The following is a 54,812-nucleotide window of genomic DNA, read 5'->3' as shown; positions in this document are numbered from 1 at the left end:
AGAATATTACCAATGCGATTATGCGAGGTTGATTAAGTGGTAACACCATTACCTCTCACCCAAGAGGTATTGGGTTTGATTCCAATACATATCAAATTATCCATTTTGTTTCCTAAAATTTAGAGTCAGGTGAGGGTAAAATCGGGCCAACCCTAATCCTACCTCTATCAGGGTTAATGAGGGCTAGCTAGGTTGGGTCGGGTTCCTGATAGGTTTGAGTTAGACTTGGATTTTAATTTCAGTCTCTAGGGTTGGATTAGGATTCAAGACTGGCCCGGCCCAACTCGGCCAGTTGACACACCTACTTAGTGAGATGGAATTGGCTCCACAATTGGGTTGGCTTCACTAGGCCCAATATAAAGCATATGGGGATGTACCCAGATGACACCTCATGAGAGCATAACCACTAATGAAAGACCCTGTTATCATAGTTGAATTTATAAAACTTCAAGGAATGCTATTTCATTTCGGTCACAGATAAGGCCCTCGAATCAACTAAGGTGGATTTGTGTCCCTTTCTCTCTTGACCCGCTTGAGCTGTTCATTAGTTGGAAAAGGACTAAGCCCTAATATGCTACCCCTAAAGCGGGGGCATCTGCTGCACTGTACGTGCTTGTGACCATTTAGAGTCCAAACTAATTATGGGAAATCATCAATCTGTCATTTTTGTCATTTTAGACCTTGTAAAGGTGTTTGAAAAAGGCAAAAGCAACACCAAAAGTGTCACCTTTCCCATCAATGTTGAAAAATCCATCAAAACCTATTAACCTTTATACATCCACGTGGCAAATTATACTTATTAGCTTTTTTATAAATTTGGATTCTCTCCACTCAGCTTACCCTACATTCATGCACTTACATTTATTAGTGGGGGATTTATACTGTCTTGAGTTAGGTTTTTTTTTAATCAATTATCATTCTCAATTATGAGATTTTTTTCATCACTTTAAATAGTTTGGCATCTATTATCAGTTTTATTTTTATTTAAAATAATAAAAAAAAAACTTTCAAAATCCACAATAGACTTTTTGTCTATTATAGATTATGGTGAGAATTTCATTCTTTTCATTTATGAGCAAGTTTACTTAAAACTTTATAGTTAAGATGAGGGTAAAATAGTCAATACACATTCTTTTATAAAATCTTTACTTTTTCCTTCTTTTTTCTCACTTGCTCATTATCATTTTCTAATAATTTTTTATTTTGACACCAAACTTATTTTTCATTTCATAATTTATTTTCGACAAAATTCACCAAATCATTATTTCATTCTTGACCAATAATGAATTGTTCTAGGGATTTCTATTTAAATAGGCATAATAGTGAATGAGAATTGATACATAAAAGAGCCTAAGATGGGACAGCTGAAATGTGAGTTCTATATTCCATATCAATTTCAGTTTATGATTGTATCAACCATAATCATGGGTCAAATACCGTGAACTTGAAATCTTGGTCCAAATTTCGATACCAAACTGGGAAACTTAAATTATTCAAATTCCATTTCACTGGATCTCAGATGAAAGTCAAAATCTCGCTTGACAACATGACGTGCTCAAATCAAATTTATCTTCACATGTTGGGTAAAGAATTAGATTGAACTCCTTGATTTTCATTTATCCCAAAGTACAACTAGGCATTGGTATATTCTTTTTAAAATTGTTTTGTTAGTTCTGAGCTCGCCCCTCGACTAATCCTTTAAGGGTTCTTCATAAGGCTCAACTCTGGCCTGATTTTGAACTCTGACCTTCTATGTGAAACCATGGCTTCGAAGACCCTCTCTTCGAGATTACAGGTGATTTTAAAGAATAATGAAGGCAATTCATCAAGAAGTAGGTGACAGCTAGTGATACCAAATTCGATATCATATCAGTTTCGTCATGTCAACCATAATCATTCAAATACCGTGAACTAAAACCATGCACCAAAGAAACCAAACTGGGAACCTTCAAATCATCCATTTCACTGTCTCAATGAAATAAAACCCCACAGACGCCAAATGTCAAATTTTCTTCACATGTGGTTACGAGAATTAGATTGAACTACTTGATTTTCATAAATCCAAAGCTATCGACTCACACTCGAAAATCCTAAAATTGTTTTGTTAGTTCAGAGTTCTAATTTTAAAGGGTTCTTGCATAAGGATCAACTCTGGCTGATTTTGATCTGATCTATTGAAACCATCTTCGAAGATCTCTTCATTACAGGTGGAAATAGTTCTCCTATTTAGTAACCTCGCTTTTTTTCTATTCCCTTCTCCTGTCCAGAACTCCCAATAGTTTTTTTTTTTTTTGTGAACAGAACTCCCAATAGTTAGGGGACATGTCATGTGAGAGGGGCATACCTTGCAAATCAAAGTCAACTTCAGAAAGAGAGTCAGAGAGAGAGAGAGGTCCAAGTTCTAAAGCCATCTACAAAAGTGTCTTTTCTTCACCTTCTTTTCTCTTCCCTTCCCATTCCTTCTCATCCCATCTTGGTTAGAAATGTTTATTCTTGAGAAGCATGAGAGAGAGGGAATCCACCTTCTAAAGCCATCTTCCAAAGTCTCTTTTCTTAACCTTCTTTTCCCTTCCCCCCTTCCCTTCCCATTCCTTCCATCCCATCTTAGAAATGTTTATTCTTGAGAACCATGTGAGAGAGAGAGAGAGAGAGAGAGGGCAGCTTGGAAGTCAAATTTCAACTTTTAGAGAGAGATAGAGAGATTTGAACTACTAGTGAAAATGACAAGTCTGATAATTGAGAAGAAACTAAAACATGTAACTTGAAAAATACACAAATAGGTAAGCTGGATTTGGGATCACAAAGTGGTCTAACTTTTAGCACTTTTAGCAGTGCAACTGCTCCACTTCCCAGCTTTGTCTGGGTGCAACCTTCTCATGCAGTGGTGTATACTCCTGAAAATAGCAATCAAAAGCACCAACAAATCATTCCCTGCCACTTTCCTGTTACTTTCTTTTGTTCCCAAATCCAGTAACATACAAACCTAGATTAAATCAATACATTATGTGTACCTGTAAGAGACTTAAATGGAAAGAGCTGTATTTACTTGAAAGAGAAACAAGAAGAAACTTGAATGCCTTCAACTTACTTCCATTTTCTTGATCAGTTCTTCTGCTGTATCTGCTGAGACTACAATTTGTCTGGCTGAATCCTCTATGAAACCTTCTTCTACTGCTTTATCAAAATGTTCGAGCAAGCTGTTATAATATCCACCAACATTCAACAAACCCACCTGTTTCAGATTTCAAATTAAAGAGGAGAAGCAGAAAGTGAAAACCCAGTAAACAGAAGAGGAAATTTATATGTTCTGAAGGTAAATCTTCTTACTGGTTTCTCATGAATGCCCAGTTGAGACCATGTTATCATCTCCAACAGTTCTTCCATGGTACCATAACCACCTAAACAGGTTTAAAGCTTTGTATATTCAGATAACAGGAAATATAAGCTTGCAACACTCTCCTTAAATGATTTTGGAAGTAGATAAATTATTGGGTTTGAGCAAACCAGGAAGAGCAATGAAAGCATCAGCTTGCTTTTCCATTTCTGATTTCCTTTCATGCATATCAGCAACTGGTTTCACTTCTCCAATGGTAACTCCTGATATCTGGAGATGTGTTTTGAGTTTCATTACTCCAAACACAAAAGAACCACAATTACTAAAACTAAGGAGAACAAACAAAAACCCAGAGAAAACATTACCTCTTGAGCCATAAGAGCTTTAGGAATGATTCTGAAACAAGAAAACAAAAAAGAAGAAGTTAAGCCTGCATTCTTTACTGAAATCTATACATTTGGAACCAAGATAAGAAAACCAAACCAGTAATGTGAAAGTAATACCCGAGAACATGACAACCACCATTAAAAACAGTTTGAGAAATTAAACCCATAAGACCTATACTTCCACCACCATAAATCAAATCAATTTTCCTTTGAACCTGAAGAGAGAAACAAGATCTATTAAAGGATGCATTAGAAATATTAGGAAAAAAAAAAAAAAAAAAAGATCACTGGTCATGTTCAAATTCCATATAGGTAATCTCTTTTTTGTTTACCAGCTCTTTTCCAAGTTCAAGAGTTGCATTACTGAAGGTAGAACTATTTCCAGCTCTACTCCCACAGAAGACACAAATCCTCTTGAATCTGCCTCTTCTCTCACTTCTTACAGGTATCTCTGCAGCTCCTTCCATCCTGGAATCCGAGATAGTACAAAAGAGAAGTGGAATGATATAAAAAAGGAATTGGGAAAGCAAAAGAGAAATAAGATGTGGTAAGATACATGCATGGAGAGGCATAGTCCGACATATATACTTGCCTTCAGTGGCTGGTCTTTAAACTAAATAGCTCCTTTTGTCTTCTTAAACAGAAAATACTTAATGTTGGAAAAGAGCCAAACAAAACACATCCCCGTCTCCCCTTTTAAGATCTTAACCAACCCACCAATTAGGTTTCTTTTTCTGTCTCAAATAATTTTAAAGGTGTACTATCTTGATTTTCATAGGAAACCCATACCTAATTAGCTATTGTTCACCATTGTGTCACATTCAATCAATGCTTTGCTTTTATCACTTTCTTCTATTAGTCCTTTCTTTTTTTCCCCTTTACTGCTAAGCTCCCCCTGGTTGCCTAAGTGCCTAACATAAACATAACACAAGCTTAAGTATTGTTATGCTTCTAGCTTAGAGGGGGGTGTAAGCTATGTGGAGACATATACTATCATATTAACCAAAGAATGGGTTATCCTCATTAACAAGTCAGTCATGGGATCATAGCCCTTCGATTTGAAAGTCTTTCTTGGATTCAATATCAAGATTGTTAAGGTTTTCATAGCCCTCAAAAGGATCCAGCTAACCCAACAAGTCACAATTTTTTTAATTGAGATGGAGGTGTTAGGAGGACTAACAAAACATGCAGTACAATGATGCCAAAGAACAGAAGAAAACATATATGTGCAACACAAGAACTTACATGGTTCACTTGAAGGTTATGTTCATGGTCAAGCTATGAGATGGTTTCACCATGAAAAAGACAGTATGATTGAGAGATATAATCTTCATTTAGGAATACAAGTAGATCACGGGTTAATGGATCAGTGGAGGGTTTCTAAGTTGACCTGGTCTTAAACATCCTTGTTTGAACTGTTAGTCTTGTGCTTTTTGCTGCCTCACAGCAGGATGAGCGTTCCTAGTCCTCTTGTTCTTCGGGTTTGGTACCCTAGTTGTTTCTATATGTTTCCACTTTTTTCTTGACAAATTATTATAAATTTCCAAAAAGGAAAGGAAGAAAGACAGAAGAGAGTTCACGGGTTCTTAGCTTACTTCTCTCCCATTTAAATGACTTATTTATTATGGGAACATGTCTTATATAAACTTGGAGCTCTAGCTAGTACTGTTTGACAATGAGTGCATGGTTGTAGATGGAAACTTGAAGAGTGGGGCTGATAGTTGACATAGGTAACCTTTTTCAATCAATAGGACCCATATCTAATACTTAAAGCACTTCCTTTATAGGACCAGTTCTTAGATTCTTGTGTTTATTAGATCTCTTTTCATGATGAGTCTTTCAATCTTTTCAAATCCCTCAAACACAATAGATATGTAACTCTCCTTGCCCGAAAAGAGGGGTTTAAAGAAAGAAAAAGAAAATTTGTCTTTGACAAGAACACACATAAAGACTATAAGGGACCAACTCTAATTGCATCTGATTCTAGTGTTGTGACAAGTTCTCTTCTCCAAAGTCAATCCTTTGACAACTGGCCAAGGGTTGTATTAATGTTGCTATTACAAATTTTCAAGTCATTAGATTGGTTAAATGAATGTAAGCTATATCATGCAAGTAGGGTTCCAGTAAAACCAGCACATAGTTTGGCGAAATAGTGAAATATCCTTTGGGAGTGGATATTGGTTACTTTGACTATAACAAATTTTTTGATTTGACAAAACAGAATAAATCTCAATACCTATATTTATGGGTAGCTATCATTTAAAATTTCTAACCTTGGGTGGGATTTGTTTCGTCCCCATACTGATTATTCAAGATTAATTTGTCGAATCTTAATTCTCCATTCACTAAGAATTCAAGGTGTAAGTTTGACCTCAATGGCCCAAACCGTCTTGAATCCTAATAAGACTTGTACTCAAGATTTTGGCATTAACGCAGATTACCATTGGGTCAAAGATGATTGTTTGGCCTAACCCAGCCAAGCAATACTTAACTTGAATTCAACAGTCAATTTAGCTCCATTCCAAACCCTGATTTTGTTTTATCCAATCTATGTTACTGAGATAATTTATTGTTATTTTAGATTGACTTGCAAAGATTTATTTTGATAGGTGGCCCAGATGATCTATTTTTTAAAATCCTCCATAAAAGTAGAGGGCTTGGGCAGCTGGGTCGATCTGTTACCTAATTGAAATTATATATTGTGTTCTCTTATGGAGTCATTGCAAAATTTGAGATTTTAATTTACCTTATGGTTTTGAATGAGAGCTTTTATATTGTTGTTTTGGCCGTCGGCTAAGAGATCTTCATTGTAATCTTATTCCAATGTGGTAAAATTTCTTCTTATGGACATAGAAAATTGTATTAATGTGTGAGCCACATTAGATATCTTCTTCTTCGAAGCATTGTATGGGTAATAACAATGCTTAATCCATATCACGTAGCCAACAACATATCCATTTTTCTGAGATCAAGGTCAGAACTTGGCTCATCAGGATTAATCATGGTTGGTTTCAAAGTTTTTAGTCTCGCTAGGCAAGACTTAGGATTTGGGTTTTGACTTCGCTAGGAACATTCAAGGTAGAATTAGGGTTTTGAAAAATCCATCCTTGTTGCATCCTAGTAAGGTTATGTTGTCAATTATCACCAAACAGTTCATGGCTTTGAAACTAACCAGAAGAGTGTTTTCAAGAAGATTGTGTCGGTGGGATAGCCACAGAAAGGTAAAGCTTTCACATTAGTTCTTCGATTCAGAGATTTGTCACAGATTAATCTTTGACTAACAACACAGAAGAATCATGGGATGCACAATGAAGCCTTGCTAATTGAGATTAGTAGATTGATTTTGAAGTTTAGTTAGAGGTATTCTGACTGTCGGTGATAATTAACCTAATATATCCAGCAACCTCCTTTTAGATATCTCAGATTGGGAAACCAAGCATTGGATTATCTTTGTCAAGAGAAGAACTGCTCAAGTCAATGACATTACAGGGTGGATCAAACAACTAGCTACCTAACCTGTTTCATAGGAGTCTCAAAGACCCACTAATCTCTCAAATTAGCTTCAAACAAACTGATTAAGGGAAGAATAAAAGTGCATGAATCTGGAGTAGTCTGGACTTCATGTTCAAATCCCAGCTAAGGTTTAACAGATTTGAATCACCTACTCCAATGGGAGAGAGGTCTTAGAGGTGAGACGACGACCACTACCTTGTATGTGGTGTAGAACTGTTGAAAGTTGGTTTAATGGTCAGATCTATGAAAAGATCTGAGATAAAAGATGCAACTACGTACGCTGCCAAAGGAAAAAATTTAAATGGTCAAAGGGAGAAAAGAAACAAAATGGATTTTTATATATACTTTTGGATAAAATGAGATATAAAAGACAAAGAAAATGGATTAAGTATATAGGCAATATTGTTTTAACGAACATCAAGAAATAAATAATAGAAGCCAAAATCGATGAAGGTGACTAAGACGGAGCCAAGATTTTTTTTGGAATAAGGAGCTTGTATTAAGAGAGTAACTAAATAAGAGGATTTCAATCTATAGTATGGTTTTCCAGCAATATCATTACAGACAATAATATCCAAACTAGGAGGTAACCCTCCGGGTCAAATTGTATCTCGCTAGAAGCTTTGAGAAACCTTGCCAATAAGTCTACTCATTGGTTCAACTCACGAACATGGTGTAAACTGAGGTAATCCCTACAACTCCGTTGAAGTGTGCGAATGTTATCAACCAAATAATCAACATACCAGGGAACTCTATGAGAACCCATGATCATAAGAGTGGCCTCGCGAGAATCAAAGCGGATTTGAAATCTTCGACCACCACTCGGTAAAGCACGTTCTAAACCTGCCTTTATGGCAATCAACTCCATAACTAATATTCGGTCCGCATGGATAGCACCGGCAATAGCAAAGATGACAAAACCATTGTAGTTCCGCCCCAAACAACCATAACCACCCAATCCTTCTCGCGCAGAGCCAAGATTAAAGGTCAGGGGCGTGGAATAATAAGTTTGGATTACTTTCTGGTCGGGTGAGCACTAACACATTTTCACTACATATATTTTGGGTCCATGTGGGACCTACTACTGAATTATTTTATTATATTCAGATGTGGGGCCCACAATAAAAATATAGGATTAATAGGAGTACTAAAATATAGATAATACAATTATAAGTAAATTATTAAAAAATTATTGAAATAAAGGACCAAGGGCTAAAATTGTATGATTAGATTTGTTACCAATTAAAAACTTTAAAAAAAAATGAAAAAGAAAATGATATGAGAAAAATTATGGGAGAAATTGTAAAAGAAGATATGTTTGAAGTCTATTATCTAAAAATGGGAAAACAATCAGTTTTTGTAAATTAAGTGGAAAAGATAGGTTTTCTAAAAAGAATAAGAGTCAGATTCTTTCAATTACTTTAACGCATAAATATAGGTGAAGTGTAAATACATCCTACCATTAAATATATTGAATTAAATCTGAACTGTTTTATGATTTTAATTCTATCAAATTTAATGGTAAGATTTTTAGGACTGTTCAGCCAAACAATTTACACAGTCGTTCAGCTAACACCTTCCCTTAATTTAATTACTTATTTGTTTTTTTTAGTAACAGTTTCTTTCATAATTAGTTCAATACAACTATCCAGATACACTATCTTAGAAAAAAAAATTTAATTCAATTAATTAATAATTAAATTGTAAAAACTTTCAATTAAGTCATTGTTTTCTAAAAAGAATAACAAGAAAAGAAATAGAGAGAGAAAGAAATATAAATTGAAAAATAAAGAGAGAATACCTATTACTTAAATAATTAGTTCAATACAATGTTAGAAAAAATAATTAGTTTAGCAATTAAATTAAGGGTAATTTTCATCTGGACCCCCTGAGGTTTGGTCCATGTCATTTTTAGTCCAAAAAAATGGACACTTTGCATATACCTCCCCTGAGGTATTCAATAAGATCAATTAAGGACAATTTGTGATTTTTATGACCAAAATACCCTCACATCTATTTTACCGTGAGATTTGTATATTTTTTTCACAATTAAATCAAACAGTGAAAATCAAAAGAGTGGGTACTGACACTTCCCATTCCCTCCAGTTGGCGGTTAGATTTTAGACACGTGGATCATTCCAATCGAATGAACATAAATCCATCTGAAAAAATAAACATTTATGAGTCCCCAATTCTCTCACATCTCCGTCATCTCTCCATTTCGGTCCGGCGTCCATCTTTGGCTTTTTTTCCTCTTCAACTCCGGCAGTCATCTCCAAGATTTTAAGTTGTTCATGTTCTTCCGTTGGGTTTCAGCCCTGCAAACAAAGATAACTTCTACGTTTCCAAAATTTTTGTTTGGTTTTTATTGGTAGAGATCTTCCAAAACTTATATGTTCCGATTTTAGTTATTCATTGTTCCTCTGTTTTGTTTCAACGCATCTTAAAGATCATCACTTCCAAATTTCTCTAAATTTTTTTTGTTTGGGTTACTCGTGTTATCTCGCAAAATTTATAGATTGTTTTGACATCATGATAGATTATTTAAAAATTTATGCAGTCGTTGGGTGTTCCTCTTAATAATTTCCTATTTGCTGAGTTGATTCTCTCACAACCCAGAAAATAAAAATGAAGGAAATCTTAGTTCTCTATCCAGCTGCTGGCCTTAGCACCTTGTTTCCCTGGTTGAACTGGGGAAGCTAATCACGCACCACCATGGCCAACGCTTCTCCGTCACAGTCCTCCTCCCCTCAGCCGAATCGTTCAATTTCGCCGCTGTTGATTCCTACATCGACTCTGTTTCTCAAACAGACCCTTCAATCATATTCCACAGCTTCCCTGCTCTTCCCCAACTTGAATCTTCCGTCTCCACGACTATGTTCCAAATCATTCGTCGCAACAATCCAAGCCTCCTCGAAAGCCTTCAAACCATCTCCAAGACTTCCTCCATTGCAGCAGTTGTGGTCGATTTCTTCTGCAACGTTGCCACTCCAATTATCGTTGACCTTAACATCCCTCTTTACAACTACATGCCAAGCGGTGCCTCTGGTCTCTCTGTGTTCCTTTACCTTCCAAAAATCCATAACCAGACAGAAAAGAGCCTCAAGGAACTTGGTAACACCGTTCTCAACATCCCGAGTTTGCCTCCAATTTGTGCTACTCAGATGCCGCAGGTCTTTCATGAACGGAACAATGAGTTTTACCCAGATATGTTGGAGGTAGCAATCAATCTCACCAATTCAAGAGGAATTATATCGAACACCTTCCAGGCACTGGAGCCAATAGTAATCGAGGCGGGCAAGAACAATCACCGGGGTTTTTCTGTATTGGACCATTAATTGCTGAAACCCAGTCCGGTATAATTTATTACTGGTTTTCCCCCTAACCTCTTGTATTTTTTATATCAGATTCTTGAGAGGCTTCACGAAAAAAAGCTAGGGATGACGCTGCTCAAGAAGAGGGAAAAAGCCAAAGATGACGCTGGACCGAAATGGAGACGATGACGGAGATGAGAGAGAATTGGGGACTCGGAAATGTTTATTTTTTCAGATGGATTTACGTTCATTCGATTGGAATGATCCACGTGTCTAAAATTTAACGGCCAACTAGAGGTAATGGGAAGTGTCAGTACCCACTCTTTTGATTTTCACCGTTGGATTTAATTGTGAAAAAAATATGCAAATCTCACGGTAAAATAGATGTGAGGGTATTTTGGTCATAAAAAACATAAATTGTCCTTAATTGATATTATTGAATACCTCAGGGGAGGTAGATGCAAAGTGTCCATTTTTTTGGACTAAAAATGACATGGACCAAACCTCAGGGGGGTCCAGATGAAAATTACCTTTGAATTAAAATAAAAAGAAGAAAAATCAATTGGTTTATGCCTTCTTGGTTTTCTAAGGTTTTCTAAAAAGAATATCAGAAAAGTAGAGAGAGAGAATACTTGATAATTGTGGAGATGATTTAGGAAAACTCCAACATCTGTTAGCTTTTCTAAATTTTTTTCAACTACCTAAGGTCCTGTTTGGTTACATGAGTCTGGAAATTTCAAATATCTAAAGATTCACGTTTTTATAGTAGGGATGAAATCTCTGGATTTCACCCCATACCCATAAATCTCGTTCATATTTTGTGTAAAAAGATGAATCTCTATATTTCATGAATCTAGAGATTTTCACAATCAAACGGGTATAAATCTCGCATTCATGAATTTAGAGGTTTCAATCTCAAATCTGTCCCAGCCCTCCTTTGTGAGGGTGTGGGAAGGAGAGAGAATAGGGAATAAGGAGACTGCGAATATATATGTAATATGAGAGATATAGGAAAATTTATGGATCTGGTCGGTTTCATTGGTTTAATTTTTGTTCCTTAAAGTAGGGGTTTTAATGTACCTTGATAATGTTTAGAGACATTTATCCCTCGTCTTTCCTTATTTTTTTTTTTTTTAATATTGGAAAGGGCACGAATAGTAGTATTTCACATGTGGAGTGAGAAAAATAAAGAAACAATAAAGGAAGTAATCAAATTTTGAAAAAGTGGGGGCCGGGCCAGCCTCTATGTGGCTCTACCTCTGAAAGTGACAAAGAAATTTAATGTGGTTCGCACCCATACATATGCTACGACCACATACAAGCTACCGACATCTTTCATCCCCCACATTTACTCACAATCAAGCTTTCATACACAGATCAACTTCAAATCAAATGGGAGTTTGGTTTGATAGCCCTATCACTATCTTCTGTCACTATATATTTAGGAAAAGTCCATCTTATTAGTATTCAGAGGTGATCTCACCTTCTAAATGTGTGATAGAAGAACCGTCAAGATAAGGTTATCCTCTAACCTCAATGGCAGAGGATCCTAATTCATCATAGATTGCCACTAATGCTGTATGGTTTTTCAAACTTATAGAAAGATCTCTATACAAAACCAATGTGTGATGTGACATCATTCACGAGATTCTTTATCATAAAGATAAGGACACACTTGTACTACCATGCCCAAAATAGTTTGCCTTTTTCAAAATCATTTCCATGGTAAAAGTCTCACTTACCATAAATTGGAAAGTACCAAATGACACTGAGAAAATTAACTTATTGAATTGTATAAAAATCCTTGATGGATATGTGTAAAGAAAAAAAATCCTCTGCTGTGCACAATCGTGTATTTTTATACCAAATAAAGCTGAGATTAAAAGTTTAATTTAAAATTTTAAAAATTCTCAATAGTGTACTTACTTTGTTTTCTCAGCCAATAATTTGGTATATATGTACACTACTATGCACAGCAGAGGATGTTTTTCCCATGTGTAAATATGAAAATTTTATATAATTATTGAAAGAGAACATTTAGAAATTTTGTATGATAGAAAGGCTGCTCAACAAAATATGAGCAGTATTTTCATTTAAATAAAACAACCAACGTCTAGAATTAGTTAGGAGTTACAATGTACAAATAGGAGAATTAGCTACAACGTTTATGAGAAATGAAGAAAATTTAAAAGTTCTCAAATTTAAATTTAAACTTAACGGATAGATCCTTAAATTGTTGAGTTTTAACTTAATTATCCTATCAATTACTTGAAGGGAAACTGATTTCAAGGATAACAAAAATAATTTCATGATTTTTTTTTGCAGCATTTCATCATATTTTACTTTTAATTGGCATTAGTCGTTCCCACCTCAAAGTTTCCTTCTTCACTCTAATGCCTGCATGGAAGACAAACCAGTGTGCATTGTAGGTGTAATACATTAACAAATCTTTTAATAGGTAACCTAGTTATAATAAGAAACCAAACTTCTCCTTCTCAATGGCAAACTGGATGCACTCTTCCTCTTTTAGTCAATTTCACATTCTCACATAAAGCACTAACTGTTCCTCCTCCTTCTCTCACTAGACTAATATCTTGCAGCAAAATCCTAAGACATGGAAAGGTCTTGCTGCAATTAAAATTCACTGCCACTTCTGAAGCACTTGTCCCTCTTATGTTCTTGTACATCACCTGCTCTACTTGCACTGCTGATTTCTGCAAAGATAGAAGTATCATGAAGGCAACTGATCAAAGTAAAAGGGAATCAATAAGTGCTGTGATAAACTTTGAGGAGGGGAGAAGAGGTAAATAAGAGGTAGTCATTACTTGTTCTTTGCATGGCTCAACCTGATCACAGTAGTACTGGTCTATGATTATGGGATTTGAGACATTTTGCATATAGATATTGTAAAATTTGATTTTGTTTGCACTTCCAGATCCTCCCTGCACAAAGTTTGCACAATCACATCATTGCATATACATATATACGAGGTCATTCTGTGTGTTTCCATGCCTTAATGAAGAATAATGCTCTATTTTGAATGCAGAGGGAGAAGAAAATTTTCAACCCAAATGATTAGATTTTGATACATGTTCAATTAAAGACAAAATTTTCCTTTCAGTGAGGGAGAAGTGAGGGAGAGAGAAGGTTTGGATGTTCAAAAGATAAAAAGGATTTGGATTCTTGTATTTTTAAATTTTTTTAAAAAAAATAGAACTTTGTCATTACATTAGACGTGTCATGAAGAATTTAATCATATGAGTTGGAAAATTTTCTCTCGATAGTGGTGGAGGATCCGGACCAATTAATTTTGTCACTTGACAAAAATAAAATACAAAATGGCATCTTTTGTGATAATAGTTACTTCTTCTGTTCTAAGCAAATCCAGAGTTTAAAATCTTTGCTAACTATTACCTGCCAAGTCTTGATCCTGACTCCATTCGTGGTTCCATAAAGTCTTGCTCTATCTACTATCACATCTGAAACATGGTCTTCCTGATTTCCTTCTCCCAAGCTTCCAATGCTAAGCTCACCAAAGACAGTTTTGGAAAATTAGGAATGTTTTGGTTAGAACTTGTTGACAGTTAGGGTTTAAGTCTGATATACCTGATCCCATGACCTGGTCCACAGGTTATGTCATTAGCTTTAACCTTTGAAGACCCACTTACAATTGAGATGCAGTCATCACCTTAAAAGAAACACGAAAACAGAAAGAAAAGAAGTTCCTCAACTATGTCTTTCCCATCTCAAACCCAATAAAAAAAATTCACTATACCTGTTTTGATGAGACAGCTTTTGATCAGAATGTTTTGGGTCTGGGTTATATGAATTCCATCTGTGTTAGGGCTGTTTCCTGGTGCAGTTATCATGAGATTGGCAACTTGGACATTGATGCAACTCTGAAACGCAACATGGATTTGTTGGGAGTCTTTGATGTATAGGTTTCTCACTTTCAAGTTCTTGCATTCATAAAAGGTTAAGGCCTGTTGGAAGACAATATAGAAATGATGAAGAACTTCAATAGCTATTTTTTATAATCAAGGCTTAAAAGCACAGTGTCAAGGCTGGTTTTAGGTTTGGTTGAGATCTTGTATTTTATGGGCAGCTCAAAATTTTTGAAAATTTGAATTATCATCAAATCTGTCAAAACCTATCAATAGAATATTACATATAGGTCTCTTCTTGAAAAACTTGGATCCATGCTTATAACATAGAAAATTTAGAACCCAAAGAAAATACTTTCCAAAAGGTATAAACAGAAATAAATTGTGGAAAATGAATACATGAAGATGACTTGCCTACTAGAAATTAAAAAGAGAAAAAATAATTCACAAGGCTTATGCATCAAAGTAGCTATACCAGAAATATCTTTGAATAATTTTATTTCACCGAATTATATACTTTCTTTAAGTTTACTTCAAGTAAAAATGTAACCTTAAACAACAGGTAAAGAAAAGCTTCTACGTAAGGAACTTAAACGTACCGTAGGTGCAGGCCTGCAAGGCTGCAAGAAGCCATTGAAACAGAAAAGAATAGTAAGTCCATTACATATAGGAAGGTTTTGTTAGTGTATAGCAATCCAATATTCACATGATCAGAAGCACTTACAAGCGTTCTGTTGATTTTGCAGGAATTTTGCCACCATATATTTCCGTTACCATTGATTGTTCCAACACCCTCAACCAAGAAATTTGTTATGTTTTTGAATAACAACCAGTGTCGACGATCACGATCATAGTCTTCTCGATTATCTGAAGCTTCAAGTGCTCCATAGATCTGTCATTTATATAGACAAGAAACAACCATTCAAATAGAGAAAACTCCTTTTCTTTTGGTTGGGGTTTTATGGAGAGACTAGTTGGTTAGATTTATCTCACCAGCATTTTGAGACCAGATTTGCAAGGACCTGAGAATGTAATCTGCTTAAGAAGATAATTCTTATTTCGAGGCACAAGAAGAACAGCATGTGAAGATGAACAAGCTGCCTTCCAAGCATTCTTGAAAGCCTGAGTGAGCCCAATAAAATAAACCTTAAAACAAGATATCTTCAAAAAGAAAACCAGCTATCTAATAATTGATTATATTGCAGACCTCTGTGTCATCTCCTCCATCACCTTTAGCTCCATAATCATCTACACTGACAACTGTAGCTGAAGTTGCAAGAATATCCACTTGATCAAGTTGCTCAAATGCAGAAATTTCAGTTTTATAGTTAATGAGATTCCCCAAACTGGGCTCGAATTCGTCATCTCTATCATCAATAGATTCAAGGTAATGAGAATAGGAACTGATGTTGTAAACAGAAGCTCCATCAAGATAAGTTAAGAGTTCTTCCTCTTGGAAAATGCTATGACAAGAGTAAGAACAGAAAAACAGCAAAAGAAATGGAAGTATTTGCTTTAGTAGACCCATTGTAATCTTCACTTGTAAGAGATACAAAAACAACAATCCAATAGATATGGAAGATGGAGGATGGTGAAGAAACTATGCCTTGATGATTAGGTTATGTACTTATAGAAAGGGAAGATTGCTTAAATTCATGTCTATTCAAGAGAGAGAGAGAGAGAGAGGGAGATTTTCACTCAATCCATATCTCCTTGTCTTATTTCACCATGTCAAGTTTCTAAGGTATGGATTGAGACACAAGAGATTGAGACGAAAGCATAACCTATTGGCCGATTGCCCACCTTTTGTGTTATTCCATTTTTATGCTGTTTTTATGTTCTTATCATAGCATTTTGCAAGAAGAACAATTCTATACTTACAAAAGGTCATTGCTTCTGTTTACAGCACCAGATCCTATCTTAATAATTGAGAAAATAGTTACAAGCTCTCTTGCTCATACATCTAAAATGGTTAGAGAAAGTGATTATGGGTTTCTAATCACAAGATATCAACCCTAAACAACAAGCCATGCATGGAAGACCACATGATCATGGGTATGATGTCAAAGAGGATGTGTTTGGTGGGAAAGTTAGGAGAATTAAGAAGCATTTTTTTGGATGATGTGTAGCCTTGAGGTAGGAAAGTGGAAGGTGAGTTTGTAGTAATGGTATAGTATTTGCGTGTGCTTTTGGAATGGGAAAATATTAGCATCACCAAACTTGCCGTGGTGTCTATGGAAAACAAGGTGTAGGGATGGGTTTGGAGAAGTGTGGTTCTTACTTTTATGGCTTCTTGTTTGTGACATAACGAGATTCAAGACTTTAAATTATCTTCCACATTTGTTCATCTTTCATCAGTTCCTCTCTATGTATATTACCTTCCACATTTGTTCATTTTTGTCAATTCCTCTCTATGTATCTCTTTCTCTCAAGTAAACTTTCTTAGGTCACAAGTTGACTAAGGCATCTCAAATGGATAAGCAGTTAGAGAAGAATTTAAGTTTCTGATGTATACATTTCGGCTGACACAGCCATGTGGCTTTTCTGATGCTGAATACGATTTTTTTTTTAATATGTGCAGGGGTTTCTCACTAGCAGCTAGGAGAAACAGGTTGGAGCATTGGGGTATGCAGAGACGGACATCTACAGTCTGTCAATTTTGGAAAGCAGAAAGTTAATGGGATGCTGGACACTATGCTTTTTGGCCTACAGTTAGGCATGGATATAGCGAAAGAAAGGGGGATAAGGATAGACGAGATCTGGACCAATCATCATCAAATTACGAAACTCTTACCATGGCCCTCAAGAGAGAAATGGTCTCTAGAGGAATTACCAAGGTTAATGGAGTTGGCTAATACAACAAAATATGTAAAATATGTTGACTTCCCCAACCCAGTGCTCCAATTGTCTTTTGAAAAGTATGTATATTTTGCAGCCACACAGTTGGATAGTTGTAGTAGTACATCACGTACAATATGTAAGTGCTCTTAGCACTAATTTCTCCTTTAATTGAAGTTTTTATTTCACCAAAAAAAGAAAAAAAAGAATATACCAAAGAACAAAAATAAGAAAAACACAAAAGAGGGAGATAACAACCTACTAGCGGGCAAAAAAGAAGAAATAAATCTCAAGAGACACTAATAATCACATTCCTTGGGGTGTCATGAACTGGGGTAGGACTGAAGTCTAACTGAAACATCAAAATAGATAACTCTCCAAATCGAATCTATAGATCTGGAGTTGGAGGTTCATCTCTTAAGATTCCGCTCCCACCACAAGTGAGATATCAAAGCATTGAACACCAATTTGCCAACCATATCACAAATAGAAGTGCCAAAAAACTGCCTCCAAAACCAAACCCAATTCTTAGAAAACCCAGATGAGCTTCTTGAGCTTGGCCAAATGGTGCCAGTGGCTTTCTCCCCTCTTTGACAAGTCCTAATAAGTCTCATTGTGTGTTGTAGCTTTCAAGTTCAAATAATGATCAGCCATTGGAAGATCATCTTTTCTTGTGAGAAGCAATATATTGGGTTCACATCACTTGATCATTATTTTTTGTGGCCTATGTTTTTTTTAACCCATTCAAGTCTGTGCTAAGGCTTTACTCAACTCCCTAAGATGGATTTTCTTCATCACAGCGCTTCATTCCATTACTGTTAAGCATGCAAAGTACACATCATTGATTAAATGCAAATGGTTGGGATACCTTAAAATGTGTTTGAAGATTGGCCACCTTGGCCGGCCAGATTTCAGCCATTTTTCTAGGGATGCTGTGACCAAAAGGAAATGTTTAAGAGACCACCAGAATCGTCCACCTGCCAAATTCCACTGGTTCTTTTTCCGGGCTAAGGCGTAAGGGCAGTTTCTGTAGATGAAAATGGCAATACTCATTTGTGGACACTGATACATCATATTAAGACCAACAGGCAACTACTTTCCTCTTTAGCAAAACATGTATGTATTAATGCTTCCCTCTGTGGCTTAAAAGCTTATTCATAGCTAATAGTTTTGAATCCAGATATGTAAGATAGAGAATTGGGTTTCTAGAAAATTAGTCTCAAGAAATTTCAACAGTTTAAGAGCTGGGATTTTTGTTTCCTGCAGCAGTTGCAGCCAGTAGCCAACAGTTACAATTGCGTTACATGTACTAATTCGCATCCAACCGTTTAAATTGAAAGTACAGGGGGTGTTGGTAAATATGGTTTTAGTTTTTTTATTTTTAAAAGTTTTAAATTTTCAAATTTACAAAAAGAAGCCCCCGGTCATACCTCATTTTTGAACGTAGTCTATCCATCTTAGATCCGATCTTTAAACCTTCTTCTACTTCTTCGCATTTGTCCCACTCAATCTGTAAGTAATGAAACTCTGCCTCCATTCTTCACAGATCTATTCCATTCTTCACCAACAAGAACACTAGCAAAAGTTTAAATGAGCAATCATCAGATTCATTCTATCAAAGATACTGAGACATAAGACCTTATTTTTATTTAAATTGAAATTGCCACACATACCCAAGAATGGCATAGAGATTAGCTCCTGTCAATCAATCTTGACTCCCAACACACTATATATCATGTACTGATGACAAACTTGAAAATGAGAATTGTGTTTTAATTCTAAACCCTCACCTTCCACACATCAGATATGCAAAATCTTCATAATTTTCTCCTGGCAGATTATTAATGACACATGTCCAATACTTTACCATCTTAATGTCTCATCCATTCTACATGGTTGTTTCTACCCAACTGTCTATTCATTACATTATAAATTTCCATTTTCTTTTTCTCAGAAATCCTAAAGATCAAATGATTTTTACTTATTATTCTTTTTTGGGTGATCTTCTTTTTATCCCAAGGGGAATCAAATGTATTATCAGCACAGAGAAAAATAGATTGTCAAGACTCTCAATCAAATGTTAATAGGACTAAGAGAAGAAAACTTTGATGCATTAAGTCCATGAAGATAAGACAATTGATTGCACCAATAATTGACACTCAAGGACATGGACAGTTTCTTTACAGAGGAACTACGTATATAAGACACCTTTGAGACCATTTTTTCATGTGAAAATGGTATTGGGTATATGAGGCCACACTCATTTCTTTGAAGTTTTTCGTTTACAAATCCGCCCAATCCATGGATAAGCTATTGCATTCTGAGAAAATTATATACAATGATATGAAGACTGTTTGGTCTTTGCCACAATAAAAGCAGCATTGAGAAAACCTGCTACCCAATCCTCAAATGTGCCAAAATGCAAGTAATTTTATTGGGGAAAAGATCAACTCAGGACTTTCATTTATACAAATTGTAAATCAAGGGTATAGGACATAGCTGTTTCATGAAATTCCAAAATTTCTGCAAGACAAGCAATCCACTAGGTGTGATTCTCACTCATGTTGGACTCAAACAGCAAGCCAAACTTGAAGTGATAAATTTATGAGCAAGTACACAAAAACCTCTGAGCAAGCAAAAACTAATGGTTAGGACTAAAGCATTACAGTTCATACAGAGGTTTTTAACTTGATGTTATGACATCATAAGCACAGAATCACATTCTCAAGAAAAACATGTGAAGTGACATATGTTGGCAATGAGTATAAAGAGAGGGCAGGCATATTTATGATTGGCATACAATAACTTGTCAACTATGATGGGAATGGCTTCGCTGCTCCAATGGCAAATGCAAGGGGAAACAAACCATTCTTCCCATTAATCCAGATGCAATCAGCAGCATTCCTGCATACTTCCCAGACAATTGTGTGCTGTCAATGCCTGAACCCCTCGATTGAGGGGCCAACTGCCCAAAATACACGCTTGAATACACTGGGCTGATCACTTATGTGCTCTGATTGTAACAAGACAACAGTGCCAGGGTTTGTCATTTTCAAGGCATTGAGATATCTTGGCAACAAGGTATATGATTCTTCCCAATTGCCAAATATCTTCTCAAATGCCTTTTGCTTTGCCTTCCATGCCTTCATATATGAAACATTATAGTCATGGGTAGTTGCCATATGAGCCTGAATTGCTGCCAGTGTAATTGAAAGTTGTGCTTTGACCATCCACAATATTTTTCTACAAATGAACTGAGCACTAACTGTGCATGGTCCTGGTTAATGCTAGGCTTGACACAAGTGTGTGGCCCTGCATATTTTGTAATGGCAAAACATGAAGAAGAGGAGTTCTTCTTCAAGGATGCACAGAGTCTCCATAGACAACTTTTATTTTTACATTTCAGAGCCAGCAACGATGGAGTTAGACTCTAGAACAATATACTGCTGATGTGCCCTGATAGCATACTCTGACACAGGATATCTACAAGTAATCTTCATACCAAACTGCCTCCTGTCATAGCCTGTTATCTCATACATTGTATCCAACAACTTTGAATGGCTAATATTATGATTTACCCTGATTCCCTTCAACTTACCACCTTCATAATCCAAACCCAGTGATGCAGTTGTAATCCTTCCATTCCAATGAAGCATAAGTGTTACCATCTGACCTGCCATATTCTGCCATTGCCAATACAGAAAATTACACGCTTAACTACTCAAGTAAAGATAAGCCAAAGCCATAAGTTTACAGAACACATAACACATGTTTCACTTGGAGATGTCAAATTTGGGCACAACAGGAGACATTCTACTGTAAAAATTAAAGAAAAAAAAATAGTTCCACTCAGTTGATTTACATAAATAATATCAAACTCTAATGGACTATATAAATAGAACTTTAGGTTCTATATTTTTCTTTCTTCCTAATAGAGCTTCTTCTTTTTTTTTTTTTGTGGGCTAAATGCTTTTCTGTTTTTGGTAAAACACACTTATTGCACAAGAAATTAAGAGGAAAGACATGAAAGACAATGTTAGGAAAATCACCATATCAGTCATGAGTGGTCGAAGTTCCTTACCAAACCAATCTTATCAACTATTTAATATTTTTTTTCATTATATTACCCACCCAATTGTTTTATATAAATAACCTATATAAATTGGTTGTTTAATTAAACTCCAAAAATCTATATGGCCTAATTTATCTATTTATCTATTATCAATAAAATAAGTAATGTTTTTTCATTAAAAGATAAAAATAAGTTGTATCTGGCTGTAAGAGAAATAAAGAGAATTCAATTGAGGGTGTTTTTTCCCCTTTTCTCCATGGCATTGTTTTTATGTTATAACTTATTTATGAATAATTAATTATAATAAGAAGTTATGAGTAATAAATAACATCCGTTTGGTTAAATAACAATAAATAGATTTGATATTATTGTGTGAATAATATATTTTGTCATTAATTTGGTTTTCGATTTACCTTGTGAAACTTTTTTGTAACTTCCCGCATAAATAAAAACTAACAAGTAAGTTTTGATTTATTTATGAATTTATGTTTAAACTGATTTATTTAAATAAAAAAATCATAAATCATATCAAATGCATCTATTTATATTTATAGATGAGATAATCATAAATCATACCAATTGCCTATTGGATTTGTAATATGTGGGCGAATTCTCTCCTTTTATAGATGAGATAATCATAAATCAAACCAATTGCTTTTTGGATTTGCAATTTGTGGTCCAATTCTCTCTTTTTGTTTTTTTTTGTTCCTGAAAAGTCTAATTATCCAGTCAACGTGTCACGCGCTAAGCTACTCAAAGCCAAATAATTTTTCAAACATTTAAGTTTCTATTTTTCAAAAACTAAACTGAACAAGGACAAAAGGCTCCTAAATTATTCCAAATTTACAAAAACTGACACAGCAACATGAATTTTTTTTTTTCTTTCTTCTTTTACTAATGGTTTCACCGATTCCTAGTGGTTCCAATGCCGGTAAAGTGTCACACTTGTTAGTGAAGAGTTAGTGAAATGGTTAAAAATCTCGTTTTTCAGTAGAAAGGTCGTGGTTTCAACCCTTGCTGACAGCAAATATAATATCTCTATCCCCAATTTTCTTATATATAAAAAAAATGCATTTATACTAAAAAATAAATAATGTAGCGCAATACGAAAAATAAATATCCAAAATTAAACTGCATTTTATTATTTTTATATTTAAAAAAAAAAAAAACTTGTTAAGGTGAATTTGGACCATCATTGGTAAACTTGCACTCCTAACTAGTAGTGGTCTGATACCATGTCTGCAAATTCTCTCTTTTTCAAGCTCTTTCAAGAATTTATGAGATCATTCATGGTGAACTCTCTATATTTTACCTTTCAACCACTAAAACAGTTTTGCATTAGTTATATTTTACCTTTTTATTTATATATATTCATGAAAAATATAAATAACTGAGGAAAATGGCATGATCGTAGTTTCATGGAACTGTAATGGCAAATGGCAATTTCATTACCTTTTTATTATCCTAAGAAATTTCCACCACGTGGTCCATTAGAAATTGTCGAGAGAAATTATGATTTTTTTGTGGGAACTGGGAAGGAGATAATATTAAATATTAAATCAAATAAAAAGACAACTGAATCTCTCCACATACACACAGAACAGTGCTCTGAAGCAGAGTTGCAATGGTGGTTGAGGAGAAGGAGAAGAAGCAAAGCCAAGATGGCGGAAAGATTGTGGTTGTGGATCCAAAGCCGAGCAAAGGAATCGCTTCGCGGTTCGTCGATCTTCTGGAGAAACTGATTGTAAAGTTTATGTACGATTCTTCACAGCCTCAACACTACTTATCTGGAAATTTTGCTCCGGTGATCGAAGAGACTCCACCTTGCGAAAACCTTCCTGTTAAAGGATTTCTTCCGGTGAGAGAACGTTAAATTTCTTGTGCTTTGTTGAAGTTTCTTAAAGCCGATTGAATCTTTTGTGCAACAATGGAATTGTTTTGGTTGTATCGTTTTCTGGTGAATTTGGTGTGCTTATTCTTGTTTTTGCGCCGGATTTATCCATTATGTTCTTATTTTACTTAGTCTGTTGCTCTGTTTGTGGTTGCTCGTGCTTCTGCTGCTGCTACTGTTGTTGTCCTGATGATGAGAAATGATAATTGGTTTCAAAAGTTTTGTGTTGGAAGTTTTCTTTCCTTCTCTCAGATCGATCGAAAATGAGCAATTGAAGTTTTAATCTGAAGTTTTGATTAGTATAATTGTTAATGTTTTCCTGGAGTTCTCTGTTAGTTTTTATTTAGAAATTTTATCTAGAAGTATTAGATTCGAGAGTCCTTCAAGAGCTTTCCTTGCTTCCTTATAGTGAATCCGGATCTTCTCCCTTATAGTTGCGTTTCCCATCATGCGCTGATATTCAACTTCTATGAAGAATATGCATGACTTCACTAGTCTTATTATTATCCGTTGTTTAGTATGGGATTTAACTTTTTAGTAGTGTCAGTGATCTGAATGAGATTCTGACATTCACCTGAACTTTCATTGATTGTTTGAGATTTATTTGTCCTAAGAAACGTCGATTAGATCTGTGTGCTGTCAATTTTGGAATTACCAACTGGTTGGTCTTTGGTTGATTTTGGGACTCTGTCGGTTTAGTATTATCATTTTATTAGTGCGAGGCACATACTGCAAAGGTTGATCGAATTCTGAGGCTTGTTTTAATTTTAATTTTTGTAATGACGCTGCGTGGGGTATTTTGTATCACAGGAGTGCCTGAATGGGGAGTTTGTTCGGGTTGGTCCTAATCCAAAGTTCCGTCCAGTTGCTGGCTATCACTGGTATATCTATTTTCCTTATCATTTTAAGTAAATCGTGTTACTATCCTGTCTTTGGATAAAAATTTTAAAATGAAGAATTAGAAATGATGTCCATTCATTTAAAATTGACTCACTTTCTGGAGGTGACTTTCTTAGTTATTTTCTCTTTTTGGGGAAAAGAGAGGGGGGGGGGGGGATTCCTGTCTTGATCCCCAGGACAGATATTTGACCAAATTGTTCTACTAATTAAGCAGTCCTGGTTTTAGGTTATCAACTTATAGCCTTTAATTTGGAGTAATTTGGAAACAGCTATATGTATGCACATGCACTTACACGCTTGTACACTGATGGATTATATTTTATTTTGCATCTTAGTATTTCTGTGGTAATGATTGTGCCTATTTTCTTGTCTGTCCATGTGCAGGTTTGATGGAGATGGGTATGTGTTTTTCTCTTCATTGCTTCACAACAAAACGAAATGTCTATGAAGTTCATTTCAACTTTCCTCTAGAAGGGTCCTTTTGCTGCATGAGACTGTTCCAAAGTAAAACCCATTGGAATCATCCACTTGACCCATCAAGCCTTTATGGGTTATGGGGCTCCCGTATTTTTTTTTCACACCTTCCTTTGTTACTTGAGTTGGTGTTAGACTGTTAGCCTTGTACGATTCAAATTATATTTAAATTTTGTGTTTTAGTTTACTGCAATTTTAAAAATGTTATTGAGTCTTATTGACTATTTAATGCTTGTATCTCAGACCCAGTTTTCTCCTTATTCTGTGCCTGATTGACTACCAAGTTTCATCTGTCACATTGATGATGATCTAGATTCAGTGTCTTTGGTGTATGATGATTCATTCCATCTTGCTGGCTCTGCTTATGTTCTTATATATTACCTCTGGTCTGCTTCTAGAATGTTAGATTAATTTAGTACCAAAATACTGTGAAGTCTCATCTACAAGGAAATGTAAATGAAATTTTATACTGGTGAAAACAAAATACAGAAACAAGTACAGTACTGCACTTCAATACATCTGTGAGAATTGCGTGGTCTACCCCGTGCCTGCCAGTAGTGTCTCTTATTCTTATTTATTTTGAAGAATTCTTCCAAATGTCATACATACTTATTATTCTCGTTATATAGGATTCAACAAGTAGTTCTTGTTATTGTCTGATTTTAAGTTGATTGTATGCTCTTCAGTCTTAAGTCGTTTTCAATTAGCTAACAGAGACAAATAAAGTGCATCTGTTTTCTTGTACTTTCTCAATCTTATCTAACCTTTCTAGTTGGTCCGAGCTTCAGAGTTTTGAATTTATTGGTACAAAAGTAAATATTTTTGGTGTATTTATTATTACTACTTTGTTGTATAGTTTCTGAATTATTGATCAATTCCTTATTATGCAGCATGATTCATGGTTTGCGTATCAAAGATGGAAAGGCTACTTATGTTTCACGTTATGTAAGGACATCACGCTTGAAACAAGAAGAGTTTTTTGGAGGGTCAAAGTTTATGAAGGTATCTTGGCAAACTGTCCTAGGAAGGTCAATTTACAGCATGTTTGTTACTGTTAATTTCTATTTAGCTTAGCAAGTTTATTTTCTTTAGTTCATACTCTAGAATGACAATCACAAACAAATAAACCAATTGAAAACAAAATTATAGGCTACTTTTTCTGTTTTAATAAACTAAGCCACTGGTTGTAAACCTTAGTTGCTGGATTTGGTTGGTTCAAATGGTACCTGTGGCAATAGCACCTGAATCCTGGGCAAAAGTGAGAGAGAAGAGAAGACAAAATGTTATGGCTGTCCCGAGTTCTTGTACCCTACTTCAAAGATGGACCCACACCGACATATTTTGGTGGGCAATCTAAATGACCCGGATTCATGAGATCCATGATGGAAGCAAAGCCCACCATTGATCTCGGTTTATGAGTACAATACGACCCGACTTGATGGGTCGACCCATTTACCTTAACAAAATCTATAAATATGCACCCTATCCCTGTGTTCTCTTATTAGGTCATTGTGAGATTTGGGATTTTCGACTTAGGGTTTTGGGTGTGAGTTTTGTAATGCAGTTCTTACAATTAGTTGAGAGATCTCCATTGTAATCTTTTACTACATATTGTAAGTTCTTCTTCACTTGTGGACGTAGCATACCGCGTTGGTGAGTGAACCATGTTAAATGTCAATGTTCCTCCTATTTGTTTTTGTTTCTGTTTTTGTTCGCTCTAACATGTCAGAATAATCCCCATGGTTTGAGTGAGGAGCAGAATACTGAACTTGTGGCTTGGGGGGTTTTATGTATTGATATAAAAGCAAGACTTATCAATTAGGTCCTGGGTCCAATACTTAAGACAATGACTAAGTGTATTTTACATGTAGGTACAAACAAGAAAGACCATTTCAAAGCAGCTGACTGTACTAACCAATATCTTTGGGTAGTCAACTATATCAGGTTATAATCTACGTCCACTCTGGTCAGATGCTGATCTTCCTGGCCTTTCTTTCCTTCGTCCAGTAAGTCTTGAAGCCCTGGCTCAACCAGAGCTGCGGCTTCTTTTTGAGTAGCTAATAGCCTAAACAGTTGATACCATCATTACAACCCCCTCAAGCTGGATCATTGATATCATATCACCTATACCTAGCTTGGGATGACCTTGGAAAAATACATTCCTGAAAAAGCTTTTTGTAAACAAGTCTTTTAATTTAGTTACAAGCTGCAAATGGATTACCATCATTACAACCCCCTCAAGCTGGATCATTGATATCATATCACCTATTCCTAGCTTGGGACGACCTTGGAAAAATACATTCCTAAAAAAGCCTTTTGTAAACAAGTCTTTAATTTAGTTACAAGCTGACAAATGGAGTAGAAATCATTTTTTTCATCATTGCATTCCGGACAAAATGACAGTTCACAACAATATGCTTAGTCCTCCATAGGATTAAGTGTAGCCCTTGGCAATTCCGTAGGTCTGAGTGTAGCCCTCAGAACCAAACCATCAGGGTTTCATTCAATGATGTAAACCCAACAACACTGCACAAAATCCTTTCCCAGAGATCTACCAAAGTCCAAGTCTTGCAAGGGAGCAAGAAATGCATTCCCACATCTATGGCTGATTCCTACCTATGCTGAGACAAAACATCTTGGCAAAAAAGGGTCATACCCAGAGTCAACAGGGTCTGGGTCAAATATATGCAGCCCTACCCTCTTTTCCAGAGAGGCAGTTTCTAGGACTTGAATGTCTGACCAAGCATTCAGCAAGTGAGCACTTGACAAGGGGCAAAGCATGACAAGAAATTTAGTGTTTGGTAGAAGTAAAGTGGTAGGTCAATGAGAGCGAAAATGTACAGAGAAAAACATGAAGATGGGGAACAGAAACATAATAAGCAATCACATAGGTTTCCATAGAGTTCTGAGTGCTGGAATGAGTATGTTTCTGAAGAGCAATATGCAAACAGTAAAAGAAGAACCTGTTAGCTTTTATTAGCGTCATGATCTATTTCAAACTTGCATAAGTTGAAGTCTTTTAGTTACTGCGCATTGATTATGTATTCTTTAGATTCTATAGTTAGCATCTCTTTGTTGTGTCATGTGTAGATTGGTGACCTCAAGGGTCTTTTAGGTCTACTAATGGTTAATATGCAACTTCTTCGAGCAAAACTGAAAGTGCTGGATGTTTCCTATGGAACTGGGACAGGTAAGACTGATGACCTGACTACAAAAAAAAAATTCCTTTATTTAGGTTCACAGAAGAAAAGGATTTTAAATGTCAGTTCTCTGTATATTTTCAAGAACATAAATTATCTATTTGACTATAAGTGAATCATCTATAATCTATTACAGGCCCGGGAAGCATATCTGATCCTTAATATTCATATGAATCTAAGAATGTTTAGTACTGGAAATGACTTAATCATTTGTGACACTTGTTCAGGCAATACAGCTCTCATTTATCACCATGGTAAACTTTTGGCCCTTTCAGAAGCAGATAAACCTTGTAAGTCCCATCCTTTCTTCCCTCTATTTTTTTCCCTTGGTCTGTTATTTTTCTCGTCATAAAAGTAAACCTTTTAAGGCTTCTTTTCTTTGATGAAGACTGCAGTGTCAGTTTTTATGATTACCAGATTGAGTGGAGATTCACTCTCCCTCTTTTGACATACATGCTGAGTTCTATGAGGAGAAAATAAACCTTTGCCCTACCATTCTGGTTTGTTTATTGGATGATGGGATTTTCTGCTTCATCTAGTCTCCAGAAATCGTTCCATGGTCAAAGTTAACAAGAGAAACCATAGTTGTCAAGGTGTTGTTAAGGCAACGTTCCAGGCACCCACGCACCTTAGATGCCTTGGTAGTCTTGCGTCTCAAACCCACTCCAATGCCTTGTGTTGCCTAGATGCTATTACAACTACCAGAGAAACTTTCTGGTTTCTGTTGTCTTCATGAATGTCACCGAGTCTAGGTGACCCAAGGTGTTGGAGGGAATTTGGACAGCGCTGCAAAGCAACACCAGCAAGGCTCATGGATGCCTAGACGATGCCTTGATGAGTTGACAACTACAATCGCCCTCTTTATATCTGCCTGGAACTGGTCAAACTGAGACACTATATGCAACTCTTGAAAACTTTACTCCTTGGATCATACTATGAAAGCTTTTGGTGCTTTTCCAAGTTTCAGCTAAGATTTTGACTCTGGTTGAAACAGAAACATAGTTGAAATCTGTGAAATGAGCCTGAAATTTGGTCCATTTCACATGTGTTCCTGTAATGGCCATTGTGTAGCTGAATGTCGGTATTTTTCCATGAAGCATCTGGAGTGCCTATCTAAATGTGTTTATACATGTTTGATTCATTAGATTAGAGGGGGAAGAGATGGGGTGGGGGGTGAAGACCCAACATGGTAATTTGGCTTTTTTGGACCCTAGTCTGCCAGTGTATGTCATATAGCCTATTGTCTCCTCTCCCTTATATATAGTCTATTCAGCACTTAATATAGTCATATTAATGCAGATAGGAGAAAAGATCTGCTGGTGATGGGCATAGGAAAGAGAAGCAAGATGTAGCAGAGTGCGAGAGAAAAGAAAACTATGTCGTAAGAGAGGGGGTAGGGGGAGAGGAGAGAGGGAGGGCAGTCTCGTTTAAAATTACTAATTCTTGTCATCATAAAATCATGAGGGGAGGATTTCCCTTTTGCAAGCTTTCATAACCAACTACGAAACTTAATCCAAACAAGACAAATAAATGAATAAAGCCAAGACCAGAACTAAAATTATAACTCGTCCAGCCATAAACCAAAAATGTGATGGCCTTATATATTAATAACACTAAATAAGGATAGAAATGCTAGACAATTCAAAGGTAAAATACTATGAGAAATATCCTCCTAAACATAACTTGATTGGACCAAAGATAAACTTCTGAAATTTTTATACTTTAGATCCAGTAAGGCATGAAAGTGACCTCCAACTGGCCCCATCAACTCTATGTTGATAACGTTCTGATTTTCAGGAATCCCAAATCAAAAGTTTTAGAACCTTCTCTAAATGGGCCCTTCAATGGAAGATCTGCTGCTGGTTCATTGAATCTGGTCACCCAATAAATTGAGTCATTTTTTGAATCGGAATAGTTGGAAGTATAGACCAAACCAATCCTGCTCTACGTATAACTTACAAATCCAATTACAATAATTGAATATACGATAGGAACAAAGAACTATAAAATTGGTGAGCATTAGTCAGTTTCAACCATTTTGAGTAAAATATGGTATTCTGTACATCATGTTGCACTGTTATGGAGAAATGACCAAATCTCTTTTGGTTATTTTGCCATTTCAAGCAAAATCTTGCAACTTGTCAAGAGTTTCTAGAAGTTGCATATTTTCCAGGGTCTATTTCAAGGTATACATCTAATTTTGTTATTTCATCTGAAGTATTGAACTACGCTCCAGAATAGTTCCATCTCTTGACATTTTTGTTTCCATGGAACACTGTGACATGAATGTTGGTACAGGTACAGGGTATGCGTTTGCCCTCCCTGACCCACCTGTCTGGCCATGCCTTCCCCCCTGCCGCCCTTCTTTTTTTCTCTTTCTTCCTTTCTTTCCTACTAAAGAAGCTATCCCTTTTTTTGACATATTAACCCAACTGCCTAGGCCCAAACTCAGCTTTGGGAAAAATGTTCTTAAGATTCTTTTTTTTTTTTTTTTTTTTTTTGGGGGGGGGGGGGGGACGGGGGTGGAGGGATTGTGGAGGGGAAGGTCATGTGGGTGCAGTTTCTGGACAGACCTATAAAGGGCACCTGTGAGACAAAATTCCATCAATTGTGCTGCTTATTTTGAGCTCCCTTGACATGGATAGCTTAAAACGTTTTCATTTTTCTTTTGATAGATGTCCTTAAAGTTCTGGAAGATGGAGATCTGCAAACCCTTGGAATGTTGGATTATGACAAGAGATTACAACATTCGTTCACTGCTCATCCAAAGGTTGACCCATTTACTGGTAAAATCCATCCTCAGAACAAACTTTGTGCTTTAATATGGTAGCTTGATTTCTAATTGTGGCAATCTCTCTTGCAGGCGAGATGTTTACATTTGGTTATTCGCATACTGCACCCTATTGCACTTACCGAGTTATTTCCAAGGATGGTTTCATGCATGACCCCGTACCAATAACAATACCAGAACCTGTCATGATGCATGACTTTGCTATCACAGAGAACTATGCTATCTTCATGGATCTCCCTCTTTACTTCCGACCAAAGGTATTACCTTTATCACTGAGGTTATGGCAATTAAATTACTCTCTAAGTATGAATGTAATATGCTTATATTTCATATTCAATAGAAATATAAATTAATCTTCTTTCTTGGATCCTTATAAGACCACCACTAATAACCTAATATATGAAAAGCTTACCTCAGTAGCTGGAAGTACCGTTCAGTTGAAAGGGGGGGGGGATTTGTTGTTACAAATTATGCAATACCATTTACCCTTACATAAAGCGTCGAATTGTTAACTATCCTTATGCAGGTGTATGTTTTATTTCTTTACTTTTATATATATAGTACAAAGGATGTTCTAAATTCTATAGTGTGTGATGATTTTAAGAAAAGATTTAAGTGGTTCATGTGTCATGACATTGAAGAGCACTAGACCTATACTTATGTCAAGGCCAATGTGTGGTTAGCCTTATGGTGCACAGAAAGCTAGATGACCCCAGTTTAAATTTCTATCTTTAGTTGAGTTTTGAACTAGTCTAGAATCTCGTCTATTATTATCACTGCTAATAAGGACACTCTTCACAGCTACATGATGCATTAAAGCAGGATTTATGTACACATTTCTAACTTTCTGTGCCCATTGATGTTAGTTTTTATGTTTAGGGATTTTCCCACTAAAGCTAGATCCGCGTCATCTGACCCTCCTCTTTTATTATGACAATTTCTTTTCTTTATCTAGTTAAAGGAAAGTTTCGTTTGCCTCTTATTAATACAGATTAAGAACTAGACATTCCCCCATTTTTAGGACTAGCTTATAGTTATGATAGTTATGACAGATTATAGTTTTGTTTTGACTATTTTTGGTTTTATTTAAATTGATGTCATGTATTTGATTTTTCGTATTTATATTTTAATTTATTTGATTTAGGTTGTCTAAATACTTTGGTCGTTTAAAATTGCATTTCTTCCCTATTTGACAAGAAGACTAGTAGAGTTATTTAGGGTCTAATTTTTTTGGTCTAATGGATCTTTTATTTGTAATCTTTTTTATTTTTAGTGCCTTCGATATTATAAGTGGAAAGTTACATTTCCTTTGCCTAATAGACTTGAAATTCAAAAGATCCTTTAATATGAGGATTCTAGAACATTGAAGGCAAGAGAAAATGAAAAGCATGCTGGCAGCTTATTTGCAATGGGTGCTTATGTGCTTTCAAATTGCCTAGAAATTGTCTGGCCTGAATATTGATTGTAATAGGAAACATCTTGCAGTCATTTGTTGTTGAAGGATTTCTTATGCATCCTTCTCCCAACAGGCAGGATTTCTTACAACCCTCCCCCCCCCCCCGGCAGGCATCAAGAATAGAATAAAATAAAAAAAGAAGGAAATTCTTGGCTTTTCATACTTTACTCAGCTTCATCATTTTATCTGGGGTACACTTTTTTCAATGTTTGGAATGCCAAAGATATTAAACGTGAGAAAATTTGTAATGCATTTCCTTTTTTGCCCTGCTCCCCCTTCCAGGAAATGGTGAAGGATAAAAAGCTAATTTTCTCATATGATGCAACAAAGAAAGCTCACTTTGGTATACTTCCACGATATGCTAAGGATGAGCTTCAAATTAGATGGTTTGAGCTTCCAAATTGCTTCATTTTTCATAACGGTAAGCTCTCCTTTATTTTTCCTGCCCATTTTGTAATTTGTGTAGTACATCAAGCAGTCAAGGTAGCTGAAGGTCCCAACTTTAGTCAAGCACTGGGCTTGCATGGCCTCACGGCCAAAACAGGTCATGCAAGGCTTATACGTACGGATCCCAGTGAACATTTAAGAGCCAAACCTATTCCATCAATCCAATCAATAAAAAAATATGAAGGCCTTAAGTCTGCATAGGTTTAGAGATGTGGTTTTTTGGTTGTATGTAGCAGTGGCTAATGCATTAGCTTCTGTAGCTTTTCGAAGAACAGTGCTTCCAATAGAAATATGTATGTATGTTTGTCTTTATGTTGCCTAATGGTAATTTGAGTACATCTGCAGCTGATTTTGTGGTTTACATCTTCTAATGCTCATAAATGTTTTAGATATGGAAACCTGTGTATGGGTAATCACTTTTGGCTGGTCACCCTCTTTCTGTTTGTGGTGCTTAATGCAGATGAACATGAGATTTGATCATTTACAGAATGTTTTTGGTCCTTTACACCCCTAACAAGATTGAATTGTTTCTTAGCTTTAGTATTCAAGCCCAAACATCTTCTGTGAATCAACTTATGTAACTCTCTTGTCATGCTTGATCTTCTTCATATGGTTCAGCATTTAAAATTGCTCTCTTTCTCCCAAAATTTTCAAAAATCAAGCGTTTGGATGAGCAGTAAAAACTTTGTCGAGGATGTCCATTTAGAATTTTTGTTGTCTTTCAAGAAGAATCTGTTTAGATGAAAAAGAAATAAATGGCCAGTTCCTCGATATGAAACCAAAATGATTGAAATAAATTGCACTTTTTTTAAAAAAAAAAAAAAAATGGTATCTGTTGTGTTCTCTATAGTTTATTTCAATTAATCAGACTGATGCATTTTAGTGGTGGCACTTAGAATTTGCCACATCTAAAGGGGCGGAGCCCCCTTGGGGCTGCCCCCTGGGGGGAAGGGGGGGCGCCTCGACTTTTTTCACAATCTCTTTAATTTTTTTTCTCCTTTTTAATGCATGCAATATGAGTATTTGGTCCCCCACCCCCACCCCCCCCCCAAAAAAAAAAATTTTAAGGGTAAAGATAATGGGTAGAATGGTCACTTTCAACAGTCATCCAAGGATTACAATTAAAACCTATTTTAACGGAAGAAACAGTTAAAACACAATTAGAAACTAACTCATGAATCCCAAAACTTTCGATTGCTTCTAATAAAAATATCAGTTTTAACCACCTAAAATATTCTTTTAGAGTTTCTTCTTAATAATTTACTCCAAAAATTTAGTAACCACTATTCATTGATTTTTTGAAGTTTTTCAAACTTCAACAAATCTACTTGTACAATTTTAGTCCTCATGCTTTATTTCAATATATTTTTAATTACTGGTATTTTAGTTCTCCTAATAATTTACCTATATTTTTAATGTGTGGGGCCCTCATCTGAATATTATAAGATAATTCAGAGGTGGGACCCCAGGGAGCCCCACATGGGCCCCACACAATGTGGGGTGAACAAGCGTCAATGCTACCCTGAAGGGGAGGTGATCCGGACTCTTACCCCCCCCCCCCAGTGTTGAATCCTAGCTTCACCCCTGCATATCTCACTGATCCAAGCAAGTTTCCACTTGGGACTGATGCATTGGTATTCTTTATGTGGAAGCATTGATTGATTAGGAATTAAGATATAATTAAGTTCTTGAGTTAAAGAAAGCTTTGAAGTTTTTTATGTGATGAAAAATTAAAAGCATGGAATCTTTGGGTGTTTATTCTAACTGTATGTGGTTCACTTAATAGCCAATGCTTGGGAGGAAGGTGATGAAGTTGTTTTGATCACTTGCCGGCTTGAGAACCTAGATTTGGACATGGTCAGCGGAGTTGTAAAGGAAAAGCTTGAAAATTTCAAGAATGAGCTGTAGGACCTTACTACCCACATAGTTTTTTAGCTTGTTTTTCTTTTCCCCCTCCTGGATGTTCCTAAACTTCCTTGCTCCTGCCAGATATGAGATGAGATTCAATTTGAAAACTGGACTAGCTTCACAGAAGAAACTGTCAACATCTGCTGTTGATTTTCCTCGGGTGAATGAGAGCTACACTGGCAGGTTTCTCTCTGTCTTTCTGTTGAATTTGGAAGATATTTGCAATTTGAATTTTATCAAAAAGGACATCTTGATGTGGAAACTAATTTTCTTGCTAGACTAGAAATGCTACATTTTTGGATGTCCAATTTCCTTTGTTCTTGATCCACAAATTTTGTTTTTTGAATTTTACAGTGAAATTTTCTGATATATATTGCTGCTGTATATTTGAATTGTCTCTGATTTATTTTCTGGTGCATTCTATCATATGGAGCTTCTAATTTTCAGTGTCACATAGGCTTGATTTCATTTTTCTTTTTGTTTTTATAATTTTGGTATGCCATGTTTGTAATTTGTAGTAAATGTATCCTTATTTTCCCTCCGAAATGAGCTACAATTCTGCATAATTTTATCTGTCATTAATATTTTCTTCTCTAAGACATTGATCTTTTTACTGGAGCAGATGATATTCATGTTTCTCAGGTGTTGAATCATTTCAAAGAATATTTCCATATTTCATTATTTTTCTTTTTATTAACTATGTTACAAATTCAGGAAACAACGTTTTGTCTATGGGACAATTCTGGACAGCATTGCAAAGGTGACGGGGATTATTAAGTTTGATCTTCTTGCAGAACCAGAAACTGGGAAGAAGCAGCTCGAAGTTGGTGGGAATATTCTAGGCATATTTGACCTTGGTGTTGGAAGATTTGGTTCAGAGGCAATTTTTGTCCCGCGTGAGCCGGGTACCTCATCTGAAGAGGATGATGGCTACTTGATATTCTTTGCACATGATGAGAAAACTGGGTAACTCTTCTGCCTTCTCCCAGCCATCAGCAGCAACATTTCTGTTATATTAACAATAGTAGCTGTAGTCTATTTTTCCACTGCACACTATGCTTGGTACAATTGACTGGGTGATTTCTATATAAATTCTGAAATCTAAGGTATCTCAGTATTCACTATATAAGCTAACCAGAAACCATATATTTCCAAATGCGGAACTCTTGTTGGTAACATGCGGCACATGGACATGATTTTATCCCATAAAGAAGAATAATTCTCTAGGTATATCAAATAATGCTCCTCTCTCTTATTGTACAAGTCTTCTCGAACAATCATTCACCCTCTAGCTGATGCAAATCAAGATAGTTGCTTGTTAGCTGAACAGAAACTTGTACAGCTAGTCCCTTTACACAGCGTAAGAGATTAGCTGATTTCATTAGCATGTCATTTGTTTACAAGGTGCAACGACCCACAGAACCCTTGGTAGGAAACTGTGCACTCTAAACTTTGGTAAAACTTGTATCATGTGGTTGAAGAGTGATGGTAGCCATGGTTCAAAGATGAAAGATTGAGTACCATATCTCACAAGAAAAAAGAGAGGTTCTCTATAACTTTCAGCTTGTCATCTGATTTTTCTCCATTAATTTGTAGTGTTGCAAATACGTGAAAGTGATGAGTGGACAATTCCAAATTCATCATTAGGAATTCCTCAACCCCCACTAGCCCCTGCCCCCGGCTTTTTTTCTTTTTGGGGTTAGGGATGGGGGCAGTGCCATTGAGGATAATTTGTGCATTTTGAAGAATCAGAACAAATAGCAATAGCAATTTCAGATAAACTGGAGAACTTAATTTGAGATATTTAAGTCCATGTAAATTGTTAGGATTTCTCACCAGATCTGTCTTTGATGTATCTTCTGTTGCTTTAACTATCTTAAATTCTTAAGGGACTGAAGTGTTAATTACTTGTTTTTCAAAGAAAACGTTTAATATTCTTTGCATGGCTATTAATTTTCATTTGGAAGAGCTTCAATGGATGTGATTTCTCACCTGAGGTCCTCCATTTTGCTTTTGTAAAGTTAACCATCTCTAGGAACTGCATTGCTAGTTCCATTTCACAGCAATGGTTGTTTCCATGGCAGACGTTATTTTTTATTTGAAGGAGGTCGAAAAGGTGTTACTTTTTGTTGCACTAAAATTCCTGTTTGGGCCTTTTAACCATTAATTGAAGTGTGAGATATTTTAATAGAAATTTTTAGCCTTAGAATTTCGTTGGACTGAAATGACATCAAAATTAAATTATTTATTTTCTGATCTATTGTTGAGAAATATTTTTGTTTTCCCTTTGCTTTGAGATATTCTATACAATTAATGTTCTTAATGTCTTCATGTGCAGAAAATCTGCGGTTAACGTAATAGATGCAAAAACAATGTCACCGGATCCTGTTGCAGTGGTTGAGCTACCACATAGGGTTCCCTATGGATTCCATGCATTCTTTGTGACAGAGGCAAGTATTACAGCTTTGAGCTTCCATCAATTCAAGCATACTATCAAAGGACCTAGAAATTTATGAACTGTATTGCAAGTAAACCCAAAGATTTTCTATTTCCTGTTTTAGATAGAAAGTGGAATCCCCAGTCCCTAGGTACACAGTTCTGGAGCTCTTTATGGGACATGTTCCTTATTGATCAAGACATGTCACTGGATGGGTCCCCCCACCCCCTCCCCCTCCCCCAAGATTTATTTTACCATGATCAGATTGATCACATATATAGGAAATCTACTGTTTAATTTAGAATTTGAAGGGTTATTGCACTTTGTTTCATTTGTCTTTCGCTTCATCTTTTCATTTTTTTTTTCACGTACATTGACACTAAACTCAAACGTGTGGGTATTTTTGCAGGAGCAACTTCAACAACAGGCAAACCAGTAATCACACATGCAGTTTTTTCTTTCCACTGAACACAAATGCAGTTTAAATCGTATAAAATCTTCGTAGTATAAAATATCTTAAATAGGCGTATCAGCTAGCCCATCCAATTGCATGTTTCTGTTTTCTCTACAGTCTCCAGGGTATCATCCAAAAACTCTGTATATGACCTTGGTAAGGAATTTATAAATTCTACTTGTGCTCATCAATGGCTCCTCAGTAGTCAATATTTTGTTTATGCCAGACATCTAAAGCTTGATAATATGTAACCTTCCAGCTTTTAGGTTGAAAATCTCAAGTATGACAATCTGTTCTTACTGATTTTGAAAGATTAAGGAACCTCACTTTCCTTTTCTGATACTTCGAGGGATGTTGAACTTCAATTTGAAGTAGCCAATTCAAATATCCTCATCGGCATTTTTTTTTTTTTTTTTGGGCGGTTCATCCGGGCCGTCTGCGTGCACCTGATACATCCTTTTTATGTTTAACACATGACTCCCCTGATCTTACCACTCTACCAACCCTGCATTGACAAGGCGTAAAATATTGAACCTACATTCCTAGTGAGTTGCTGCTCTTTCAACTTCTGAAGTATGGGCACACTCCCAAACTATCTTCTGCTCCTGATGAAAAGAAGGAAAAGTATTAAGAAAAAGCAGATAATGTTTGGACATACAGAGATACATAGTCCAAAAGATATCTTCTGTTATACGAGAAGAGAAATACTTGCTAGGAGAGTAAAAGCTTGCCCGGCCAAACTGAACATTCCTGTTTTGCTGTAGAATCCTAAAAGAGAAATGGAAATTAACTTAAATGGCCGATTAACAGAAATGGGAAACAGGTTAGAACTTGGTTTAGCACTCTTAGTACTCTTCATTGCAGCTCACTCCAAATTTCATCCAACCGAACCCAAAGCCAAAAAGCCACCGTGCCTAGCTCGATACAGCTTTTTGGCTTTGCTGGTTAGGGCTTTTCTTTGCTCCCTCTTTTTCCAAGGATTCATGAGCCACTTGGAAAAAGCCTTCCATTTCCGTCAAATGACTGGCCTCCTTGGCTCTTCCCCAATCAAGGTAAAGTTCATCATTCAGTGCAGTGGTGGGGTGTTCATAGAAAGAAAATAAGGCGTCGCCCAACAAGTGGCAAATTTCGATGGAATCTTGCTTTGATGCTGAGGAAATCGATAGATCTGGATAGAGTCTCGCTCATAGAGGAAGAGTACGAATGCTAGTCTCATATTCATGCCCAAAAGAGGAGAGCTGGGGCATCCAAAAAGGCTTCTATCACATTGGACTTTTTTGGCGCTTAGGCACCTAGACACCACGGCAACTAAGCTTTGAACATTACCCTCAAGGGACCCTACATCACTTCACCCACCTGCGAATAATCCTCAATTTCTCCCCACTTAGCCATTTCTCATGTAACTATTCTAGGATTCCATTGCATTCTTTACATCTCCATGCTTCACATCTTTCAAGTATTCTGGACTCAAAGCTCCTACATTATTATAAGGAGAATACAGGTTTGACACTATGGCAATCTATTTGATGCATGAAAATGTTTATTACCATCACATCCGCCAGCATTAAAAGTACAAAAGAAGAAAGATCAAAGACTACTAATTACAGATACTACTATCACTCACATTACAAAGAGTAATACAAAGGTGTTTTTCACCTGAAGAAAGAATTTCCCTGCTCAACTCTCATTGCACACATAATTACAGAGCAAATCAATTCATTTTTGCTCAAACTCCAGCCAGATGAACTCAAATTCCCCTCGTGTGTCTAGCCGGAAAGTAGGAACCTTTGGGTGCTAACCCTGAGAGGGTAAGCTGAAAGACCAACCAAGATATAAATGGTGGTAGATTGGATAGTACCTGTGATTGGTTGGGACGCTAATTCCTTCCTCAAGCCATACATCACCTGACAAATAAATACCTTGGTGCCCAATAGACCTAATACCAATAGAGGCCATCTCTCTCCAATCCCTCAACCCTAATAATGGTGAAATTTTCTGTCCCATTTTCTTCAGTCAAATCTCATGCACTTAGTTCCAACAGGCATGTGTATATCTACTCCGGAGTCTGGGACAGTAGTCTACTTTCAGGGACATAGTTGTATTCGGTTCCTGGGGACCACAGCAAAGTTCAGCAGCATGCTGTGACAAGAAGGCGAACTAGCAACAACCGGACTTTGAGGACTATATAAGCAGTTGGTGAACTGTTTTTGCTGAGCAAACCAACACTCAGATGCAACTTCACCATGAAACTATTCATAGCAGCCTTTTGAACTTCGTAATGCTCCACAAATCAACTGAGTTGAACATGTCCACTATTTTGACAAGTGCAATAAAGATGCCGGATTTGATTGCTGCTGTCAAAAAGAGCAAGGGAGATGATAAGAACAAAAGCTTTAAGCTAACATCTATGCAATTGACCAAATAAGAATCAGGATCACCATGGTTGGAGATAAAATTCAATTAGTACTAAGAATCATTAAGGTCTCACCTTGAGAGGACATAAGTGTAAGAGTTCATACTCCAGGACCATGACAGTAACAAGCAGTGAAGCACATTTTGGTAGCCAAATCAACAACACAGGCACCTGGCAATGGAAAATACAAACCACTAGCAGTCACCACCAAAGCTATTGTGGTATTTCACATATTTGAAACAACCAATCCAGAAGGCATTGCCTGAATTATGGGTATAGGAATTGGTTTCACTTTTCTAATCAGGTCCAGAACATTAGCTGCATGGAAAGAGCAGAGAGTGCCCGGGAATGCATTGTAAAATTGCAACTTTGCACCATCCGGTAACTTGGCAGTAGAACACGCCCACCATGACAGCATTTGTTAGTGTTCCACATTTTGAAGAGGCTGCAGATGAACATCTTCAACTCATGTTTCAGCACATTGTTTTCTATCTGTAGGTCTCGGAGGAGGTTGTCATTTACTTGATCGGAAGGCAGAAGACGGGAATGGAGTAACATACTTGGTTCTATACTTCTATATGTAGCAGGTTTCGAAAAAAGACATTCATGTGTAGCCAAGGAGTTGGACGTGCAGTACAGACTGGTCAGAGAGGATCACCTTCTTCAAGAACTAGAAGTTGCGGTTGCAGGCTCGTCACTAATCAAGGCAAAATAACCAGAAACTAAAAAAACAAGATCCACCGCACAAGTAATTGATCATATGATTCAAAAGTATGCATGGAAATTGAGGAGGCTGATGCCTAAGCACCCGCCTAAGGTGACAAAGCACCTGCCATAACCCTTGGGTTGCCCTGTCGTCATGACAACTATAGAGCTTTAACAAAAAAAAACATAAAAAGAATAGGCATATAATGCTCCAAGATAATAAGTGACATGTAACCATATTAAGAAGTGAAATATAGTTTGTCATTTTTCCTAGAGTTGGTATCATGGAATATAACTAAATTTACTTCCCACTACAAACAGGAACATACCCAGCAACAGATTGACCCTGCTGTTCAAAATGTCTGCAAAACAAAAGGCCACCTGCAAAACTAAAGTAGAAGACAGCAAGTAAGAGTTGCTGAATGTTTAAAACTTGACGATACAGCACACCTATATTGAAAGAAGAAGAAGAAAAAGAAAAAAAACAGAGAAGCTCAATCTCTACCATCCACTGGTATCTTAAAAAGCCAAGTAACAGAAATCTCTACAATACTCATTACCACCAACCTGGCAGGAAATAAAAGTAAATATAGTTCCTCAACCATGCAATAAGCTTGCAAAGGGAGCACAATGTGTCATAACTTAAAACAAAGTTCGGAGTACCACAAATTTTAATGTTGGGAACAAAGCGATGGCATCCACAACTTCCCTCAGGACACCTGCTATCCACATAGCATGAAAAGGTCCCTCAACCTTTGCAAAAGAGAATGCAATGGGAGCACCTATCATTCCGAAATTCATGCAGCGTTCAGATTACTAAACCTTTCATCACTGGAAAATGTGGATGTGGAAGAAAAACTATTCATTTTCATTATATCAGTCTGAGTGGAGGAAAGAGCATTTATTTTAACCATTTCATAGACAGAGAAAGCATTAGCATATTCAGAAGTAAAAGGGAAAGTGCACCATCAATCAAAGAAAAAACAATCCACCATGGAAAAAATAAACAGGAAGATCCCAAGGATCCATAGACTTAATTATGGATCCAGCAACAGAAGCATTTTAGTTATTAAGTGTTAAATGTTGTGATTAATTAAGATCTTGTATATCCAAGAAGCCTTATCCCAAATAAATGGGGTCAACTACATGGATCCTTACCATCCATTCAGCTCCATTTGAAGCCATACTAGATACAAGGCCTAAGCCATGCATATCCTTTCTCACCACTTCTCCTAAACTTAGTTAGGTGTGCCCCCAGCTCTTCCAGTTCCTTCTATATATATTAAATCACTTCTCCATACGAGGACACTTAAAGGAATCCATTGGATGCAGTCATGCCACCTTCATTGACTTTCTTGTAGCTTATCTTTTATTGGAGCTACTTCCAAACCAGCTCTAATATGACCATTCCTTACCTTATCCTTTATAGTTTTGCCACCCATCAATCTTAACATCCTCATCTCTGCCACACTAAGTCTATCTATGATTCTATATGATGCTTCTTACTAGCCCAAAACCCTACACCATACATCATATTTGGTCTTACGATGGTCCAATAGATGGCAAAGAATGATTCTACTCTAATTCAACCATCTCAATAAATCTGCAAATTTATGAAACCCAGTGGAAAAATAAAGAGAGAAACATCCAAATGGCCATCCCTGGAGACCCAGCAAGCTATCTCAATCATTTAGCTTCTGCCAAGAGGAAAACCTTAGAAAGGTTATTAGGTTACTGCATACAGAAAGGCATGGAAATGCGAAGATCCAAGACCCAGTGGAGTCCTTGGAAACTCAAACTCTGGATTACGAATCCCTATATTGTGAGCTCTTATAAGTTACACTATAACACCCACAATTAATTCAATCACAAACAAAACCCTAACAATATTTACACCCACGTAAAGCAATGAGCTCTCTCCAGCTCAACTTTCGTTATAAAATCACATAAAAAAACGAGAAAATATAGTGAAATGTTTCCATAAATTGTTTCTCACAAGAACAAACCATAGACAGCAGCCTACAAAACCATAACACCAAATTTTCAACCCAATAGTCATGAAAGGGAGAAGTGAAAAAACAATAGTTAAGCACTTTACTCTGAAAATTACCATAAAACGAATCCAAAGCATAACAAAGTAATCTGGTTTCTCACACTGAACTACATATCAACGGCTCGGTTTTTTGCTTCACTGCTGCTTGTATATACTAGCTATCAGCACCAACATTCATTAATCTTACAAGGACAATAGCCATGTCAGCTCAAATAAAGGGGAAAAACCGGGAGAGTGAGGGAGAATAGATGAGTAGCGAGACCTGATGAGCTCTTCTAGGACAGCTGAAAGAGCATGATATCCCCAAACCCTAACAAGCTAAGCGGCATTGCGGATGTTTAAATCTTGTTGTTTGAACCACCCGGTCCGATCGGATTTTGGTTTGTCAAATCTAACCAGGCCATGGCTAGAGGGATTTTTGTGAGTCCGGATCAGACCGGAGAGCACAAAGTGCTCCCCCACCCTTCTTGACCACAATCACAGTGCATAAATAAAGATATTTTTGGAAAAAATAAAAAGGTAAATATTTTTTTCACCAGTGAGGGGTTTTTTGGGTGGGGGGGGAGGGGGGGGGGGGGGGGGGCGCCGGGGGGGGGGGGGGAGGGGGGGGGTTTTTTTTTTGGTGGGGACCATTAAAAAAAAAAAAAATTTTTTTAAAAAATAAAAAAAGGTAAAAGGGTAAATATAACTTTTTTTTTTTGTGGTAAAAAAAAGATTCAATTCAAAAGAAATTAACAAGTACAGCAACCAAGGGTAGAAAATCCAACAGCCAGAGACCCGAACTAGGCCAAGCAATCGTACTCGACACCGATCGCCCCCTCCTAACTAGAGCATCCGGGGGTAGAATTTATATGTCAAGTTAAACAGAATTATAAAAAAAACACTCCCTATCCGCCCTCTATTTGTTGTTTAGGGTTGTCCAAAGTTTGCTAGGGTTTGTTGCTTAAAATGGCTTTCATTTGATCAAATAGCTGAGTGGTTTAATATGGTAAATTTTAAAAACTAAAACCCTTGGGGTCTAAGATATAAAAATCTCCATTTGCACTTATGCCCCTGCTTTCCACAACCATTAAATCCATTATTGTATATGTGGCACAATCAAAACAACTACCCTACTGCACTTCCACAGAAAAAGATCAAGAAGTCAGAAGTTACCACTCTAACTTGGGTTTTATTCAAAAGAAAAGGAAAATTTTCAATTGAACCCTTGAGGTTTGACCAATGCTACATTTGTCTCCTTTGAGATATCCAGAAATACCAACTAAGGACAGTCAATTAACAACTAAATGGTTTCCATTAGTTTAGCATTTGTATGACCAAAGTACCCATGAATCCTTTCATATTTATTTCTTTTTTATTCAATTTATCAAAAATAAAAGAGCAAATTGCATGGTACCTCAAAATTGAGGCTTTAAAGCACTGACACCTCACTTTATGTTTAAAAAGTACAAGAGACCCCAAAATTAGGTTTTCGTGGGATATATTTATTAAATTTATTACTGAAAATAATTGAATTATTGTCTATTTTCAAAAATATCCCTATAATAAACAATGTTTGAAAGTTTTTAAGTGACAAATTGAACAAATATATCCAACGAAAATCTAATTTTGGGTTTGTGTGCTTTTTTAAACATAAAGTGGGATGTCAATACTTTAAAGCCTCCATTTTGGGGTGATCGTGCAATTTGTTCAAAATAAAATTACCAAAAAAATGAAAAACAACAACTTTCCAAACTAAATTGCCTCCATAAACAAAAGTGAATGTATAGTTTGAAGTTCCAAAGCCTTATACAAATGTAATTTTCTTATGCTAGATACCTACAAAAGAAGATGAACAATCCCTCAACTTATGGAATGAAGGCAAAGGACAAACAATTTCTTTTTGGGCTAAATTTAAAGTTTGTTTGTCATCTTTTTTATGTTTGATTGATGAGGCTTAGAGTTTAAATGGAGAAATTGAAAGTCTCTGTTTTCTTATTTTTTGTTATTTTCGATTCTACTTTTGTATATTGAAGGAATGCACAAATACTCCAACACAACTCTCTTCCCACACTTTCAGATGTGAGCTATTGATGTCAAATAATGAATCTTGGAAGGAAGAGATTTCTTAAAGCATTTTCATCCGAGGTCCCCAATGATTTTCCTCAAGTGGCATTCGTTCCTTAGAAGATTAAGCTTGAAGATGCAAGGCACCACGATTACGGATCCTCGCGAGGAGTTTTTTATATAAAAATACCGTCTAATGGGTGCAAACCCAAGACCTCCCTTAGGGAAGTTGGGCCTTTAACCGTTTTACTAACCCTTCGTTTTAGAATTTGCAAAGGGAACATTCGCCTTCTTTTTGCATGTGTTTACCATAGTAACATTGCAGTTAATAGAAGGTTTTGAGGGAGTTTAATTTGGTAAGTTTTTATTCTTTTAGTAATTTTATTTTGATAAATTGAATTAAAGAAAGAAGTCTAAAATGACATAAAGGTATTTTGATTGTAAAAAAATCTAAGCTAATGAAAGTCGATTAACTACTAACTAAGGCTCTTTTTGGTATCATTTCATTCTCAATTATGAGAAATTTTCATTATTTTAAATTGTTTGGCATCTATTATCAGTTTTATTTTTATTTAAAATAATAAAAAAATCTCCAAAATCCATAATAGACTTTTTGTCTACTATGGATTACGGTGAGTTTTCGGTCTCTTCATTTATGTATAAGTTTATTTAAAGTTTTATAGTTAAGATGAAGGTAAAATAGTCAATACGCATTCTTTTATAAAAACTATATTTTTTCCCCTCCTTTCTCACTTGTTCGCTATCATTTTCTAGCAATTTTTTATTTTGACATCAAACTTATTTTATCCGGCCATTTTTCACTGCCATATGTTCTTGTACTTTTTCTTTTAAGGCTCTAGAGAATGGATTGTACAAAGGCATAAACCTGAAGTGTCTTCTTATCAAGTTGTAGAAATCTCTCAGTGGTCTTGTGTGCTTATTTCAAACCCTTGTTGTTTGGGGAAAGTTTCTAGTGCGTTGTCCATTATTCACCAACTCCCTTATAAATTTATGGGTGCGATCCTACCTCTATGGTTCGGAGCATTTTCTGTTACTGTGTCTGGCATATCATTTTTCCGTTCTCCTGTCCTTCTCTTGGTGTGTTTCCGTTTGGTTCCCTTTGAATGGTCGTGTTCCCTCTGTTGGGTATCGATCAAGACTTTGGTTAAAACAAGAGACCAGGCTTTGAGATCCATATGGAGAACTACTCTAAATATGGTAGCTTTTTTGAGATTATATTACCTTCTCCATAACCCCCTGTTTCATTCTATAATTACCGACCACAAAGACTTGCCTTCCACAATCACCTGGAGCAACTTCCCTGCTAAAGCCTCATCCACTTCTTTGAAACTTTTGGCACATCTCACTGGAAACCTGAAACTAATTCAACTCTCTATTCTAGACAATTATCATCTTGATCATCAAAATCATCTTCATGAAATGTACACAGAGAGAAGCCAAAAGGACTAATTTTGATACTGCTATTACTTAATTAAAAGAGACATTCATAGCAGTTGCCTACTTATTCACCCGAAGAAAGAGACTCTTCCCCCAAGGTCAGTCTTTGCATACATAGCATAGTAATGATAATGAGATACACCTACATCCCTCACCCAGTACATCTTTTTGGCCAAAGACCCAGTGCCAACACTAGTCATTGATACCCTTTTATGATTTTCATTTTCTTCAGTCACCAATCCTCATCTACTTAAACTTGGATTTCAACAGTCCATCTGTACATCTCCTCCTCCGGGACTGGAATGATCAAAGTTAGTAGTCCGTTGTCAGCGTTGTAGTTGAATTCGGTTTCCGTGTTACCCACAGTGCATTTGAGTGGCTGCTGTGACAAGTAGGCACCAAACCGGCCACATCCCCTTACTTTGAGGGCAATGGTTGCAGTGGGTGACCTGTTCTCACCGAGCAAACTTGGATGCTCAGGCGTAACTCCGCCATCCAACAGCTCTGGTTTCTCGTCACTAGACTTTTCAATTTCATATTGCTCCACTGATCCACCGGAATTGAACATGTCAAGAAGTCCTATAGGTGCAAAGGAGATGCTAGGTGTGATTTTCTGCAAGTTAAAAAGAGAGGCAGGAGCAAGAAGTTAGCTACTGTAGTCATATATGCAAGCAGTTGGCTTCAAGAACTACGGATCATCAAAGGCTCACCTTGAGAGGACAGAAGTGGTAGAGTTCATATTCCAGGACCTTAAGGGTGACGGGCAGTGAAGCACATTTTGGTAGCCGAATCACCTCTCCTGCAATTGGGGGGAAAATGTATATAAAGATTACAACAAAACCTTTTGTGGTTTACCATGTATTTTGAATTACATACAGAGAAGATTTTACTCACCTGATCTATGGGCATAGACAATAGTTTCCCCATTCCAATCAGGTCCAGCAATTTGAGCTATTAATTCAACATCAGTGGCACGGACAGATCCAGAGAGTGTACTAGGGGATTCATCGTGAATGCGTGTCTTCTTGGTAATCCTGCACCATCCGGCCCCTTGGCAGTTGAACACACCCACCACGCCAGAGCATTTGTTTGTGTTCCATATTTTAAGCAAGCTGCACATCAGATATTCACAACTCCTGTTTTAGCACATAGTGCTATAGTTGCAACTCTTGAAAGAGTCACTAGGATCGCTTGATTATATTCATTTCCTACTTAAAAATGTAGATAACGGGTCTGAGGAACAGACCTGGTTCCATCTCTGGCAGGGTCCACAAAAAGGCAGTCACGTGTGGGCCGGCCAGGGAGCTGGGCACGCAATACAGAACCATCAGGGAGAACCAACTTCTTCAAAAGCTCAAAGTTGTGGTTTCCTGGCTTATCACTGTGAAGGGAAAAATAAACAAAATCCTCCAAATCAGACTCAATAGATTTGTAGCTCTATAGTTGGAATACCCGCACCGAAACGAATTTACCGAAACAAAAGCCAACATGAATGCTTAATAGAGGCAATTTGTACCTTACGTAGATTGCACAACCACCAATGGCTCGAGCAGCAGCATGGTAATCTGCAGCAGGGTGTAGGCTCTGCAATGTGGTTGTTTGGCAAGTTAGTGGTCATAATTCTCTGAAAGTCTAAAAACTACAGAGCAACCAGGGCACATATATCTTTTAGAATCAAACAATGAATAATAAAGATGCTGATCTTTGATGATTACTTACGTGAAACATATCCCAGTCGGGTTGCATGAATTCACCAAGGAAAAGAGTGTTGTATGCCACTGAGGAGATGTGGATAGTGTGAGATGCTGGGTCCCGGGGGTAGAAGTCATCAGAAGCTCTCACCACAGCTGTCTGCTTTGCACTGTATATCCCATCGGTGTTGTGGCACATGCAAGCAATGCAGCCATTGTCGCGGAAGTTGCGAGCAATGGAGGCTTCCAGGGCCTGAACGTAGGCACGGGTGAGGGCAACGCGACCACCATGGCCTGCCCCTAGAGTCTCAATGATGTTTTGGACATCAACCTTAACTCCATCAACACCACAGGAGGCAAGGTAGGCATGAAGCTCATTGTAGAAGTTGAACACCTTCTTTGGGGGCACAAGCCCAAGTCCATGCACAGAAAGGCTGTCCATAACAATATCTGGCTGGTTGCCCATTACTCCAGGTGACTGGACCGGGTATGCCAATGCAGTGTCGTAGTGCTCCATGCCTGTTGCTGCTGGTTTCACCCCACCCCAGTAACCAGCAAGAGCATGCCATACATACACAAATCTGCTCGAAATTGGAAACAGATGAGAAATTAAGTTTAGCCAATTGATTTAGTTAAAACACCCATTTGCCTTCTAAAATTGGTGACGCAGACAATAACCAAAACTGGAAGATGGTTAGGGAATTAAATACACTCAGGGGTGTCCCCCCCCCCCCCCCGCAGGGGGGGGGGGGGGGGGGTGCTTTTTTTTCATATACCTAGATCCAAAAGACAGAGGTAAGGGGAATAGGAGCACTGATGAGATAAAGGGTGGATGTCGCTTGCTCTACCCCCATACACACGAGAGTACAGCATTAGATGATGAAATTTAACAACACAATAGAAGGCACAGAATTGCAGAGTAAAGAAGAGAGTGAAAATGATGCATAAAAGAGCACATAATATGATGACAAAATACAATGTCTAAATTAAAAGGTTAAGTTTTACCAGCAATCAAGTTAGGTGATTCCCTAAATATTAAACAGTCAAATTTGCCACATGGCTCATTCATTCATGCAGTCGAATCAAATCAACATCATAAATCCAATGGTATCCAAACATGTTAACAGTTACAATTTTCCTTTTATCTAATTACAGTGTGAAGCCCATGTGAGCCTCTCGCAAATGAAGTTCAGCACGCTTGACACATGATGGCTTATTAAGGACCAGAGAACATAACCTTTAGTCCATAGACATGAAGATGAAACAATAGAGAATGGACTACTTACTTCACATCGTGATTTTTCTTTGCTTCATCAACTACAATCTTTAGACCTGGCACTTGGTCATTGTTCCTGCCGTTCTTTTGGAACTTCTCATTTTCTTTTATTCCTGTGAGTCTGCTAGCAAATCTGCAAACAGCAAATCCAATTGGAAAACAAATCAGACAATAATCTGACCCATCAGGTAAAAATGACAAACATACATGCATACACCAATGTTTGTAAGCATGTAACTAAAAACTAAACAAAATTTGGTTAATAAGAGATCAGAACCACTAGATGTTGGCCAGATCGATCACATTCAATTCCCATCCAACTGTCCCAGCTCTAATTTTTTTAACCCAGATACAGACTCTCAGAGAAGAGATCACTCTTTTAGGCCCAATATCCATGTATGAATGTGAAAGGTGGAGGGTTTAAAATTAGTCTTAATCTTAGTCAATTCATAATTGATGCCAATATCAGTAGATCCTCAAAACCTTACCCAGAAGAGGCCCAAAGCTGCAGTTATTAAAGTTAGAATAGGATTGGTTGGTTCCTACCATTCAATCCTAAACAGGGTTTTAGTAACTGATATTGGTATCAGTCTCTAATTATACGAATCAGGATCAGTTTCTATTGGTTATGTTTTCTTGAAAAAGAGATTTTTATCCCTCCATGACAATCCACTGAGATGGAATCACCAACCAGATACTGATTGATCTCCATCCAGCTAATCGAATACCTATTATATATCAGATCAAATTCCAGTTCAATTGGGCCAACCCAATGAATTAAGGAAGGTATACCCTTTTCTTGTTTTCCTACCCCCAATTAACCACGGGGCGGGCTTTGGTTCTGTGAAGGCAGGCCGACGCTGGCCCACGATTGGGGGGCAAGACCATGGCCGCCCATTTAGTTGGGACAAGGCTTATTGTTGTTGTTGTTGTTGTTGTTGAATGGATTTATTTTTATAGTCAGTACACATCACCACCATGGTGAGGTAATTCACAACAGACAGGAAATGAAAAGTAGCTTACTGTGCTCCTTCTTGAACAACGCAGTTGGAATCTTTCACCTCGTTGCCAATCTGTTGCCAGCCGTCATCGATGATCAAGAAACGTGGTGGGGTTCCACCCTCAGATAAGCTGCAAAGAAAGCTCAGGTTTGATAAGTAACCTCTGAAAGTCTGTGACTATCTTTCTACTTTTTCTTTGCATAAAAAAGTTGAGAAAGATACTAACCTTTTAAGGCCTTCCTCAACTCCCTCAGCCGTGACATCGGTATAGAAAGCGTCCCAAGTGCACCAGCCAAACCAGTCAAGGAAAGAAGGCAACTGCATCCACCAGTAGCCCAGAAAAAGGTCACATGACTCCACTCTGAATGAATAGTGGTCTCCTACCTTACTTTTGTACTATTCACGAGAAGAAAACCAAAAAAAGAGACGCTTTACTTACCTTTTTCTTCTCTCTGTGGAGGAAAGTTTGCATGTGTTTTTCGACTGCCCTGTTTTCATAAAAAACCAGTGTGTGTCATCATCCAGTGACCATGATGTATAATGTGAACGCAAAATCACATTCCATATCATCTGCCTAGGCGGTGGGAAGTGCTAGTAGGGACTGGAGAACCCACTTTCAATGTTCAAAGATGGTTTATCACTTTATCATGAAAAAGATACAAATTGAAATTTCCTCTGTTTATTCTGTCGAATTTGAAGGAGAGAGATACTTACTTTACTGCCTGGTTGATGACTTCGAAAGGATTGGTTCCAGCATGCATGTAGACCATGTGTAGCCCTTGGTTAGTCTCAACAGCAGTGTCTCCTGCAAACAAAAAACAGTCGTTTCGGTTGTTCTGAACTCCACCCTTTATTCTGAGCTCCAATCAAATTCTATGAACTCCATAAATTTGACTTTGAATGATTGAAGAGTTCATTTGTCCGACTTGAGATTTGTGTTGGCAATTAACGAGTAACCACAGACAACTCCAATCCCTCAAAAACCAAAGTTTATATAATCGCCGGCTCTTTTCGATGGATGGGATGGGAATGGGTCTGTAAATTTTCTCTGAACTGTTGAATAATATACTCACCACTCTCGAGGCAAATCTCTATCTGATTCTTCTCGTTGCCCTGAAGAACCGCACGGAACTGGCCTTCAAGAAGAGGAAGGAAGACGGTGTAGATGGTTGGTGTGTCTCCATGGTTGGTTTCATCAGCAGTGCCGTCTTTGCTTTCGATGAGCATGAATTGGGTCTCCAATGGAACATCCTTCCCACAGGTCCCCATCCTCTGCGTCATCCACCATAGCTTAAACCGGAAACAGCACACGAATCGGAGACCCCTGTTCAAGGAAAAACAGAAATAGCATCGAATCATTAGGAAAAATGCGAACACTATAACACGACCAAAAGAGTCCTCAAGAAACGTATGCAACACTTACTCTAATGCACCCATGGGGAAAACATGGAGGCTTTTGCTGGCAGGTGCTGTTGCACCGACGAAGGCACCGGCAACAAGCCCACCGGTCCCCGGAGAGAGCACAATGTTGTCAGGCACCCCAGTCAGTATGGTCTTCCCATGGACAATCAGGTTGCCATCGCTGATGTAAATTTTCGGCGTCACCGTCATTTTGATTTATTCTTGCTGTATACAGTATAAGAAATGCATAAATATTCTCAGAAGAATAAAGGTGATGTAAATATGTTAAAATGTTCAAACACTGTCTGGCTAGTTCTTTCTCGTAGTTCCTCGGGCTTTGACTTTGTATCGATCGAAAAAAAGAAAAAAAAAGTGAATCCTAGGACCCCAACTTCAAGAAAACCTTCGAAAATAAACACAAATGACGATAGTCACGGTTTCATAATATGTAAGTTTCTAGATTTATCTTTCTCAATCTTAATTATCAAAAAAAAAAAAAATCTTTCTCAATGTTTTTAAAAAAAAAAAAAAAAAAAAACGACGAAAAGAAACCACTTTCTAACACAGTAACTCACTATTATCATGTCTGCCCCAGAGTCTGCCTTACAGTCTTACACAACAGGCAAAAGCATACCAAAAAAAAAAAAAACTGGAGAAAATTTTATATTTTTTTTAATAAAAACTTTTTGAAATTCCATTTTACGACTGTAAAGGGAAATTTTTAAATATAAGAATAAATATACTATCTACGCCATCAACAAGAATTGAACCACATCCTCTTCATTACGAGATATTGGTCTTATTAACTAAACAGCTTTTCAATAAGATTGGACACTTGAAGATTTACTTACCACCAAAATGTCCGGAGTTCAAATCTTTTTTTTAAGATCTTTCTCATGATGGTCAAAAGAATCAAAATTCAATCACGTAAAATACTTTTAAGAATTAATAAAGGTCATTGGAGGAGATAGAGAGATGAGTGTCCGATCTCCTATCTTGAAGGGAGAAGTCTTTCTCCCTCTATCGTATTCAACCACACATTTAAAAAAAAACACCTACTAAGGGATTTTACCTATGATTTTTGTTAATCAAAATATGGAAATAGGTCTCCCTCTCTAGAGCCTGTCTAGTTACGTGAATCCAAAATTTTGAAATCTTTGAATTCACAAATGAGAGATTTTTACCCATTTAGTTGTGTGAATATGTGGATTCATGAAATCTAAAAATTCACCTTTTTACATAAAAAACATGAATCTGAAGATTTATGGGTATGATGGTGAAATCCAGAGATTTCACTCATATTATAAAAATGTTAAATATTTTAACTATAAGTCTATAACTCAATAAATATTTTTTCAAGATAATCTACAAATTTTATTCCAAAGATTCAAACTAACCAAACAGTTAATTTTATGAACCATGACTCCATAGATTTAAAGTCTATAGATTTGAAATTTCTAGATTTTTCAAATCTAAAGAGTCAAGTAAACAGCACATACCCCTTACCCCCAGTGAATACAAGATCTGGATTCCTCGCAGATTCCCTTCGAAGTATCCCACCCACCAAAGAAAAACAAACACGCTTCTCACTTAAACCCAGAGATAAAGAATAAACAATTAAGAACCTTCATTTATTAGGGGAAAAACAACATTAAACTTGTCTAATTTGTCTGCTTTGGTGTTAATCTACGAGCAACTGATACCCATCCAAGATCCGATACCATGCACAACACCATAACAGCCAGATGGCCCGTACCGTAACGTTTCCATAAAATTATGAATTGAATATATAAAAAAACAAAAGGGTACACACATGACACATCACAAAAGTAGGAGAAAGAAATGGTAACATGAGAAAAGATGCAATTGGGTCTTTGAACTTGCAAGTTGAAGCAACCTTACCCGAAACGCCACCAGTTTGGATCGAAGGACGAAATTAAGAGAAGGGCATACGGAGTAGGCAGGAAGGGCTCATGGAATCACTCCCTCATGCTTCGCCGCGAGCGATGAAGAAAACGCAGAACAGAGAAAACGATAAAAGGTAGAATCTCTAAAGCAGAGAAAGAGATCTGATGAGAGGAACATTGAACATGAAAAAGTTAACCAGAAGGAAGGAAAAGCCGCAAATTGGACGGATTCATGAAAGGAACGCTATTTTAACTGTGCCGACATGAATATGACCGCAAAGAGGAATTATGATTTAAGGAAAACGATCAGACAACCAGCACAGCAAAGAGATTCGTATTAAAGCCATACACTTCATCAAGATAAGATTCCTAGGTATCATCCACCAGTCCATTTTCAACCGGAACTGTAAAGGAAACTTCGAGATCAACAGAAATTTCCATGATGGAGCTCATATCCAACATTTCACATTCAAAGCGCTCAACTTTATGCTTCAAACATCTCAAACACCATGAAATTCAGAAGAAAGAGCACTAATTATAATCAAATATTCTAAGTCCAAATTCAACCATAAAATCTTCCGAAATCGAGTATCAGGCATCACATCAACCAAGCATTTCGAACCTCCAGCTGACGGTGCCCAAAGCCACTTGCACAAAACACTCAGAATTCCACCAAGAAGGCAAGAACCACGAAGAAACGAGGCTAAAGCAACAAAATCCGTACAAAATGAAACTCACCTGAAAATCCTTAGCCGAAAAGGGAGACTCTGAAGTTGAACTCCAGCTAACGGAGCGAAATCGAAATCGAAATCGGAAAAGCAAAATTGAACTAGAAGAACTAAAACGGATCAAAATCCTTAAATATCTCTCAGTAGAAGTGCATTCCAGAGGGAATGCCTCTCCTTCAAAGAGCGCTGTAACAACACCAACAGAGCTCAACAACAAAACTTTCGAATGCTGAAAACGGAAACCGGACTGACCGTCTTATATACTACCTTAAGCACTAAATGTCGAACATCTTTCTAATCTGGATTTCTCCAGATGTTGACACGTGTTATAGTAATCATGTTAAACACGTCAGATGCCTCGTCTCTCGGGCCAACTTGTAACATTATAAAGCATCATAGAATAGGAAGAAAGCCCATTATAATCTATAAATTATTATTTATCTTACTGTGCCGCCTGCATTTTAGTGTAGCAATGGGGGATCGGATTGGATCGGATCGGATCGGATGAGCACCAATAATGTTGTTTACTCATTTACTATACCAATACAAAATTTTCTAAAATGAGTATCATAGGACTCTACGTAGCTTTTTTTGGTATTTTAACGGTACGTTAAAAGTTTATCAATGCAAGGTTGGTAGAGTAATAACATTCATACTTCTCAGTAGAGAGATCACGAGTTCGATCCTTGTGGACGACAAAGTTTCTCCCTAAGAATGTAACGGACTTTGCGTAAGCTGACTCAAATAAACCGCAACATCCAACCATGTATTTCACAATTGAATTCATATTTTCATGCTTAAAATAAGAACTTTGAGTCAATCACTTTAAAGTGA

The 54,812-nt window shown here is 36.9% G+C and overlaps 4 protein-coding genes and 1 long non-coding RNA gene across 7 annotated transcripts; 1 reads left to right on the top strand and 4 right to left on the bottom strand.

Annotated features, from left to right (window-relative positions):
• Positions 1–2,825: 2,825 nt before the first annotated feature.
• On the bottom strand, positions 2,826–4,187 carry LOC149001630 (cytokinin riboside 5'-monophosphate phosphoribohydrolase LOG1-like). The gene is made up of 7 exons (XM_089137107.1): positions 4,053–4,187; positions 3,838–3,935; positions 3,700–3,730; positions 3,505–3,604; positions 3,328–3,398; positions 3,089–3,232; positions 2,826–2,894 (listed from the first exon to the last, which is right to left on the bottom strand). Exons 1-7 carry the CDS (start codon positions 4,185–4,187, stop codon positions 2,826–2,828), a joined length of 648 nt encoding a protein of 215 aa, XP_088993233.1.
• Positions 4,188–12,922: 8,735 nt separating this feature from the next.
• LOC149001629 (polygalacturonase-like) lies at positions 12,923–15,959 on the bottom strand. Its single transcript, XM_089136433.1, has 9 exons — positions 15,639–15,959; positions 15,425–15,553; positions 15,156–15,323; positions 15,031–15,051; positions 14,323–14,530; positions 14,154–14,235; positions 13,962–14,070; positions 13,373–13,489; positions 12,923–13,261 (listed from the first exon to the last, which is right to left on the bottom strand). The coding sequence occupies exons 1-9, from the start codon at positions 15,957–15,959 to the stop codon at positions 13,043–13,045; spliced, it is 1,374 nt and encodes a 457-aa protein (XP_088992559.1). The 3' UTR covers positions 12,923–13,042.
• Positions 15,960–22,909: 6,950 nt separating this feature from the next.
• On the top strand, positions 22,910–37,447 carry CCD1 (carotenoid cleavage dioxygenase 1). Its single transcript, XM_089136201.1, has 14 exons — positions 22,910–23,199; positions 24,043–24,113; positions 24,517–24,531; positions 25,497–25,608; positions 27,697–27,796; positions 28,034–28,096; positions 30,482–30,592; positions 30,670–30,854; positions 32,336–32,474; positions 34,287–34,404; positions 34,490–34,591; positions 35,123–35,374; positions 36,747–36,858; positions 37,255–37,447. The coding sequence occupies exons 1-14, from the start codon at positions 22,966–22,968 to the stop codon at positions 37,282–37,284; spliced, it is 1,644 nt and encodes a 547-aa protein (XP_088992327.1). The 5' UTR covers positions 22,910–22,965; the 3' UTR covers positions 37,285–37,447.
• Positions 37,448–38,631: 1,184 nt separating this feature from the next.
• On the bottom strand, positions 38,632–42,768 carry LOC149001627 (uncharacterized). 3 transcript variants are annotated; one of them, XR_016170372.1, is made up of 5 exons: positions 42,528–42,768; positions 40,747–40,806; positions 39,975–40,409; positions 39,788–39,883; positions 38,639–39,653 (listed from the first exon to the last, which is right to left on the bottom strand). It is a non-coding gene; the product is annotated as an uncharacterized LOC149001627 (long non-coding RNA). The 3 variants fall into 3 exon arrangements; XR_016170374.1 differs by having other exon boundaries at positions 38,635–39,650; positions 39,788–40,806; XR_016170373.1 differs by having other exon boundaries at positions 38,632–39,650; positions 39,788–42,768.
• A 2,987-nt stretch (positions 42,769–45,755) lies between these two features.
• SIP2 (seed imbibition 2) lies at positions 45,756–54,195 on the bottom strand. Its single transcript, XM_089136876.1, has 14 exons — positions 53,989–54,195; positions 51,366–51,568; positions 51,016–51,266; positions 50,657–50,747; positions 50,382–50,430; positions 50,169–50,260; positions 49,965–50,072; positions 48,952–49,074; positions 47,694–48,246; positions 47,491–47,558; positions 47,221–47,355; positions 46,869–47,086; positions 46,685–46,773; positions 45,756–46,587 (listed from the first exon to the last, which is right to left on the bottom strand). The coding sequence occupies exons 2-14, from the start codon at positions 51,551–51,553 to the stop codon at positions 46,225–46,227; spliced, it is 2,328 nt and encodes a 775-aa protein (XP_088993002.1). The 5' UTR covers positions 51,554–51,568; positions 53,989–54,195; the 3' UTR covers positions 45,756–46,224.
• Positions 54,196–54,812: the final 617 nt, after the last annotated feature.

This window comes from Hakea prostrata, chromosome 10, assembly GCF_041222555.1.
Source record: "Hakea prostrata isolate BN-2017 chromosome 10, UWA_Hpros_2, whole genome shotgun sequence".
Lineage (NCBI taxonomy): Eukaryota > Viridiplantae > Streptophyta > Magnoliopsida > Proteales > Proteaceae > Hakea > Hakea prostrata.
This window is presented reverse-complemented; position numbering and strand designations above follow the sequence as displayed.

Excerpts from the sequence above, each read along its gene's own strand:
- SIP2 (XM_089136876.1), bottom strand. The coding sequence starts at position 51,553 with ATGACGGTGACGCCGAAAATTTACATCAGCGATGGCAACCTGATTGTC. Across the intron at positions 50,073-50,168 it reads GTTGAGGAAGGCCTTAAAAG|CTTATCTGAGGGTGGAACCC; the intron begins GTTAGTATCTTT and ends CTTTCTTTGCAG. Across the intron at positions 47,356-47,490 it reads GGTTGTGCAATCTACGTAAG|TGATAAGCCAGGAAACCACA; the intron begins GTACAAATTGCC and ends TTCCCTTCACAG.
- LOC149001630 (XM_089137107.1), bottom strand. The coding sequence starts at position 4,187 with ATGGAAGGAGCTGCAGAGATACCTGTAAGAAGTGAGAGAAGAGGCAGA. Across the intron at positions 3,731-3,837 it reads GGTGGTTGTCATGTTCTCGG|AATCATTCCTAAAGCTCTTA; the intron begins GTATTACTTTCA and ends TTCTTGTTTCAG. Across the intron at positions 3,233-3,327 it reads TGGGCATTCATGAGAAACCA|GTGGGTTTGTTGAATGTTGG; the intron begins GTAAGAAGATTT and ends AATCTGAAACAG.
- CCD1 (XM_089136201.1), top strand. The coding sequence starts at position 22,966 with ATGGTGGTTGAGGAGAAGGAGAAGAAGCAAAGCCAAGATGGCGGAAAG. Across the intron at positions 23,200-24,042 it reads CTGTTAAAGGATTTCTTCCG|GAGTGCCTGAATGGGGAGTT; the intron begins GTGAGAGAACGT and ends TTTGTATCACAG. Across the intron at positions 36,859-37,254 it reads ATGCATTCTTTGTGACAGAG|GAGCAACTTCAACAACAGGC; the intron begins GCAAGTATTACA and ends GTATTTTTGCAG.
- LOC149001629 (XM_089136433.1), bottom strand. The coding sequence starts at position 15,959 with ATGGGTCTACTAAAGCAAATACTTCCATTTCTTTTGCTGTTTTTCTGT. Across the intron at positions 14,236-14,322 it reads AAGCTGTCTCATCAAAACAG|GTGATGACTGCATCTCAATT; the intron begins GTATAGTGAATT and ends GTTTCTTTTAAG. Across the intron at positions 14,071-14,153 it reads GGACCAGGTCATGGGATCAG|CATTGGAAGCTTGGGAGAAG; the intron begins GTATATCAGACT and ends TGGTGAGCTTAG.